The sequence below is a fragment of the Mchenga conophoros genome, linkage group LG2 (genome assembly GCF_057382185.1).
Source record: "Mchenga conophoros isolate Kocher_MC1m ecotype Shallow Benthic linkage group LG2, M_conophoros_male_GT1.1, whole genome shotgun sequence".
NCBI classification, from domain to species: Eukaryota; Metazoa; Chordata; class Actinopteri; order Cichliformes; family Cichlidae; genus Mchenga; species Mchenga conophoros.
The window spans coordinates 16,568,320-16,640,408 of record NC_140527.1 but is presented as its reverse complement, the minus strand read 5'-3'; the positions used below and the strand labels follow the sequence as shown (position 1 = coordinate 16,640,408).

Here is a 72,089-nt window from a genome sequence, read left to right as displayed (position 1 = left end):
ACACTGAGGTCAGCCAGCCTTCCACCGGGTTATCAACACTTGAGTGATCATGCATAGTTTCAGAAAGGCTCTTTAGGCCCTCCAGAGCCTTGGTTACCGACCCATCTGGAGCAGTGTTATTTGGAATAAAGGTGCAACACTGATCGGGAAACATAGAACAAACGCCCCCTTTTTCCGCTAACAACATATCAAGGGCCATTCTATTCTGCACTCCCATTAACGAGGATTTTACCTTATTTCCGATTAGCATAAGTGGCGCTCCTAGTCTCACCATCGCGCACGTCCCCACGCTCCCAAGAGGAACTCTGACCAGTAGAGTCCTGTGCCCGCAATAGTAATACAGCCCGCTCCTAGCCCAAGTCCCAATTAGGGTGGCTGCATCACTCACATTGTTGGTGGTCCTCCCCGTCTGGGTGACCGAACACCAACTGGGGTCAATTTCCCCCAACCGATATTTAACTTTATCTGTGGAAAACTTAAAGCACGTATAATTATCTTTCCGGGGCATAAACGGCCCTACTTGCGTGAGCTTGCCAATAGGGGGAAATAGACTGGACAACACAGTACAGTTCCCCGTATTCACAGCTCCTCTAGTCATTCGCAGCATACAATCATAGCCCCACTGATCCTCTGGATGCAGAGGTGCAGGCTCTATAAATAAACGCGGCCTTGCAGAAGCGCAAGCTACACAATTAGCCACTTTTTGTTCTCTAGCATTTTGGGCTATCCAGTCCAGCCAGATGTTACTGTCACTGAACCCGGTAGCGCGTTCAATCAAATCCTGAGGTTTCAAGGTGGTGTAGTCCACCGACACTACTCGCCTCTCCCTTGGTTCGTGCTCCTCTGGTGTAGCTTCCGACGACCCGCTCCCCTCCTGCCCTGTAAAAGATGCAACAGAGCTGGTGGGACTGGAAATCACACGAGTTGTCATGTCTTCTCTACCTGACGGTACGCGATTAGTTTTTTCTAGGAAATTAACTTTAATTAACCCTTTTGGATCAACCCCCGCTGTTTCCACCCCCAGAACCAAATACATAGATTGTTTGCGATGCCAATTCCCCAATGATAAGGTTAACGCGTTTCCAGAGGGGCTAAAATCCCTCTGTAGTTTAAGCTCGTTTTCTGATCCTAGTTCTAACGGTTCCCAATTTTGCCCAATTGGGACCCTTACCTGGTCCCAATTACGGCACCAGCTGTCATATGGACGATTTCCCCTCTCGCAGTGCGTACTCACTGAATAATCCCAACAGAGCCACACATTATATCCCCTCCAGGAACTGCCGACGTCCCTACAATTAACAACATCACATAGATCAAACATAAAAGAAGTTGTGGAGCCAATAACATAATCTAATTCTTTTGGGGAACCCATAACGGGGACTGTAATGATTGATTAAACATTTAATGACAGTCTTAGCATCCTCCTTTTTTGTAGCCCAGGCCTCTGGCCAGCCGGTCAGAGCATCTACACACACTAACAAATATCTTACACCGCCAGGCCCGGAATCAATCATATCAGTGAAATCAATAACAATCTCCTCTCCCGGCCTCTCAGGGGGCCGAAACTTTACCCACTTCCGGTTTTACTGCTGGCTTAGGATTGTGTGCCCCACAGATTAAGCACATCCTGGCCTTCTCCCTTATCATTCCTCGCAGCTCAGGATGCCACCAATGACACAAGTTTCTCTCCATCTGGGCTATCCCCACGTGGGCGAGTCCGTGGGCTTCATCCACCTTCTGTTCTGCCATTTTGGCTGTCAGCACGGGGCGCCCGTCTGGCCCCCTCCACAAATGTCCATCCTGCCAGGCTCCTTTGTTTTTCCACACCCCCTTTTCCTCTGGGGATGCCTCCTCCTGGGCCTGTTTGACTTCCTCAATCAGGTCAACAGATATCTCCTCTTCTGAAGTTACCTGTATCATTTGTCTCCGTCCTTTGTAGCCTGCGGCCTCCTTTGCGGCTTCGTCCGCTCTCTGGTTTCCTTTTTCCACCATGCTGGTTCCTTGGGAGTGAGCTTTGCATTTTATAATACTCACCTCCTCTGGGTCAGCCAAGGCCTTTTCCAGTTCCTCCATTTCATGTTTGTGGGAAATAGGTGCATTGGTTGCTGTTCTGAATCCTGCTTTTCCACTGAGGCAGCTCCACATGCGCTGCTCCAAACGCATATGCCGAATCGGTGTAGATGTTCACTCTCCTGTTCTTGGCTAGTCTCAAAGCTCGAGCTAGGGCTATCACTTCAGCTCTCTGGGCCGACTGCTTTCCCTCAATCCTTCCTGAACTCTGACCTGATAATCTCCTTCTACTCTGCAAACCACCGCATACCCTGCTTTCAGTCCTCCTTCGTCTCGGTGGCAACATCCATCGGTGAACCAGTCCTCAGCTCCCGGTATGGGTTCGGCCTTCAGGTCCTCTCTAATCTTTTCCTCAATCTGTGCTCTTTTGGCGCAGTCATGTGGTTCCCCTACTCCCATTAAATCTGCCATGTTAATTCCTTCATGTGTAAATGTCAAATTTGGGGCCTCTAAGACTTTGCTCAGTCTCTCTTGTGCCCGTGGTGACATACAAAATGCTTGTGAATTCACGTATGCCACTATGCTATGTGTAGTGAGTATTTTTAGTGGGTGTTCTCTCACTACATGTGCTGTTTTTTGGATAATTCTAGCGACCCCTGCTGCATATTGTGTGCATGTAGGATGCTTTGCTTCTGTTGGATGTAGTTTTACACTAACATACATGAGCACATCTCTACCCCCCCCCCCCCCCTTTTTTTTTCTGAAACAACACTCCATTTACAACTGAGTTTGTTTCAGAAACATCCAAATAGAATGGCTCATCATAATTGGGTGTAGCTAAATCTGAGGCCCTTGACAAATCCTGTTTCACCCTAATGAATGCGACTTCAGCTTCAGGCGTCCAAGGCAGCTCAGCCTTAAGGTTTCGAACGCCAACTTGCTTCATTAGGCCCCTTAAAGGGGCAGTTTTGCCTGCATAATCCGGAATGAACTGCCTGCTGTAACCTGTTAAACCAAGAAAAGAAAGCATTTCTCTCACAGTTCGCGGTTTTGGGTGTGTCAGAATTTGGTCTCTGTGTGTTTTCATCAAACCCACTGATTTGTGTGCGATTACCCGGCCCAAAAAGGTCACTTCAGGGCGAACTAACTGCAGCTTGTCTTTACTTACTTTAAAGCCGCATTCCGCCAACCTATTCAACACAACGAGCGACGCCGCTGTACAATCCGCTGCTGACAGGGCTGCAATGAGAAGATCATCAACATATTGTATTAATGTACAATCATCAGGCAAATTACATGACGACAGGGCTTCTTTAAGCACCTGATTGAAAATGCCTGGAGAAAGTGCAAAGCCTTGTGGCAACCGTGTGTATCTGAGTTGTTGGCCTCTGTATGTGAATGAAAAAATGTCTCTGAGTGACTCATGCAGAGGAAGACAAAAGAATGCATTTGCCAGGTCAATGCACGTGAACCACTTTTGGTCACATGTGATAGCTGATAAAGCTGTGTATGGATTTGGTACTGGTGCAGTGGTAGAGAGCAATATTTCATTAATGGCTCTTAAGTCATGTGCCATGCGGTATTTTCCTGTTCCATGTTTCTCCACTGGTAGAATTGGTGTGTTCCACAGTGAGTGAGAGGGCTCTAACACCCCGGCCCTTAACGGGCCTTCTATTGTTTCTGTAATTCCTTCCTCTGCTTCAGGTTTGTGTTTATACTGTGGTCTATTGATTGGTGTGTTTGATTTCAGCTGGAACAAGACAGGAGGACACTTAGCTAGGCCAACATCCGTGGGCCCTTTTGACCATAGACTGTCAGGGAGATTCGACAATCTAGCAACTGCATCAGAATGGTCTACTCTCTCCTCACCATGTGTTTTTGAAATTTCTTTATGTTCCAAGATCACTGTATCCTCACAGGCACAAGTTATGCGATAGGTTTTACAATTTGGAGCATAAGATAAGTTAGGAATTTGGGTTCTTTGCCACCCTGTGTCGTCCAGTGCTCGCCTGACCATTGGACCTAGATCACCTGCACCATGACCTTGGTGGACCGCCAATGTAATGTGAGGGGTTGAATTTTCTTCCACATTGTACCAAGGCAGTTGTTCATCAGTTAATTTCACAGCCGCGGCTACACCTTCTGGTCCGATGTAGATGTCATGTGTTTGCACATTCCATGTCTGACCCTCAAGATCAGACTGAAATAATTCACGATAGGTGTCGTCACTATCTTTATCATAAAACAGATTGACGTGGTAGGGTTCGCGCGGAGGGAGGTAAACTGCCAAGCTCATTATCCAGGGTCTCCACAGCTGAAATTGCCTCAGAACATCCTCTTTCACTAGTCTCCCCCAGTAGATGTCGGCTTTTGCTCTTTCACAGTCTTGAAGCAGATATTGAGTCTTTGAATTTGTTCCCAGGCACGGAAAATGCTGGCCCCCTGGCAGAGTCACAGATAATCCATCTGCTGAACATGTGATTGTGGCGCCCAACTTCACGAGCAGGTCCCTGCCCATGAGATTTACTGGCGCTTGCGATGACACCACATACAGTGGGGCAAAAAAGTATTTAGTCGGCCACCGATTGTGCAAATTCCCCCACTTAAAATGATGACAGAGGTCAGTAATTTGGACCAGAGGTACACTTCAACTGTGAGAGACAGAATGTGAAAAAAAAATCCATGAATTCACATGGTAGGATTTGTAAAGAATTTATTCGTAAATCAGGGTGGAAAATAAGTATTTGGTCACCTCAAACAAGGAAAATCTCTGGCTCTCACAGACCTGTAACGTCTTCTGTAAGAAGCTTTTCTGTCCCCCACTTGTTACCTGTATGAATGGCACCTGTTTGAACTCATCATCTGTATAAAAGACTCCGCCATGGCCAAGACCAAAGAGCTTTCGAAGGACACCAGGAAAAGTATCGTAGACCTGCACCAGACTGGGAAGAGTGAATCTACAATAGGCAAGCAGCTTGGTGTGAAAAAAATCAACTGTGGGAGCAATCATCAGAAAATGGAAGACATACAAGACCACTGATAATATCCCTCGATCTGGGGCTCCACGCAAGATCTCATCTCGTGGGGTCAAAATGATCATGAGAAGGGTGAGCAAAGATCCCAGAACCACACGGGGGGACCTGGTGAATGACCTGCAGAGAGCTGGGACCAAAGTAACAAAGGTCACCATCAGTAACACACTACAACGGCAGGGAATCAAATCCCGCAGTGCCAGACGTGTTCCGCTGCTGAAGCCAGTACATGTCCAGGCCCGTCTGAAGTTTGCCAGAGAGCACATGGATGATACTGCAGAGGATTGGGAGAATGTCATGTGGTCAGATGAAACCAAAGTAGAACTTTTTGGTATAAACTCAACTCGTCGTGTTTGGAGGAAGAAGAATACTGAGTTGCATCCCAAGAACACCATACCTACTGTGAAGCATGGGGGTGGAAACATCATGCTATGGGGCTGTTTTTCTGCCAAGGGGACAGGATGACTGATCCGTGTTAAGGACAGAATGAATGGGGCCATGTATCGTGAGATTTTGAGCCCTTCTACAGTCATTGACAGCATGGGATCTGCCATACCCATGCTGTTTGGTCCCTCCGGGTCCCTTCAGTACTGGTCCTCCCTCCAGTCAGCCACTGGATACTGTGCGGCTGGTGCTGCACTCGGGTTTGGGGCCTGATATGCTCCCCTATAGCCATCTCTTGCTCTGGGAGCTCCACGTGCCTGGGGTTGGTAACCTCTTCTTTGATTGTTCTGACGACGTTCTGGGCAATATTTGCTCCAATGACCCTCTGCTCCACACCTCCAACAGACATTCCAAGGCACACTGCTGAGATTCCCCGTGTCACGAGCTCTTTGTACTCCCCCCGCTGAGCCACCACGCCCTCTGTACGATCCACCGGTTCCCCAATTCCCTGTGGGTTGGTTCTGCCTTGGTTCATTGGCGGGCCATCCGTCCTTAGTGCAGGGACCCGGGCCACTATCTGGCCATTCAGGCCCAGGACCAGGCTGGGTCGCAACTATCATCATTTTTTCTGTTTTTTCTTTTTCCTCTTTTTTCTTTTCGCAGGCTTTGTTTCTGGCCTCCGCCAACTGTAGTTTGAGCAGAGACGCTTGTGCCTCCTCCAACTCTTTTTTCTGCTTGTTCGCCCTGTCCTGCTCCAGCTGTAAACGATGTGAGACGTGTCTTTCCCACTGCACAGAATCTGCTACGGCAAAATCTGGATTTTTCTGTAGATCTTCTATGACCTGGTTTGGCAGCCCTGCCAGCACCGCTGAGCGAAACCACGCCCGATGCTCACCTTCCCTACCCGGATGGGTACCTGTTTCTAACAACCACTGATCTCTGGCTTTTTCTAAAAACTCTCTAGGTGTGTTTTGGGGGTCCCAAATTATTTTAGGTATGGCCCCTGTGTTAGGGGTTGGGTACTTTTCACGGACTGCGTCAGACAAAGCACATTGCACTTCATGATAAGGCAAATCATTTGCATAGCGAGTTGTGCGAGCTATGGCCTTTACATCTGCTAGCCCACCACCGAGCATACACCGTGCAGAAATGGCGCGGAAATCACCAATCGCAAGCTCTTCTCCTTCTGTTAGCCTGCCTAATTCACGCAACCACCTTGCTCCTCCTCCAGTTATAGGTGGAAGCTGTTTAACCAATGCCTCCAAATCTCTTACTTTGTATGCGCGGTACACTGGTTCATTTTTTTGCACCAGCCACTAAAGGCAAATTATAATGAGTGCCTGTAGCTTTTACTGTTTTGGTCACTGATTTACCCTGTCTCAAGTTTCCCTTACTTTTTAAGCTCTTAAAAATGGGCCTCCTCTGTCCCTGCTCTTTTTTCACCTGTCTCGACCTAAGATTCCTGGCTATACTTGGTTCTGACGCGACTCCTCCTCTGTCTTTGTTTTCATCATCATCTTCCTCCTCTGAGGTAGATGAATCATTGTCGCTCTCCTCTTCTGCCATGCTTTTGGTCATTTTGTCCTTTACGGTCTTCAGCGTATTTAATACTTCCAATAGCCCTTGGGGGGCTTCAAGCATTCGTCCGAATACTTCTCCTGCCCATGTGTCTGACTTGGCCGTTGCTTTGGAGTGTTTTGACCTGCTGGTATGGGCCTGCTCTTCTCTTGCTGGTGTTGGAAGCTCGATAAAAGCCGGTTGTGCTATCCTTTCCACCGGTGAAATCATTTCCTCGTTTGTTGGGGTCCGATCCGCTTCTCCAGTCTGGTCTGGCAGGCTCTCTCTTGATGCTTCGTCTTCTGGCCTGTCTCCTCTCTCCTGTGAACAGGAAGGCGAAGTCAAGCCTTCATCTGCGGCTGATGTTATCACTTTCCCTCCCCCACTCAGGGACTGACATTTAACTGTCATAGGCCCTTCATTATGAAACACCAGTGGTGCCCTGGTGTATTCAACATCAGCTACTCCTCCTACAACCGCTGCCGTCTGTCCATCTGGGCCCTGAACTTGTCCTCCCCTAAGGGTCATTACAGGCATGACATGTTGTCGTCCTACGGCATTAGATGTTAATGTGGCCCAAGGAAGTATCTCTGCTGTGTGATACTTGTTAGCATCTCCTGGTTTTGGAATCCAGTTCTTCATTTGGTCTTCCAGCTTCTTATTTTGCTTTTTCAGTTGTTTCAAAGCCTCCACTATGCTCTCCATATCTTCTGTGTCATCCTCCTCCATCCAGGAAGATGCTCCGTTCCACAAGAACATCCACTTGCAACACTTTGCATGAATTTGCTGTATTTTCTTGATTTGTTGGTTAATTCTCCAGTTAATTGAACGTTTCTCTGCCTCGGTTTGCAGTTGTTCCAGTTGCTGCTCACATCTCTCTCCTTCTATTTTGAGCACAAGACTTAGGGCTATTTTGTCATCCAGCCCTCTCTGTTGGGAAGCAATAAGCTTGCTTAGCTCAGCTTCCATTGCTTTGCATTCCTTCTCAGCTAACTTTGATGATCCAGGAGAAGCCAGGCGAATGGCTCTTTTTAGCTGTTCCAGCTGCTCCTTCAGAGGCTTATAGCCTCTGTGACCAGTAGGTGTCATGCTCGGGCCGTCAGCCATTATCCTAGAACACAGGCTTACCTCCCTTTTTGTGACGTTATACGGCTCCTCCTCTTGGGTCACCCCACAGCGTCTGCCTGTTAACTTTCAGAATTACTTTCACTCCTCCAAGGGTCACTGCCTCCTTGTGATCTGCTTGGTAAGACACACAGCCAACGCAGTGTGTCAAGACTTAACCAAGCCTCTTTCAATATTCACTTTTAATGACTACTTTTCACTCTGTAACATAAATGTTATAAACTCATACACACTGCATGTTAACTTTGGGGCACAAAACAATAACACAGCTCGAATGCATTCACACAGCCTTAAATTTTTCTCAGAAAATTGCCCCAAAGCAATATCATGTTTGCTCACAAACTGACAAATACACCCTGTTATTTACCGAGCGAGGGAGCAATGGACCAATTAAATCCAAACTCCTCAATAATTAGCTGTATAGCTCGCTCTACTTCAATATCAAACCATAATACTGTGATTAGCTTTATTCAAATCAAACCTATGTTTCAAAGCCTTTCAAACACACACCCACACACACAATTTCTACCACGCACTTTCAAGCACACATTTGTCTCCTTTAAATCTACTAATCGCTTGGAGACATCTCCACAGATAATTAACATTATTTCCTAAGCAAGCATATCAAAATCAAAACCGTCTACTACAGACTCTACCATAGCCTGAGCAAAGTGGGCCGCCTCTGTGGGCTCCCAATTTGGATCATTTTCATTCTCAGTTATCTCCTTTAAGCCTCGAAATAGGAATAGGCAACGTTGTATATAGGCATTTAGCTCATGCAGCTCAATCTCGGACCACACTGTCATCTCATAAGGTGAAACACCTTCCTCAGTCACTATGTGACATTTACAGGTCACCTCCAGCCGACCCTCTTCCTCTGCAATTTGTATGTTACAGGTTGCAAAATAGAGCACTGGCATGTTTGCTTGTATTCTATTTAAACAACGATTTAACAGTATTAAATGGGACTGTTTAGTGCATGGGACTCAAACTAATTCTTTATTGTTGAAAGGACAAATATCAATGGGGTTCTAACAGGTCCACTTTATTGCGTGCTCATAAATTATTGTTATCTGGGTCACTCACTCAATGTGCTTTATTGTTTGAAGTTATTAATTATGTCACGCTTATTAGTGGCTCATATTTATTTACGGCCTATGTTTGAACTTGACTACAAAGGCAGAGCATCATTTCATCCTTTCAGGGTGAAACACTCCACTTTCTCTGTGTCATGGCAGCTCAGAAAACTTCATGAACTTTACTTATTCAAGGTATGGCTTAAAATCAGTTGTGTTATCAGTATAAAATATTTAAGATTTAATTAAATTGTTTTCAATTGACTTACAGCAGCTCACTCTGATCTAGGAACACTCTCTTATCCTCCTCAAAAACTGAAGTTACTCAGTCTTAAATGCTTTTTACATTACATAAATCAACAAACAAGTGAGTTCATAAAGCACATATTCACAACAATAAATCAAAAGCCATTTATATTGTTATAACATCAAAACCAGCAGCTTATTTACAGGGTCTCAGCAATAATACGCCTTCTGCTTGTAAGGCTCACACACACTCTGGGCAGGAAGTGAAAAAGCTCCGTTCTCCTCCCAGCCACCAGCTCATTTGCATGTTCACACACTGTCTAAAAATAGCTCGCAGCGCTGCAGTGCGCTCTCGTCACACAGAGGGTCACACAAAGCTCAGACAAAACTCTATTATTTTATATTACAAAGACGTCTTATATTTACAATCACTGACAGGCCTGACAGATTCAGCACCAAACAAATTTTGACAAATTTAAAATAACGAGTCTCACCGAAGAAAGTCTCACTTTTTGTAATCAATTAACCAGTATCTGTTTCCTCCAGAACAGCCTATGGCCTGATTTCTAAAGAACCTAAACAATTTCGACAAATTTACCATCTCACCGAAGAAAGATAACTTTTTTGTAATCAATTAACCAGTATCTGTTTCCTCCAGAACAGCCAATGGCCTGATTTCTAAAATCCCTAACTCAATTTAACTGTGTCCAAAAAAGCACATGACACCGTTTAAAACGGTGAGGAGACTCTAACTCCTAGCTTGCTTCCGGGATGCCCTGTACCCCATAGTTAAGCCAAACTGAACTAACCCTGTTCGCCGACAGGTCAAGACCGCGCTCCAGTTGGACCACAGGGTTTCCGTTACTCCTCATCCTCCTTGCTCCCTCTTATCGTTCTCAAGTGCCTCGCTAGTGAAAGACCAGCTATGTGGCCTGCCTATTACATGAACACCACCCTCTGTTTGGACTTCAGGCACTCCTTGCCTCCTCCTCATCCTTGCTTCCTCTACATTGTTCTCAAGAGCCTCGCTAGCGTACGCTTAGGTCTGCGGAGGGCAGGTTACCTGAACACAGCCTTCCGTTTAGACCTCGGACCTCGGACCCTCAGTGTCTCCTCATCTAGCCTGGAGAAATAGTTTGCTGCTTTATAAGAAAGCCCTCCGCAAAGCCAGAACATCTTACTATTCGTCACTGATTGAAGAAAATAAGAACAACCCCAGGTTTCTCTTCAGCACTGTAGCCAGGCTGACAAAAAGTCAGAGCTCTTTTGAGCCAACAATCCCTTTAACGTTAACTAGTAATGACTTCATGAACTTCTTCACAAATAAAATTTTTATCATTAGAGAAAAAATTACCAGTAATCATCCCACAGATGTAATATTATCTACAGCTACTCTTAGTACCATTGATGTTAAGTTAGACTCTTTTTCTCCAATTGATCTTTCTGAGTTAACTTCAATAATTACTTCCTCCAAGCCATCAACGTGTCTTTTAGACCCCATTCCTACAAAACTGCTCAAAGAAGTCCTGCCATTAATTAATGCTTCGATCTTAAATATGATCAACCTATCTCTAATGATCGGCTATGTACCACAGGCCTTCAAGCTAGCTGTAGTTAAACCTTTACTCAAAAAGCCATCTCTAGACCCAGCAGTCTTAGCTAATTATAGGCCAATCTCCAACCTTGCTTTCATATCAAAAATCCTTGAAAGAGTAGTTGTCAAACAGCTAACAGATCATCTGCAGAGGAATGGTTTATTTGAAGAGTTTCAGTCAGGTTTCAGAGCTCAGCACAGCACAGAAACAGCTTTAGTGAAGGTTGCAAATGATCTTCTTATGGCCTCTGACAGTGGACTCATCTCTGTGCTTGTCCTGCTAGACCTTAGTGCAGCATTCGATACTGTTGACCATAATATCCTATTAGAGCGATTAGAACATGCTGTAGGTATTACAGGTACTGCACTGCAGTGGTTTGTATCATATCTATCTAATAGACTCCAGTTTGTTCATGTAAATGGAGAGTCCTCTTCACACACTGAGGTTAATTATGGAGTTCCACAGGGTTCAGTGCTAGGACCAATTCTGTTTACATTATACATGCTTCCCTTAGGCAGTATCATTAGAAGACATAGCATACATTTTCACTGCTATGCAGATGACACCCAGCTCTATCTGTCCATGAAGCCAGATAACACACACCAATTAGTTAAACTGCAGGAATGTCTTAAAGACATAAAGACCTGGATGGCCGCTAACTTTCTGCTTCTTAATTCAGATAAAACTGAGGTTATTGTACTCGGCCCTGAAAAGCCTAGAAATATGGTATCTAACCAGATTCTTACTCTGGATGGCATTACCTTGGCCTCCAGTAACACTGTGAGGAACCTTGGAGTCATTTTTGACCAGGACATGTCCTTCAATGCACATATTAAACAAATATGTAAGACTGCGTTCTTCCATTTGCGCAACATCTCTAAAATTAGAAATATCCTGTCTCAGAGTGACGCTGAAAAACTAGTTCATGCATTTATTACTTCCAGGCTGGACTACTGTAATTCATTATTATCAGGATGTCCAAAAAACTCACTGAAAAGCCTTCAGCTAATCCAAAATGCTGCAGCAAGAGTCCTGACAGGGACTAGAAAGAGAGAGCATATTTCTCCTGTTTTGGTTTCCCTTCATTGGCTTCCTGTTAAATCCAGAATTGAATTCAAAATCCTGCTCCTCACATACAAGGTCTTAAATAATCAGGCCCCATCTTTTCTCAATGACCTTGTAGTACCATATCACCCTATTAGAGCACTTCGCTCTTGCTCTGCAGGCCTACTTGTTGTTCCTAGAGTATTTAAAAGTAGAATGGGAGGGAGAGCCTTCAGTTTTCAGGCCCCTCTTCTGTGGAACCAGCTTCCAGTTTGGATTCGGGAGACAGACACTATCTCTACTTTTAAGATTAGGCTTAAAACTTTCCTTTTTGCTAAAGCATATAGTTAGGGCTGGACCAGGTGACCCTGAATCCTCCCTTAGTTATGCTGCAATAGACATAGGCTGCCGGGGGATTCACATGATGCATTGAGTTTTTCCTTTCCAGTCACCTTTCTCACTCACTATGTGCTAACAGACCTCTCTGCATTGAATCATATCTGTTATTAACCTCTGTCTCTCTTCCACAGCATGTCTTTTATCCTGTCTTCCTTCTCTCACCCCAACTGGTCGCAGCAGATGGCCGCCCCTCCCTGAGCCTGGTTCTGCCAGAGGTTTCTTCCTGTTAAAAGGGAGTTTTCCCTTCCCACTGTTGCCAAAGTGCTTGCTCATAGGGGGTCATATGATTGTTGGGGTTTTTTCTCTGTATCTATGAAGCGCCTTGAGGCGACTTATGTTGTGATTTGGCGCTATATAAATAAAATTGAATTGAATTGAATTGAATTCATCCTCCTTTCCCTTTTTTAAAACATTTTCCTCGCTCTCACGCGCCTCGCTGGCGAGCCCTTAGCTTTGGGGAGGGTGGGTTTCGCGAACACCACCGTCTGTGAGGAACCCAGTACCGCCTACACACACACACACACACACACACACATACAGGAGGCAGTGAGGAGTAGAAGGAGGTTGTTGCTATGCCTGTGTCATGAAACCAGGGCTCATTGTGTGTGCGCCCGGAGCAGCTACGGGGGAAACACATGGGACAACCGACCAGTTTGGGGCCATGGTTTATTCAACGTGTATTTTCAGTGTGGTTTAACTTGCTAATCTGATCTGAAATACTTTCCTTGAATGTGCCTTAATTTCACCTCTTTTTTCTTTCTTCTTTTCTTAGCTTACTGAAAATGTTGGCGACCAAAGGCCGGATCCAGGGATGTGTGCTGCTTGTGCTACTGGCGTTATGTGAGCAAGCTGCTCGCTGTCAACATCGATACAAAGGTAAAGTGCAATCCCAGGGTTGTGTGCTGCTTGTGGTACTCGCTTTATGTGGACAAACTGCTTGCTGTTAACATCAATACAAAGATAACAAAAGAATAGCCTAGTGTAACATAGTGTTTTATTTTTTATTTTTTCTAGAATGATTCAAATGTTACTATCATTTCCCCAACCCCGCAGGCTCTGCGACCCGTGAAGAACTGAGACTCCTTCTGGTCGGTAAAACAGGATCAGGAAAGAGTGCATCCGGAAACACCATCCTGGGGAATGCGAACACTTTCAAAGAAGACGTTTCGCCTGAGTATGTCACCGACGGCGTTCTCAGAAAAGAGGCAGAGGGCGAAGACGGAAGAAATATCACTGTGATCGACACTCTGGGGCTGTCTTTTGGATGAAATAGATGAAATGGTGGATTTCAATGGAGGAAACCACTACACCAACGAGATGTAAAGGCGGCCCAGAAGAAACTCGAAGGAGAAAGGCTGAAGAGGAGAAAGGAGGAAGAACAAAAAAAAAGGGAAGAAGAGGAGAGGATCAAATTGAAGGAGCGGTGTAAATGCTTCCCCCTCGCTTCCCTGGGATTATTTGGCACAGGAGCGTACTTTACATCTTATGTTCTCATGGGGCTCGGTGGAGCTCTTGGATATTCTCAGTTAAAGACGCCGAGCTTGACGGTTGGGCGTCTTCTTTATTCGTCGATACCGTGAAAACTGCGTAGGTGTATCATCTACTCGACCTAGTGATCAACGAGTACCGCACCGAAGCACGCAACGGGTGCAAGACCGATCACCCCTGCCAGAGACAACACGAGTGTCTGCGAGTCTTGGTGTCAGGGTCCCTGTGCCTACCCGGTCGGCTCAGTATGGCTACATATGTTTTTCATTTTGTTCCTGCTCTCTCCCTTCCTCTCTTTCCCTCCTCCCTCTGTCAGGGCGGAGCTCACCCGTGGGCTTCTGCCCTTGGTCCACGCACCTGGTCACCATCACTCACCTGTGGCTCGTTACGAGAGTGTTCCAGCTCCTTTATAAGACGGCAGCTCTTTGTTTCTCGTCGCTGGACCGTTGCCGACCCGCATTCCCTGGACCAACCCCTGTGTTTCCTGAGTGATTGAGTGTGCGAGGAGTGGAGTACGTCATCGTGTTTTCTGTGGAGTGTGGATAGGAGCGTGAGGAGTGGACGGAGTGCGTGTGGACTTTCAGCGTCTTTTCCCTTTGTGTGTGGACTCCCGGAGCCCAGCTTCCCCCTCACCTCTGTAAATAGACCACCTGGTGTGCTGTAATAAAGATTCTTGTGTTTCCCAACTCAGAGCCTGCGCGTGTGTCCGTTCCATCCCGCTGTGACACTTGGAGGATGACTTTTACGCTGAACATTATTACAGCATCAGGAAAAGACTCCTCACGCCGTGTTTCATTCCTTCCATTCAACGTCTCCTGATCATGTATTCACAGCCACCGAAGGCGCTGTACAGCACCGAGCACCTGAAACACGGACAGTTTGTTGATATTGTAATCAGAAATACAGCCCCGGGGGGCATTTTAAAAACGCACCCTCCCTATTGCGCATGTCCCTAAAAGGTATGGCCTTCCAGATTGCCTCAGTTGTATCGTGAATGTAATTACAAATAAAATAAAACTCAGAAGCGTCTGTGTGTTGTATTCTTCTTCTTCTTCTTATTATTATTATTATTATTATTAGCATTATTATCATTATTGTGATTATGCTTCATTTTTATGTACTGGGGTATCAATGACCCCCACACTGCCGCAGCAGCTTCTGTGCGTGGCCCCCAAGTGCTACGTTTTCTTTCCCGATCCCCTGATGAACCCATTAGAATCGCTCTGGGGCACTCTTTGACCCCAAATGATCGTTCTGGTTTTTTTTTTCATTTTCATTCACCTGTCTCTACGGAGGGTGGGGTACTTTGGGACCGCCTGGGTCTGGGGCTGCCCCAAAGGGGAGCACAAGGGTTAAAGACAGAATACAGTGGAGAAAGAACGGTGGTGCAGTGGTTAGCACTATTGCCTCACAGAAAGAAGGTCTCCACTCTTTCTGGGTGACCACTGACAGCATTTTCTGTTTCTTTCACTAGAACTAAGGGGCCGACCCCAACTTCTGAAAAACAACATCAGAGCACCTGGTCTCCTTTCCATCTGTTTGTGTGGCAGGTCTCATTTGTAGGCAGTGGAGAGTTGGTGTGGCTTGTTATCAGCAGTGGCACTGGCAACACCTGGACCCAATGCAATGTGTTGTCTAATAGCCCTTTTCCATTTGTACCTACTTGACTTTGTAATGTAAAACGTTCAAAAGCCATCGAGTAGCACTTAATGTGCGTGGAGCTGTGGAGCAATGCGGATGAAAGTCCTGTGACTGCATTTGTATGCGACACAAACACCACAGGAATGGAGGACTTTGAAGTAATATACAGTGGAACCCCAACTTACGAATACCCCACTTAACGGCAATATTGCTGCCCGTGTTACGGCAAACTAATGAAATAAATTAGCAATTAGCCTATAGCCTATTGTTCACTCAAAAGGCGCGATGGGTGCTTCGACTTACGAAAATGTTCGACTTACGAAAGACCATCGTGAATAAATTAATTTCGTAAGTCAGGGTTCCACTGTATCTGCTGCTCGGTGTATGGCTTTTTGTCAAATGTGGGGATCACAGTGTTGCTTTTGGGGTAGAGGTTTCCAGGTTCTACCACCTAATGGAAAACCCTAACTACCAGCTCGAATCAAGCCAAACCAAAGCGACTAGGTACAAGTGGAAAAAGAGCTACAAGAGTTTCTTTTTTTCCTAAACCCCCTTTGTTTTAACAAGAAAAATTCCCCTACACGTGCGCACGCACAAACACATCCTCCAACCGCACACACACCCATATTTTGCTCCATTGTGGCTTATTTCACATCTCAAACATTTAGTAAACAATTAAGCAAATATTGCAGCAAGTAAGCTGCTATAAATTAAAGGAAGTCATAAAATAAACTGCTACAGTGGGGCAAAAAAGTATTTAGTCAGCCACCGATTGTGCAAGTTCCCCACCTAAAATGATGACAGAGGTCAGTAATTTGCACCAGAGGTACACTTCAACTGTGAGAGACAGAATGTGAAAAAAAAAATCCATGAATCCACATGGTAGGATTTGTAAAGAATTTATTCGTAAATCAGGGTGGAAAATAAGTATTTGGTCAATAACAAAAATACAACTCAATACTTTGTAACATAACCTTTGTTGGCAATAACAGAGGTCAAACGTTTACTATAGGTCTTTACCAGGTTTGCACACACAGTAGCTGGTATTTTGGCCCATTCCTCCATGCAGATCTTCTCGAGAGCAGTGATGTTTTGGGGCTGTCGCCGAGCAACACGGACTTTCAACTCCCGCCACAGATTTTCTATGGGGTTGAGGTCTGGAGACTGGCTAGGCCACTCCAGGACTTTCAAATGCTTCTTACGGAGCCACTCCTTTGTTGCCCGGGCGGTGTGTTTCGGATCATTGTCATGTTGGAAGACCCAGCCTCGTTTCATCTTCAAAGTTCTCACTGATGGAAGGAGGTTTTGGCTCAAAATCTCACGATACATGGCCCCATTCATTCTGTCCTTAACACGGATCAGTCGTCCTGTCCCCTTGGCAGAAAAACAGCCCCATAGCATGATGTTTCCATCCCCATGCTTCACAGTAGGTATGGTGTTCTTGGGATGCAACTCAGTATTCTTCTTCCTCCAAACACGACGAGTTGAGTTTATACCAAAAAGTTCTACTTTGGTTTCATCTGACCACATGACATTCTCCCAATCCTCTGCTGTATCATCCATGTGCTCTCTGGCAAACTTCAGACGGGCCTGGACATGCACTGGCTTCAGCAGCGGAACACGTCTGGCACTGCGGGATTTGATTCCCTGCCGTTGTAGTGTGTTACTGATGGTGACCTTTGTTACTTTGGTCCCAGCTCTCTGCAGGTCATTCACCAGGTCCCCCCGTGTGGTTCTGGGATCTTTGCTCACCGTTCTCATGATCATTTTGACCCCACGGGATGAGATCTTGCGTGGAGCCCCAGATCGAGGGAGATTATCAGTGGTCTTGTATGTCTTCCATTTTCTGATGATTGCTCCCACAGTTGATTTTTTCACACCAAGCTGCTTGCCTATTGTAGATTCACTCTTCCCAGTCTGGTGCAGGTCTACAATATTTTTCCTGGTGTCCTTCGAAAGCTCTTTGGTCTTGGCCATGGCGGAGTTTGGAGTCTGACTGTTTGAGGCTGTGGACAGGTGTCTTTTATACAGATGATGAGTTCAAACAAGTTCATACAGATAACGAGTGGGGGACAGAAAAGCTTCTTACAGAAGACGTTACAGGTCTGTGAGAGCCAGAGATTTTCCTTGTTTGAGGTGACCAAATACTTATTTTCCACCCTAATTTACGAATAAATTCTTTACAAATCCTACCATGTGGATTCATGGATTTTTTTTTCACATTCTGTCTCTCACAGTTGAAGTGTACCTCTGGTGCAAATTACTGACCTCTGTCATCATTTTAAGTGGGGGAACTTGCACAATCGGTGGCTGACTAAATACTTTTTTGCCCCACTGTAAGTCTTTTGTGCTATGTCCACATCTACACGGGTATTTTTGAAAACGCAGCTGTTTCTATGCATTTGGACCTTTCGTCCACACGTAAACGGCGTTTCAAATCACTGAAAATGGAGATTTTTTAAAACTCCTTTTTTGTGTTTACGTGTGGACGAGGAATACAGAGTTCGTCACGCAACGTCAAAGGTATGTGCCTTTTTTCACGTCATGCTATGCGCACGTTATTGTTTACATGAGATGAATTGCAGAATGGCAGATAGAGACAAAATACTGTTACTGTTAATCTGTCTTCAGGTTTTACACACTTACACTGCCCTGTCACACCTGGAGAAGAGAGACACGTATGTGAGGATGCTGTTTGTAGATTACAGCTCAGCATTCAATACCATCGTTCCCTCGAAGCTGGACAGGAAACTGCAGGATCTAGGACTGAGCAGCTCCCTCTGCAGCTGGATCCTTAGCTTCCTGTCTGACAGACGCCAGGTGGTCAGACTAGGCAGCATCACCTCATCCCCCATCACACTGAACACTGGTGCTCCACAGGGGTGTGTACTGAGCCCTCTCCTGTACTCACTCTACACCTACGACTGCACAGCCACTAACAGCTCCAACATCATTGTGAAGTTTGCGGACGACACTACAGTGGTGGGTCTTATCACCAACGGTGATGAGACGGCTTACAGGGAGGAGGTCAGCGCCCTGACCCACTGGTGTCAAGACAACCATCTCACCCTCAACGTCGCAAAGACAAAGGAGTTGATAGTGGACTTCCGGAGGTGCAGAGAAGTACACACCCCATCACCATCAACGGCGCTGCTGTGGAGAGAGTGAGCAGCTTCCGGTTCCTTGGAGTACATCTGGCTGAGGATCTTACGTGGTCAGTACACACAAACAAAACAGTGAAGAAGGCGCAGCAGCGCCTCTTCTTTCTCAGGAGACTGAAAAGATTCGGCATGAGCCCCCGCATCCTCAGGACCTTCTATCACTGTGCCATTGAGAGCATCCTCACTGGATGCATCACCACCTGGTATGGCAACAGCACCGCCTACAACTGCAAAGCTCTCCAGTGAGTAGTGCGGTGCTCTGAACGGATAATTGGAGGTGAGCTTCCCTCCCTCCAAGACATCTACAGGAAGCGCTGCCTGAGGAAAGCGGGGAGGATCATCAAGGACTCCAGTCACCCCAGCCATAAACTGTTCAGACTGCTTCCATCAGGAAGGAGGTTCTGCAGCATCCGGTCCCGTACCAGCAGACTGAGAGACAGCTTTTTCCATCAGGCCATCAGACTGCTGAACACGTCATAGACACCTCAGCTTCACTACTGGAACTTCAACATTTTCACTCCACACTGTATATAAATGCCACTTGTTTTGCACATATTCAACTCTGTATATTTTATATATTTTATTATTATTATTATTTTTATTATTATTATTTTTATTTTTTTTTTACTATTTAATTTGTAAAAATGTGTATACAGACACACACACACACACACACACACACACACGTAGGAAAATATTTAGTATACACATCCAGAAATGCATACACTATTATATATTGTACATATATTTATTAGTTTCAGGTTGGCCATTCTTGTATTTTGCTCGTTTGTGTTGTTGTGTTTGCACATCTCTGTTGCTTGTGGGGCTCGCACACAAGAATTTCACTCGCATGTGCTGTGCCAGTGTGCGTGCACATGTGATGTGACAATAAAAGTGATTTGATTTGATTTGATTTGACATATAAACACGCAGTTACTGTCCCTCCATTTAGAAAGGCAGAGGCGTCACGGTGTAATTATTTTACGTGTAGTTGTTTTTTTCCTGTGTAATAATATTCAACATCGAATATTAACATCGATACATTTTTCAAAACATGCCTCTCTGTGCGAAATGGGTTTAAAAACATAAACAACTGTAGGATACTGTTAGTCCGTGATTTGAACCGAGGGAAGAAATTGTGGCAGGATCAGCCTGATATTATTTGTATCCCACTGTAACTTTACTGTATAAAGAGCTAACATCTCCAAAATGTCAGGAGTAGTTAGTCATTACAAGAAGTGTTTATGAACTAAAAATCAAGGCTGTGGGACACTGTTTGTCTGTGATTTGAAGATCCCAACGCGTGCTCCCGATGAAGGGAAAATCAATTATGCAGGGGAGATCTACCTCCGCACTTGTGCAGGTGAAACCATATTTTCTAGTCTTTGGCTTAGAATGAAGTTGGTTTGGAAACATATTCAGTGATGCTTCATCTCCTGCTTTGCGTTTGTGTGGGAGCCCATGCTAGCAGTGTCCCCCCCTTTTCACACCGTGCCCCCCCTACAATGCCCCACACTTGCTCTGTCTTAATGCATGCTCAATTATCCAGGGAAGGGAATTTCAAAAATTTAATTTTGTTCATCTGGATGTAGCGTTTTCAGTGGGAGAAACATTTAGTCATGCATTCAAATGACTCAACTGACTGCAGGTATCCCTCAACCTACAGTCAGCTGTGACTAAAGATGTCACTTGGATGAGTTACAAAACGTTGGCTGAAATGTTGCCTGTCTGTCTTTGGACGCTCGGCTCGACTTTATGGTTTATACCTTTATGGTTTGTGCCTTGCATCTTGGCTTGTGACAGCTGGAATAGGCACAAGCCCTGCCTCCACCACTAGTGTGGGGAGCAGTCAATGGTATCAGTTCCTTCATCCTCTAGGAACTGTCTGCATACTCTCAACACATGGGCAAGGGGATTGTCATGCACCACTCTACCATCCCACTTCACCAGGATAGGATTTGACATTGTGCCTGTAGAGGTACATGCATTCCTCCATGGATATACCTCCTCAGACCATCACTGACCCACCACCAAACCGGTCATGCTGAAAAATGTTACAAGCAGCATAACGTTCACCATGGCTTTCCCAGACCCTTTCACAGTTCACTATGACAAACGCCAGTCTGGCTCCACAGGACCTGGCAGTCAGCACAAGACACACTAAAGGACTTTGGTCCCTTTATTTCTGTTAACAGTGTATGTCATTGCATTCTATGTTTATTTACATTTTACACAGCACATTGGCCACTAGACTACAATCACTTGCCCCCTGCTGTTCAAAATATGGTTAATTAAAATTGTGTGAATGAATGGCACAATAAATTCATGGTTAAAAAAAGTAAAAGCTTGGAGGTAAGCATAAAAAAATAATTATTATAAGCTTTGTGCCATTGAACATTTGCATAAGAAGAATTTTTTTACTTTGATAAGCTCTTAATGGGCTTAATTGCCTAGTGCAGATCTATGGAAAATTAATCAGTGAGCCTCTTTCATCATCTGCTGTGAATATTAATGACCAGCCCCACAAGTGTATCATTTCTGCTAATCTGGCTGATAAACAACAGAAAAGTGTTAATGATGAATGGGACCAGCTTCCATTCTATTCAGTGTTTTTGAAGTGTGCTGTTTCTTTTCAGGGAAGAACTGTGTATATCTATCTTCTGCCTCTTTTCTGTCAGTCATCACTCCTCTGCTTCACCTTTGTAAAATGTCACTGAGCAGAGAGGCCATGGGCTATTACTGGCATTCACCACTGACAAGAGGAACTCACACACAAACACGCATGCACACACACATGCACGCACACACACATGACCATATTGCTGTGGACAAATGTCGTGGCATATATGCAGGCAGGAAGATGGGTTATTTTTTGATTGATACTGACAGTATAATCCAGTTTCACACAGATCTAAGAAAACACACACACACACACACACACACACACACACACACACACACACACACACACACACACACACACAAATAGAACACATTTGGCAGAGCCAGAGCAGAAGCAGGCTGGATATTGAGTCAGCCTCATTTTATGATGTGGGTGATTAATCTAGAATATGTGCATAATGCTGTGTGTGTGTTGTTTTCAAAGCTTTAAAAGTGTCTCTCTGCGCTCTTTTAGAACAGCTTTCACTCTTCCCAAAGCCAGAATCTGACAGAAAAAGTGTTTTACTAGATTTTACCATTTTCAACAGAATTTTAACGGCGACTTACATCAGTCCAACTTAAAACATTTAAACCACTTAAAATGTTACTCTGCTGAAGGATGATCCAGTAGCTCAACTAATATTTAATTAAGCCACAACAAAATAACTTCATTATACCACCAGTGGTATAATTAACATCATTCACTTTACCAGTGTGCTCCACTGATCAGCTGTGCATCTGCAGTCCTTTAGATCCAGATACGCAGCTGAGTCTTCTTGTTGTGCCATGCGTTTATGGAGTGGCTGTTTGGTTTCTAGAAAGTAGAGGTCAGAGCACTCCTCAATACATTGCGCTGCATGCAGTATGTTGTTTAGTTTGTGTTTAGGAGTCCTTAGGATGAACCAGCTTTTGTCTGTGTGTGGCTGGGTTTAAACTGGACTGCGACATCATACTTGGAGAAAATTATCCTGAGTTTCCCTGACAAACCTCCTACATAAGTGATGACTATTCTGATATTTGTCATTCAGTCTGACCTTTACTGTGCATCTTTGCTGATTTGATGAAAGCCCAATTGTTTTAAGAGTTTTCTTTACATGTTTGTGTTCCCTTTTCTTTCCCTTCTGCCTTAGAAGGAAACATTTTCTGCCTGGTGGTGCAGGCTGCTGATCATTCCAAGCTTGTGTTCCAGAGGGTGGTGGGAGTCGAAGAGTAGGTGCTGATCTGTGTGTGTGGGTTTCTTTAATGTTAATGCTTCCATCCTCCTCAATGCATGCAGCACAATCTAGAAATGGCAAACTATTATACTTTGGCTATTCCCTGGTGATCTTCTATCCACTAAGTTGATGAGAACAGTGAAGGCTTTTACTTCTTGGGTTTTGATTTTGAACCATGCACCATCCACACTTCTGGTACTGGAGCTTCTCACCCTCATTATCAAGTACATTCATGACAAAGACACACACATACACTCACACCATAAGAAGATTGTTGATTTATGTATCTGTCCATTTTCATATTTTTCTGTTACAGGTGCAGAAGTGGTACATCATGCTTCATCATTTCATTTTATTTTCTCCAATTTTCCCCCCTTCCTTTTTTCTCTGCCTCTCAGCTTAGGCATAGTCATACTACACATATACTGTAATAACTACAATAACACTAATAGAAATGAATAAATAAACAGATAAAAGAAACACACGGACACGAGGAGCCTGCAGAGAATTTATAGAGCTCATCTTGGAAAAGCAAAATGTGTTTGGTGCGAATTCTTCTGAAAGCTGCCAGACAAGACAGTTTAAAAAATGTGTTTGCATAGAAAGCTTCTACTCTATTCTAGAAATGTATTTTTGAGTGTGACATGGAGTTGAATCATTCACTATTCAAATGTAGCAATGGTCATAGGCTGCTGAACATGCAGAGGACTTTTCCAACATGCTGCTAGGTAGTGTGATATTAGCATTTTGCTCAAAAACTTACAGAGCAGTAAACCTTTAGCACTGTTCATAAGTGGAAAGCAGGATGTTATTTATAATGTAGAACTCTCTACTATATTTTAGAAAAAGCTCACAGCTATTACTGTCAGTAACTTTATGGAATCTCTCGAAGAGCTTCTATCAATTCAAAACTGCTGCTGTGGCATTTATATTAAAGTTATACTTAAAAATAGTATAGTATGTATAGTATGTATTCTGTCATCCTTGATCCTTTAACTAACAAAGTGGCATCTTCTCATTGAAGCCAAATAAACCAGTGAATTAACTTTGTTGGAGCTTAAACCTCATTTACCTCTGTCAGATATTTCCTCCATGTCCTAATCCTGCTAGCATCAGTCCTCTGTGGCTGCTCTTGTATTCAGCATGCCATTCATCTTTATCTTCCTCTCTTCACATAGTGGCATGTCTTTTAACAGGGGACCTTATTAGGCAGCTCAGGGATGAATTCCCTTCCTGCGTGATTATATACTTTTCTTCCACACTGGAATGAATCTGCAAATCCTTGCCTCAGTTTTCCTCTCTTTCATCTTTTGCCTTTTCCCTATGTCCTTTTATTTCTCTGACCCTCAGTGCTGTTTTGCTCTCATCCTCAATCTGTTTCCTTCTTCCTCATGTCATTCTTGTGCTTGGATTTTTCTCCTTCCTTCTTTGCCTGTCTTTGCCCTTAGCCATGTTGCCATCCAACTGTCAAATGAATTTTTGAGCAAACTTTTGAAATGGAGCCCAAACTAAAAAGTAAATTAATGTGTGACTATCAGCTCCTTCAGTTGAAGCAACTAAATACGTTTTTTAATGTACAGTGGGGCCATTCAGCAGAATAGAAATGAAAGCCAAATCATAGATTTTGAGGAGAGTAATGGATCAAATTAAATCAGCATCCAGTGATCATTTTCATGTGGAAAATAAGTACTCTGTTGCACCTTTTAAAAGTACACAGCTGAGGTGCTGCAGTTGTATACTTGTGGTTTGTACTGCATGGAAACTATGCTTAAACCGTTGGTCACAATTTTGCACCTCGATACACAAAAACGGACCTTTTAAAAAGGTGCAAAATTACTGTAGTTATTATTATTGTAAGGGCTTCACCTTACAATATAAAGTGCCTTATAATAATATAATTGAGCTGTCTGTATATTTTAGAGCTATTTAATTATATTTCTTAACTTAAATAAAAAAAATCAAATAAAAACTTTGGGTTATTTTATTCAGTTTAGTCAGTTAGTGATCTTACTGTCTTGGAGCAACTGTGACCACATAATTTCCTCAGGGATTAATAAAGTGTTTTCATTCTGATTGAGGCAACTGTTGTTGTGATCTGGCTTTTGAATGAATGAATTGAAATTGAGGTACAGTATTGGGGTTGGAGGGAATTAGCAGAAGCTACTTTCCTGCTGTAGTTCCAGGTAAACTGCACGTTTATTTAATCATTGAATTGAATTGAATTGAATGAATGCTTTATTGGCCATATGCAGGTTGCCCCGCAGAGGAATAGGACCCCCCCCGACTTACACACACAACAAAGACATCACATGGGAATACAGTCGGAGATCGGCAGCGTTGCAGAGAAAAACACTGAAAAATTACACAACAATGGGAAAAAGTACAAGAGGAAAAAAAGAGACCTCTTCTCACGCTGGGCACCTATGGGAGGACAGCATGAGAACAGGAAACAAAAAAAACTCCTCTGCAAAGAGAGCACATTAATGTCCATTAACCCGCCGTCTTCCCCCGCAGGAAACAAGCATCGAAGGCGTTTGGAAAGGGAGGGGGATGAGTGCATGCTTATCAGTGTAAGTGTATGTGTGTGCGTGTCCAGAGTTCAGCTGAGACAGTGTCCTTCGCCCTATCAGGCTAAGTAAACAGTCCGCCAGCCAACCTAGGTGGCCTTGCATGGGATGGGAAGAATAGTCATCACACAGTCGTTATCAGGGAGTTGTTTTGGTGGGCTCCAGCCTTGGGCCTGAGCAGCTGGCGCCGTGGTGTCCATATGTTGAATATTGTTGATTTCTCCTTTATGCGAGCAGCTCCGAATTTAGCACTCTGACACTGGTCTCTCGATCTCCCGTTGGAGAGCCGCGAGCCTCCCCATGATGGTATCAAACTTCTGTTCCGTGGTGTTGTCATTCTTTTGATTCTGAGACCCCACAGCTGCAGTGAGCCGTTCTGCGATGTGTTCCAACTTTCGCTCAAGGGTGTCATTGTGAGCAGGCCCCTCTCTGATGTATCCAATCATACGCTCTCTTATTTCTCCGATAGGTCAGGGCCAAGCCAGCTCCAATCAGCAAGAACCCTGTTATCATGGTTCCGAATAGGTAGATGTCTTCAGCGTCCTCGATAGACAGTCCCGCCAGGCACAAGATCCTCCGGGTCTGCCACCCATCCATCGTGTATCCGGCAGGGAAAGTCCCTCCAGGGCACTCAGGCTCTCCCGAGCCCAGACTTCTCGTTGAGAAGAGGGTGTCAATAGCATTCAGAGACCAGTTGATCAAATCCATAATTCTCTTTTAGGTTTTAGAGAACGACAGTGAGAGACTGTTCCAGGGAAAGTAATGCACATGAGACAAGACAAGGACACAAGAGGCTAAGCAGGGAAGATAAGGGGAAGGAGGAGAGGAGAAAAAGTGCGACCGCCTTCACCGAGAGCCAAGAAAGAAGTGGTGCTGTTCCAGCTAAACGATGAGCCCTAGGTGTTCAGGCTCAAAGCTAATTTAAATGATCTTCAATATGCTGCAGTACGCTTACACTGTCAGCTTCAGGCACGTCACTCTGGCTTCTAGTTAGAGATCAAATCCACTGACTCATATACAGGGAGTTTGTTTTTAGCTAAATGCTTCAGCTAGCACCTCTGTCCCAGCAGATGTGAAAGTTTGCTGGTTTCCCAGTTACTTCATACATTTTATATTTTGACGGAGCTCCAATAGTAGCTACTTATTACCAGTGTTGGTCAAGTTACTTGAAAAAAATAATCAGTAACTAATTACCAATTACTTCCCCAAAAAAGTAATCCCGTTACTTTACTGATTACTTATTTTCTAAAGTAATTAATTACTTAGTTACTTTTTAAAAACACGATTTACAACCTGAATAGGTGATAAAGTGATAGATCTTTCAGCCCAATTCTACTTTTTCTGCATAATCCATCATACGAAATGTAATCAACTGGAAGAGTCTCTTTTTAAAACTTGTCTTATTAGTTTTAACCTTTTAACTTTATGCATCAAGCAAAAATTTAATTATATGCAACATTCTCTGACTGGAAGAAATTTGTTTAACATTTTCTGCACATTCCAGCACATTATATATATATATATATATATATATATATATATATATATATATATATATATATATATATATTACCGACACTAACAAGCTGATCTACAATACGGCAACAGTGATCAGTGAGATGCTTGGCTACAAGTTGAACAGCGACAAGGGGCAGTACCCTCCATGGAGAAGGAGGCTAGAGGGCAAGATCAAAGTAGCACGGAGGGAGGTTAGCCAACTAACGGAGTTGCAGAAAGGTGCGACAAATAAGGTGCCTAAGAAATACAGCAAGCTGTCCATACCTGAGGCCTTGGAAACTGCCAAGCAAAGACTCACAGCCTTGGCCAGCCGCTTGAGGAGGTACACCAGAGAGATAGAAGGCAGGAGAATAAACCAGCTGTTCTCCACAGAACCAGCAAAGGTGTACTCTCAGTGGCAAGGGAACAATAAGAGAACAGCACCACCAAGGCTGGAGACGGAGCAATACTGGAAGAGCATATGGGAGAAGGATGCAACCCATAACGGCAATGCTCAGTGGCTAGAGGATCTGAGGGCTGACCACAGCGACCTCCCTGAACAGGGTCCAGTAACCATCACAGTGGCAGATATCCAAGAAAGGGTCTCCAGTATGAAGAGTTGGACAGCACCAGGGCCCGACATGGTTCACGCCTACTGGCTGAAGAAGCTGACTGCACTCCACGAGCGTCTGGCAGCACAAATGAACCAGCTGCTAGTTAACGAGAGACACCCGGAAAAGCTGGGCGACTTGTAACTCATGACTTGGATTTTCATTGATTTGAGCAAGGCTTTCCAAACATTAATGTCTCCTACACTTAAAGATTTATTTAAAAAATTAGAAATCTTATTACACACACACATTGTGATCGGAGTATATACACACAGATTTCTGTATCTGCACACAAATGTACACACAAATCACACACCATCCACCCATTAGTACATCAGGCGGCTGAGCAAAGAAGTCTCGGCACAGACTAATTAGCAGTGAACAAACTGTATATACAAAACAATATGCCACACCAGAGATTCCAGAGGTTTTATGACAGTGTGATTAACACATAGGCAGAAAATGTCCAAGACTGGTAATACAACAATTTAAAACAACAGTTTCTTAAATTCAGTCTCTGCCATAGAATCATCTATACATCTGTTTATTGATATAATAAGTTAATTAAAACTGGTAGGAGCTGGTTAGTTTGTGATATTGGCTATTACTGTTAAGAAGCAGGCATGTGGCAGGCAGAGGGAGGACCCAGATGCAGGACTCATATGACAGTTTAAACACCCCAGCTTTATTTGTTGGAACAAGTGAAGCAACAAAACAGGACCTAAACTCATTCAAGGCTCACAGAAAGCCAAAAGCTCACATACCATGAAGGAGACTGCGATAGCCAACAGAGGAAGATGCAGACATTAAATACACAAAAGGCCAAACAAGTGAACAGACTTGGGAGCACAGCTGACACAAATCCGGACCAATGATGCAAAGGGAGCAAAACTGAACATGATGCTCACAGGATGGGAGACTATACAGGAAGAAACAGACACTGAGACCCAGGCTGAGACACACTGGCTCAACACTGGGACAGTGACAGACATGAACTGACCAGAAATCAAGAATTCTAAATACCAACACAGAGGCCCTGAAAGGTGACATGTTCAGAAACGAGGAAAAAAAACAAAGGACAGAAGCTCAAACCCAAAACTTACGATAGCCTAGAAAATAACATATTCTGGAGCCCAACGTCATTCTCTTAAACTATACAAAAATAAGTCCAGAACAAAAGCACGGTATTGTGACAATTACTCTGACCACTCTTGTATAGAAGTTTGTGTCCCAGTTCCAGGTGGGTGACACACTGGATTTAACATTTTTCTGGGTAGCATTGACAATTTATGGCCAACAGACCGTGTTGTTTTTTAAAGAAATGTTTCAAGGATCCGTTTATTTTGTATTTTTTTTTAATGGGAGGCAGAGCCTTCAGGCCCATTTTCTGTGGAACCCGCTCCCAGTTTGGATTCAGGAGACAAACCCCTTTCTAGAATAGAACAGAACAAAATAGAACAGAATAGAATGGCCCTTTATTGTCATGGAACATGTACAATGAAATTATTTCTACATTTGAGATTGTGTTTAAAATGTGCAAAATCTTTTTGATAAAACTTATAGTTAGTGCTGAATCAGGTGACCCTGAATCCCCCCTTAGTTATGCTGAGCCTCGTTCTGCCAGAGATTTCTTCCTATTAAAAGGGAGCTTTTCCTTCCCACCATTGCCAAAGTGCTTCCTCATAGGGGGCCATATGATTGTTTGGGTTTTCTCGGTATTATTGTAGGGTCCTTACATTACAAGATAAAGCTCCTTGAGGCAACTGTTGTTGTGATTTGGCGCTATATAAATAAAACTGAATTGAATTTAAGACTGAGTGGGCCCCAAAGGGATTTTCTGATTTATAAATGGGCCACACCACTCTTGACTTTGGGAATGACTGCTGTAAAATTAAAATCTAGGCCTACGCTTTCATTTCTAAGTTTTGGGCCATACATTGGTATATGGTGCTTGTGATTGTTACCCATTTAAAATGTCACATTAAGTTCAGCTTAAACAGACAACCATCGCTGATATTATTCAGCCAGTCTTTGCTGTGATGCAGAACTCAAAGTTTGATAAATGACTGAAAGCCTCAGAATCCATAAGACAGTAGAGGAACCCAAAATCATAGCATTTCCACCAGCATGCTACATAGTTTGCACAAGGATTGATTATAATGGATTGATTATATCCACATATACTGTAGTCAAAAAGGCCTATCCTTGATTCTTTTGTCTAAAGCACATTCCATAAGGTCTTTGCTTTTGCTCTATAGTTTAGCACTGAAGGTACAGATGGTTTTTTGGTGCGTCTTCCTTGCAGGCTTGTGCAATCTGAATTTGTAAGCATGCACTTTGACTGAATAAAGTTTAAATATCTAGAAAAGTCAACAATTTCTAGTGATATACTTTTTATTCATATGTGCAGATTCTATCTCTGAATCACATACTAGTTTATAGTAAATTTAATGGACAGTGATTTGTGATGCTTTAGATACACTTTTTTCTTTCCAAATCGGCATTTCTTATGCTAGAGACGTACAGCTTCTGTCTATTTTGCACTGGTTCCCTCTTTTTTGACTTTTACTTTTTAAACCCTCTCATTATTTATTCTCTTTATTCACAAAAATGTGTGTGAGAGGAAAGACCTATTATTATTGTGTGACATAAATGCAGTTGGCAAGTTAATGAAAAAGAACTTGGTCTAGACTTGGTTGGGTTATTGATTAGGGGGGTGCAGTGGATTTTCATTTACCATCTGAAATACTTCATTAGATTTGGCTAAAACTTGACAAGACACACTTGGAGTTATACAATTCATTTTACAGTAGTACAGAGGATTGGTTACAAGAATGTAAACTGCTTTTTCTAAAGTCATGCAGTCATTATTTTGGAGAAGAATATTCTACACACACCTAGTTTATAAGCATTGTAAATGACAATTATGCTACAGCAGCAGAATTCTTTGTCCATCACAGAATGAGTTAAAGATTCAAGTGTCATACTTGAATCTTTAACTTTAACTCAATTGCCATTTTCTCCTCTGACTTTATATAACAATTTCCAGATCCAAAAGTCCATATTGTGATTGCATTGATTACCATAACTCTGACTCCTAATTACAACCCTATGCAGAACCCACAGTTTGTTGGCATACATAAACAAAATGATGGGGGTTTGATAGGAAATGAGAAAAGATGGAATATCTATATTCCTGGGCTATGGAAGTGTCTGGAATTATAGTGTGTTGTTAGTCCATAGATGCTACGCTGAGTTTTGACTCATATCTGAGTATACTGTCACCAAGAGCAATAATCATTTGGCAACGTGGGCTACTTGTTTAACTTTTTGCTGTTTGGTCCTTTAGCTCTGTAGAATTAAAAATGAATAACGAGCTTCTTTGTAGTTTGTAGTGCACTTTCAACAGCTGGGCCTACTGTGCCCAGATCAGCCAATAGACACATGACAGTTATCTTTGAATTGGCTAATAGGTGGAGGCTTGACACCTGAAAGACAAGAGCAACAGAAAAACAGAGCAATGTACAGTGGAGCAAAAAAGTATTTAGTCAGCCACCGATTATGCAAGTTCCCCTACTTAAAATGATGATAGAGGTCAGTAATTTGCACCAGAGGTACACTTCAACTGTGAGAGACAGAATGTGAAAAAAAAAAATCCATGAATTCACATGGTAGGATTTGTAAAGGATTTATTCGTAAATTAGGGTGGAAAATAAGTATTTGGTCACCTCAAACAAGGAAAATCTCTGGCTCTCACAGACCTGTAACGTCTTCTGTAAGAAGCTTTTCTGTCCCCCACTCGTTACCTGTATGAATGGCACCTGTTTGAACTCATCATCTGTATAAAAGACACCTGTCCACAGCCTCAAACAGTCAGACTCCAAACTCCGCCATGGCCAAGACCAAAGAGCTTTCGAAGGACACCAGGAAAAGTATTGTAGACCTGCACCAGACTGGGAAGAGTGAATCTACAATAGGCAAGCAGCTTGGTGTGAAAAAATCAACTGTGGGAGCAATCATCAGAAAATGGAAGACATACAAGACCACTGATAATCTCCCTCGATCTGGGGCTCCACGCAAGATCTCATCCCGTGGGGTCAAAATGATCATGAGAACGGTGAGCAAAGATCCCAGAACCACACGGGGGGACCTGGTGAATGACCTGCAGAGAGCTGGGACCAAAGTAACAAAGGTCACCATCAGTAACACACTACAACGGCAGGGAATCAAATCCCGCAGTGCCAGACGTGTTCCGCTGCTGAAGCCAGTGCATGTCCAGGCCCATCTGAAGTTTGCCAGAGAGCACATGGATGATACAGCAGAGGATTGGGAGAATGTCATGTGGTCAGATGAAGCCAAAGTAGAACTTTTTGGTATAAACTCAACTCGTCGTGTTTGGAGGAAGAAGAATACTGAGTTGCATCCCAAGAACACCATACCTACTGTGAAGCATGGGGGTGGAAACATCATGCTATGGGGCTGTTTTTCTGCCAAGGGGACAGGACGACTGATCCGTGTTAAGGACAGAATGAATGGGGCCATGTAACGTGAGATTTTGAGCCAAAACCTCCTTCCATCAGTGAGAACTTTGAAGATGAAACGAGGCTGGGTCGTCCAACATGACAATGATCCGAAACACACCGCCCGGGCAACAAAGGAGTGGCTCCGTAAGAAGCATTTGAAAGTCCTGGAGTGGCCTAGCCAGTCTCCAGACCTCAACCCCATAGAAAATCTGTGGCGGGAGTTGAAAGTCTGTGTTGCTCGGCGACAGCCCCAAAACATCACTGCTCTCGAGAAGATCTGCATGGAGGAATGGGCCAAAATACCAGCTACTGTGTGTGCAAACCTGGTAAAGACCTATAGTAAACGTTTGACCTCTGTTATTGCCCACAAAGGTTATGTTACAAAGTATTGAGCTGTATTTTTGTTATTGACCAAATACTTATTTTCCACCCTGATTTACGAATAAATTCTTTACAAATCCTACCATGTGAATTCATGGATTTTTTTTTCACATTCTGTCTCTCACAGTTGAAGTGTACCTCTGGTGCAAATTAATGACCTCTGCCATCATTTTAGGTGGGGGAACTTGCACAATCGGTGGCTGACTAAATACTTTTTTGCCCCACTGTATCTTGGTATGTTATCAACAATCAAGTTGTAAAAAACAATGAGGAGTCACTGCTGTTTTCTGGCTATTGTCTGCTCTTTTTTTTTAATGTTTTCTTACTGAGCTGGAAACATAAGGAATCAACAACTAAGAGCAGCTAAGATTAGTGAGTTCTTTGTAGTTAGCTCCTCCATTCACAGTCTCCGCTTAAGAGTTATTCTGGACTAATGAGGGAAACTAATAAGAACACAACACAAAACACAAAAGGAGAGACAAATAGACCAATGTGATATCAGTGTGTTTGATTACCACTGTAAAGGATGAAAGAGGTGTTGTAATGGCAGACCTTTTCCTAAATGGTTACTAAAAATGAAAGGTCAAGATGCAAACCTTAAATGCTGTTATTTGTATCTTGGATAGCCTAAATCCAATTTGATAGATGATAGATAGATGAGCTTACATTTATACATAAGCTTACATTTATATGGTGGTCCTACCTACAACGTAAAATGCTTTTGGAACCATATCAACATAGGGCAGGCATATATAAAGATTTATCACCTTGAGGTAGCTGTTAAAGAAACTCAATTAAATTTTTAAGGTGGCATAAGTGACTACAAGTTAAATTGATCTTAAACAGCTGAGAGCATTTACTTTCTTGGGTATCCACCACTCAATCAAAAGTTTATTTGTCCTTCACCTTTCATACAGCTTTGCAGGTCAGAGTGCTTTACAGAACAATAATAACCAATAGTAAAAAAAGCCCCAGCACAGTTGCTCTTTTTCACTCTCTCTTACACACCTACACGCAGAGACAAAAATATCACTACTGAGCCCACCATATAAAACATTAAAAACTTACATGAAGAAGTGCTATCAGTGAGGAAAAATCAAGCACTGGGAAAAAATCCTAAATAAATAAAAACACAAGAAACCAAAGAACAGTATATAAATAAAACAGTGTAAGAAACACCATAAATAAGCTAGCAGCAACACGTAAGAGAACGGTTGCTAATATGGGATGTCTTGATAAAACGAGCAGATATTTGAAGTTTACACACCTACCTACATTCTCGCCTGAAAATATCTTAAAAGTTTATTTTGTGACGTAGAAACACTAATAAAAGACATATAAAACAAAGTGGTGGCCGCCATTGTTTGACTCTGTAGAGGCGTGCTATGAATTGTGGGATATGGAGTGTTCCACCAAGCATACACCCTTGCGGTTACCATAACTATTCAATGGTTCGCGCAACCTTCAAAATTCCAATGGTTCCTGAAAGCAGCGACGCTGTGCGCGCCGTTGATATTGTCATCATTACGGTGATGCAAATACGGGTAGACAGGCCGTACCACTCCCGGCATACCACTAGAGAGAGGCAACACACCACAAATGAAGTTTGAAATTTGTTTCAGTGGGACCAAAAGATGGAGCCAACACATCACAAATGAAGTCTGTTTCTATGGGGCCAAAGGATGAATCTTTCTCATGGGCCTAGAAAAGGGCCTAAATGTGCACTAAAATCTAAATATTTAAAAAACTATAGTCATAAACACCAAAAGTCATAGCATACTAGTCCAGATCCAGCCGCACAAAATGATATAACATATGTAACCCTTGTGTCAAAAATGTGCGGCAGAAAAGCGCGGGAAAATTTGCACAAAAATATTAATATTTATAAAACTATAGAAGTCATAAACACCAAAAGTCATAGCACACCGATCCAGAACCAGCCGCACAAAATGATATAACATATATGAAGCTTGTCTCAAAACTGCGGGGTGACTTACGCGGCGAAATTTTATTTATTTATTTATTTTATTTTATTTTTTTTTTCTTAAATGACATCAGAAACAGCAGTATGCGACATTACGTGATGGCAGAGCTTCAGTTCATCCTTTGTCATTTTTTTTTTTTTTTTTTTTTTAATAAATAGGACAGGGGGAATGAATGAGAGAGAGAGGGGGAGAGAAAGAAAGAAAACCCAAGGGGAGAAGAGACGGTGAGAAGGGGGGGGAAGAGAGACAAAAAAAAAAACAAAAAAAAAACAAAAAAAAAAAAAACAAAAAACTCCTGGGTCACCTGTATGGAGAAAAAACAAACAAACAAACAAAAAAACAAACAGAGGAGACAGCAAACAACAAAGAGCAACATAATAATAGAGAAAACAAAGCACCATCACAATAAACTAGCTAGTCATAGATATCAGTATTTACTAAGTAATAAACGATATTGTGCAGCACGCAAGATAGACAGCGCACAGTGTGCTTTGAGGCAGCAGCCAAGAAAGCTTTAGTCCGCGTCTGTGAATACCCATGTGTGCATACCTGTGTGGATCAGCATGCTTGCATTCCAAAGGTTTCTCCATGTAATGATCTGCTAGGGAGTGTGGGGGGGCCACAGCCCCGTCCTCCAGGGTGTGAAGCGGGTATGGAGGAGATCAAAACTCCAGACATCCAGAGGCCCCCAGAACACAAGAGACCATGGAAGACCAACAGAGGGGCAGCCGCGCCACTGTTCCAGTAAGAGCTGAGGAGAGTCCCAGATGAGGGCTCACTCAGCAGCCGCGGAGCAGAAGCCAGGGGGGGTTGCAGTGACGCGCCCGTGAGCTCCGCCGGCCCCCAGCTGCGCCTGAGTGACCGAGCCCCAGGCCGAGAGGCCGGGGGCACCCCACCTCCAAAGGGGCCCGAGCGAGCCCCAGGCCCCAGGCCCCGACAAGCGGCCGCCAAGGAGTGAGCCGGTGTGTACCCGGACGCCCACCCGCAGACACAAAGAACCACCAACACACCGACACCTGAGGGAGTCCGCCACCGGCAGGGGAAGTGGTGGTGGGTGGAGATAGGCCTCCAAACCTTGGAGGGCCTGAGGTGTCCCCAGAGAGGTGGCGTCTGATACCCAACCTGACATATAGACACAGACATACAGGCACACACAGACACAAACATCCATTCCCACCCTCATGCTCTCATATGCACTCACTCCACACTCAACCAACGTGGAGACAGACATAAAGAGACGCTGTACACACAATCACACTCCCCAAGCGTACTCTACAAATCGGGTCTAGGTACCCTTGCCCCTGGAGGGGGGAATTGCACCCAGACCCAGGTGGTGTTACCCTTTTCCCTGCGGTGGGGAGAGGCAGACCACCCCGACTCCGCAGCAGCAGGGAGGCCCCACACCCCAGACCGCAGTCGGACGGCCAACTCCTCCTACTAGCCCTCCCGCTCCAGCAGGCCGCAGAGAATGGGGGTGGGAGAAGACTCCAAACCTCCCTCCACCCGCTCATTGTAGTGTTGATGCATATGTGTTCTAAGGTGCAATTAAAACCCAGGAGGGCATGGGGCTACCTGCCAAGGAGCAGCAGGTAAGCGCATAGTCCCTCCTGCTAACCCTCAATGACTAAGTGTATTTAAAATTGAGAGGTGGGCAACGACGTCAGGGGTGAGGTATACACCCTGATGGTGATTTGGACTCCGTGATTGTGCCCACCCCCAAGATCCTATATGTATGTGTAATGAGAGTGTGAATAATGTGAATGTCTAAGTTGTGGGATAAAATTGAGGCAGAGGCAGCCAGAAGGGGACAGGGGGGGTAGCCTCCTCTGCACCCTGGTGACATACCCCCACTCCAAGGCCCTGCATGTGTGGGTGGTTGTGGAGGAGCGGGAAGAGGGAGGCAGCTGGAGATGGGGAGGGAAGGAAGGGAGGGGCAGGTAACCCCTCCCTGGGGCCAGCTCCCCCGCTGACCCCAGTAGGCACTCCCACCCTCCGCGACCCGCCAGGGAAGGGGGGCCCAGGCCCATCAGACCGGGGCCCAGTGCAGTAGCGCCCCCCGGCTCCACAGAGCCCTGGACAGTCCACCCAACCCCACCACAGAGAAAACTGCACCCACCCCATCAACCACACATCTTCCAGACTACATAAGACGGTAAACGCCCAGGCTGAGATCTTCCTCCACCTCTCCTGTATCTCCCCCTCCTGCAGAGAGTTCCTGCGGCGAAATTTTAGGCGGAAGATTGAGAATAACTAGAAAAATTTGCATTTCCTGCGAAAATGCAGTGTGGATGCTTTAAAGCTGAAGCTGCCTGCAAAAACTAGCTGAAAAAGCTGAAAAGTTGCAGAAATTGTAAAAACTTTGCAGAAGCAAAGGAACTTTGCTAAAAGGGAATAACTTAGCAGAACTGCAATATCTTAGAGGAAACATAATACTTGACAGAAATACAATAGCATAGCAGAACTTAGCAGAAATATTGTAACTTACCAGAAACACGATAACTTCTCAAAAATACAAGAATTTAGGAGAAATAGTATAAGATAACAGAAAGAATATATTTAGCCAAAAATACTTAAGCATTACAGAAACACTATGATTTAGAAAAATAGTATAACAGAGCAGAAATACTGTCATTTACCAGAGACACTGTGATGAACTATGAATATTGTAATTTTAAATCAATACTATGTTTTAGCACAAATACTATATTTTGACAGAAATACTATCATTTGGCAGAAATACTATGTTTCAGCACAAATACTCTGGTTTAGCACAAATATTATAACATAGCAGAAATACAATTATATAGCAGAAATGCTATATTTAGAAAGAAAAATATAATATAGTAGAAATAGTATGATTTAGCAGAAATACTACAATATAGCATAATAACAATGATTTAGAACAAATACTATGATTGAGCAGAATAGTAATAACTTAAGTGAAAATACTGGAAAAGTAAAATGACAAGCTTAAAAAAAAGGAACATGGTTAACCTTCCTGCCTTCTTGGGACCTTTTTGTGCCACTGCTATGTGTTAAATGGCTGCCATTTCCACTGTGTTCAGTGGAATATAACCAAACTTGCCACAGGATAGTTTTTACCTGTCAATGTTAATATTCCAGTGTGAATTCCTTAAATCAGCCTAAAATGGCTGAGCAGCAGAAATCCCCACACCCATCACCCTGGGGACCATTTTCTGCCCATTGACTTCCATTATAAACGCTATTTTTCAACCCCAAATTATCATCATATGATTTTATTTTTTCTTCTTTTCTTGGATGTCAATGAAGACTCAGGGCCTTGAAGTTTTAATTTTTAAATTGCAAAAAAAATGCAAAAAAAATAATGGCAGGTCAAAATGTATGTTGGTGCCAATCTTTGGTCCATCTAAAGGCCTACTTATAATGACAATCACATATTACTTCAACTGGTTTTTTGTGGAAATATTTAGTTTCGTTTTTTGGTTTTTGGGGCTTATAACACAGGGCGCTCATGTAATAACACTGGGATTTGAAGGGTTAAAACAACGAAAATATAATTAAAACTTTACATGAATATTTCAGGGAGAAGTAGTTTTACAAGGTTGGCTAATTTAAAGTGGAATAAAATATGGATATATGGTCTTTTTATGGCGTGGCTGAGAATGGTCCCTAGGGTGATGGGTGTGAGTTTTTTAAAGGATGGCAGGAGGGTTAAGTTCCCTCAAAACTAATTGTTGTTCACCTGTGGAAAAAAAGTAAAGAAATAAAAATAAATTTAAAAAACAAGAAGGAACAGCCAACAGATACACACTAAATCAAATATGTATACACAAATGCACAGAGAGAGAGATGCCAGTCAACCAGTCTGAACATATTATATTTTTTTCCAACAATGAGATGCTGCCCTAAAGAGGGTCTCTCTCTCTCTCTCTCTCTCTCTCTCTCTCTCGCTCTCTCTCTCACACACACACACACACACACACACACACACACACACACACACACACACACACACACACACACACAGGGAGAGAGAAGCATGTTTTCAGTCAAGCAGCCTGGGAGCTGCTGAATTTGAATCCACAGAGGCTGTGTACTTTTTCCCGCCAGCACAGAGAGACACAGGATTTTTGCAGTCTATTTCTCATAGTGAGGACTCCCCTCAAACAAATGACCATAATTTCCTAACTGTATTGGCCAGAACGGTCATTCTTACACCGTTTTGTTCAGAAGAGATGGGGGAATCGTCAAGTGTTGACAATTTATCATTAAAATATGAATTTTTAGAGATATATGACATCGATGACTTGTTGGCTTAGAAGCCACGAAGGCCCCAATATGAAAATTTGAATGCCTCAGCCCACATATATGATTGGCTGGCTGGGAAGCCGTCCAGGCCCTGATTTGTAAATTTGAATGTCTCATCCCTAAGATATGATTGGCTGGCTGGGAAGCCGTGCAGGCCCTGATATGTAAATTTGAATGTCTCAGGCCTCACAGAGGATTGGCTGCCTGGGGACCTGGCAGAAATATATAGAAATACTATGATTAAGCATAAATACTACATTTAGCAGAAATACTATATTAAGCACAAATCCTATAATAAGCAGAAATACTATATTAAGCATACTATACTATATTACTATATTATCTTTTTATCCTATAAAAATCCTATAAAAAGCAAAAATACTGTACTATGATTTAGCAGAAATACTATATTTAGCACAAATCTTATAAAATAGCAGAAATAGTATGATTTAGCACAATAGTAATAACTTAAACAGAAAAATTGGAAAAGCAAATTGGACAGCTGAAAAAATGCTGAACATGCTGAGGGTCCCTCAAATATACTTGTTAAATGAAAAAAATCGGCAAAAAAAATATATAACAGCCACACAATCACAAATATGTACACATATGGACACACATGCACAGAGAGACACACACACAAGATCCAATTCAGTCAACCAGTCTAAATATATTGAATTTGAATCTTACAATAAGATCATCCCATAAAAAGGCTCTCTCTCTCTCTCTCTCTCTCTGTCACACACACACACACACACACACACACACACACACACACACACACACACACATACGGGTCTATGTGGTATGGAGGGACTATCCTACGTCAATCCGCCCGGTGGTGGTTTAAGTGGACTACCCTTTTCAAAGGACTTAGAGCCAAGGGAGCGAGGTTAAAGTGTTCGAAAAAATCTGAAAAAAATTTGGGTCACTTCAGACCTCATACACTCCCTATAGAAGTCTAGATACACTGATACACACCAACCAGACTCTATTGTGTTTTCTGGAGACATTGTCCACTTGACAACAATGTGTTTTATGAGGTCCAAAAAAACCCAATATTGGGTCTTTAAAGGGACAATGATGTAATATTTAAATAGCTCATCATTACCATGAATACACATCTGACAAGACACAGGATTACTGGAACATCATTTTATTAGTGTTCTTGGATCTGAACATTAATTTTAACCATAAATTAAAAAAGAAATCTATGGACAAAAATGCCCACGCTTCCCACAGAAATATAAAAACCCGTCAAAAAAAACCCTAAATAAATTAAATGTAAAAATTATGAAATACAAACATTTAACAAGAACTTTTTTTTCTTTAAACAGAACATCAGTGTTAACAACAATTGGCAATCTGACCAAGATGTAAAACCACATCTGGCTAAACAGTTATTTTAGTTCATTTTTTTCTGCCTTTTTGCAGTTAATCCTCTGTTTCTTACAAAATCTCTTATGTTTTGAACTGTTCTTCCTGCCAACACCGGATCTTCTACCAATTTGCAATGACTGCATTCATTTTTGGTGGCTAGTTTCCCTTCGTTTATGTGGTCTTTAAAATGCCTCATCACTGCAGCAACCTCAGCCTTGGACCACATGTTTTTGGGAGCTCTTCGGGAATTGTGGGATTGAGCAGCATTTTTCTCTGGAAGATATATAAAGTAGTAGTAGTTAAAACAAACAAAAAAACAAACAAAAAAAACAAAAAACATTTGCTTGCTAAAAGAATGGATGCTACCCTGTACTAACTTCTGAAATGTGTTGCTACCATCAATATCAAAACGAGCTAAAATTCTCTTTGAAAATTTATCAAATTTCTAAAATGAGACAACATTTAGCGTTCCACTGTGAATAAAAGACTGAATAAAAAGTTGAATAAAAGTCTCTTGATGCATGCTCAATCATCCAGGTAAGTAAATCCCAAAACGTTGATTCTGTTAATCTGGACGTAGCGTTTTCAGTGGGAGAAACATTTTGTCACTCATCCAAGGGACTTTTTGCCACCACTCTGCAGTTTGCCATATGTTGCAAAGTGATGAAACAATAATAAGCTTAGAGAACCAACTGCACCCCTTACCTTCAGAGGGAGCAGCAGTCTCACTTGCTGCAGGCATTGTGAGTGGTCCTTCATCTGCTGATTACACAATTTGATTAAGTTTTAATATTTGTACAAACATTTTATCCACAGAAACCAAGCTAGTGGTAACTTACCACAATCTACAGTGTCTTGGAGCTGCGCTGTGTTTGTGGAATCAGCTACTGCATGTACAGGCTCACTGGTGCCACACGCCGACATTGTGAGTGCTGTGTCATCATCATCTGATTCACTCTCACTGTCCTTTGTTTCAGCATCACTTAATGCAATTTCATCTGAGAAATTGTGTGGGAGGGACGAGATATGACAAAAAACAGAGCAAATATTGGAAATTATAGTACATAGTTTTACTATTTAAGGCCTGCTGCTGGGTTGTTGCCCTCCTATGGCCTACTCAACATCCAGGTAGCACCTCCATGCTCTGGACACTACACTAACAGACACAGCAAACCTTCTTGCCACAGCTCACATTGATCTGCTACGCTAGATGAGCTGCACTACCTGAGCCACTTGTGTGGGTTGTAGACTGTCTCATGCTACCACTAAAATGAAATCACCGCTAGCATTCAAAAGTGACCATAACATCAGCCAGAAAGAATAAGTGCTGAGAAGTGGTCTGTGGTCACCACCTGCAGAACCAGTCCTTTATTATGGTGAATTGACTATAATTTCCACTTGTTGTCTACTCTATTTGCAAAACAGCATGTGAAACTGGTTGTCAGTGTTACTTCCTAAGTGAACAGTTTGATATAACAGAAGTGTGACTGACTTGGAGTAACATCGCATTGTTTAAGTGTTCCCTTTATTATTTTGAGCAGTTTATGTTATGGAATGGGGAATTGAGGACAATCCCAAGTATACCATTTTTACAAGGTCCTGCACCAATGAGGTAATACTACATTTCTTTAATTAGACGTGACCACCCATTAATTAAAAAGGGAGCAGTGTTGATTTCAGCTAGTCTTAACTTGTTGAACTCCATTAACCCTTTAAGACCTACCATAGAACCAAGTCCGCCAGAGCTTATATTATATTTTTACATGCTGTGGAGCCATTTTTGGGAGCATTTCAAGTTGCTATACATCAATACAACCATTATAGCCCAGATTTTAATAATATGTATTCATTAAGTGCATAGTAATTACATAAATTGCAAAAAAGTGCAATAAACTACAAAAAAATTGAAAATCGTTTTTGCTTTTTTAACATATATTTGTAGTTAGAGAAATTTAAGAGGCTTATCCCTCAAAACTGTAAATACAAAAAAGTTGCACAAAATAGTTTCCCACCACAGGAAATTTATTTTGAGTGTCTTCATAGTTTTATTTTTGAAATACACCAATTTTTATACACTGCAGGAAAAACGAAAATAAATATTATACTGCAAATTTGCAAAAAAGCAGCATATGCATCAAAATAAACTATTTCCAGCAGTGCAATATGAGTCCTAAGCATCCCAGAAACGACACAGAAAGTCATAAAGTCAAAGATAACTTTTAAAAAGACGAGTATAGGCCCTGAGGCCCTGATAGTAAAAAAGACTACATTTCCGCGAAAATGACGTCACTTCTGGTTTCGGGCAGGTAATGGCGGAAATGCAAAAGTTCGCGCTGACGTCTATTCCAACGTAGGAAGTGTTATGACCAGCTGATTGGATCGGTAAAGCGTGTTTCTGGAATATTATGTTTTTGTTCCTGCAAGCGCTTTTTATGCAGTTTTTGCAAAGCTTTATGTGGAAGGAAACCGTGACCTAGGACAAGCTGATGGCATCAGATGTAAGTACAACTCCTCTGGTTTCATATGCAAAAAAATTTTTGCGCTAGCTTACGGGATTTAAAAATAGTTACGCAAAACAGAGCGTGCCCGCTCCGATCGGCTGTAAAGGGTTAATGCTTTTTACTATATACTGTACCTATTCACTAAATGTCTCACCTTTGCACTTATAGCCAAGCCACTTGAGGGAGGAAACCAGTCCCACACACTGAATGCACTTGTCCAAAGATGATATTGTTGTGCACACCAGACGATGATTGTGACACTGTTAGCAAAATATTGCAACATTTATTTGTTTTGGACAGTTGGAAAGGTGAGGTGTTTTCAATTCAGTTGCAGATATCAACTAATAAACGTCGTCCATGTAAATCACATCTCACCCAGGTGACTGCCAAACACACACACACAGCATCCATAAAGAATGATGATAGATTAAATTATTAGTTCATTAAGTGGTACACTGGATTATATTTACCCTTTCAGGCTCTGGATGTTTCAGGTCCAGATCATTGTTTGGAAAGCTGTTTGGTTGCGTCTTTAGGCAGCTCACAGTCTTCTGAATCTGGCTGGTCTCAGTCTTCGTGTGTAACAGATAGAAAATGAAAATACAGTGCATTTTTGAAGACTCTTTTGAAACATTAAATAGCGATAATAACAAATAGCGTAAGGTACACATCGTGCATGAGAAACATTCATTAAAATCTGTCCTAGGTCAATGTTACCTCTTCAAAATCTTGCACTGAAGAAGAATGCATGGCTTCTGAGCCTTGCTGAGGCATTTCTTCATCAAGATCCTGCAACAAAGAAAAGATGGCACAAAGATTAGACCAAGTGCTCTTCTTGCAACTGTACTGGGAAGGCCTGAGCTTCTGTTTTTATTTTGCATGTGTGTTTGTGTGTGTTTGTGTGTGTGTGTGTGTGTGTGTGGGGGGGGGGGGGCTTTTCACTCAAGAAATGTTTTCTTCTGAAAAAAATACTGCCTACAATAATTAACAACTGATTCCTTTGCAATCATCCATCCTCTTCCACTTATCCTTATCAGGATTGTGGGGTAGCAGGTTTGGGGCCTATACCAGCTACCATAGGGCAGTACAACCTGGACAGATCACCAGTCTAACATGGAAGGACAAGCATTTGCATTCACACCAAAGGGCAGTTTTGAATCACCAGTAGAGCAGGGCGATATGGCCAAAAATATTTATCACGATATATATTTGACAATTTGCGATAACGATATAACTGACGATATAATTGATGCGAGACAAAATACTCCACAACATTACTAGCGCAAAAAGACAACCTTCCATTTATTTTCACTTAAACAAGAAGCTGGTTTTTATGTACATTAAAGCTTTATAAAAATGTAACAGTGCAAATGCAAATTCCTTGCTGAAAGTTTAACCAAAAGGCATTTCCAGTAGAAATGGGCTGACATATCCTGAGCATAACCATGTATAATATCCACTGAAGTTAAAAAGAGGTGCTTTGCAACATTAAACTGCAGTGTGCAGTATGCATTTTTCGGACCATAAGGTGCACGGGATTATAAGGCACATTAAGCGAAACAAAGCAGTCAGATAAATCAAACTTTATTAAACTCATTCTTCTTGCTTCCTCCACTCCTGTACCATTGATTCATTAATGTTGAATTCTCTGGCAGCTGCTCTATTCCCATGTTGTTGCAGTATATTAATGACTAACCTTGTATTGTGGATGGATTATCTCAGTTGTTCTCCTGACTGAAGTTTGGTCTGTTTACAGCATCCTGCCATGCGATTGCATTTGTCTCTAACCATGAGGAACCTTCACGTTAACTTTTATAAGTGGAAAAGTGTTAGTGTTCGTCCTCCAGCTTCACTGTTTATGTTATGCTAACATAGCTGTGTCGCTAGCAATCACGTAGCACATCATTATATACCAGCTAGCCCAACTTCAGTAACTCTACAAACGTCACTGCTGTTTAGTTTCCTGTCTTCATTTATGTTGGAAGTGATAGCAGAGCTGTACGTTTGAATTTTTTCAGAAATCTCTCAGTCAGAACATGCTATATCACGCTTAGGTAACTAGCAAAACTAGCGAGCTAACTTCCGCTAGCTTTCTGCTAACTTCTAACTCGTTAAATGTAATAACTTTGGTTTTCATGGATGCCTGGAAGTTAAACTTTATAGTTACACCTGGTAAAGCAGCAATGCTGATCGTTTTATTAAAGATGAAAGAATTTAGACAGTTTTTAACTCTCAGTGATGCTGCAGTGTTGTTTGACCTGAAGAATACAGAGTTTAGGACCCAGATTACTCCCAGATTTAAGAGCATCTTAGTCCGACAAATATGACAATAACAACGGCCGCTTGCATGTTCTGCAAAAAAAATGTGCTTTGTCGTGTATCTGACGGACAAACACCAAACCAGTTCCACATCACGGAAGTTGCACCATTTTTACAAACCAATTCTGGTTTATCTGTTTCACTCAACAATCGGCCATGTGCGTATGAAAACAAAGGCACTGCGCATGCGCGTTTTACTCCCATTCTATCGCGATATTTCATTTTCCTATCGTTGCCTAACATTATACCGGTATTACCGTGAACGGTATAATATGGCCCAGCCCTAATCACCAGTTAACCTGACCCCATAAGCTACATCTTTGGACTGTGGGAAGAAGCCAGAGTACACAGCCAGAGAGAACCCATGCACTACAGCAGTAAAAAGTGCCTAAAACAAGTTAAGAAGTTGTATAGTACTATCTATCTTAATGTTCAAGCCTGAGTTTCAAACCATTTCAACATAGAAACAAAGCACATGCAGTCAGTTCTGCATGCTGTAGGTCAAACTGTCAAAAAATACAAGAAGACCCCTCCTAAAACCAGAGTGATGTCACCATGAAGCAAACTTTGACGGAGTCTCCCAATAACAGTGTGGTCCTCCTAAGTCACATTTGGGTGGTTAACACACACACACACACACACACTCAGATGTTATCCAGACTTGCACTTTGAAACAATGAAAAGGACCTACAAGCCACGGTCCATGTAAATCACATCTCACCCAGGTGACTGCCAAACACACACACACAGCATCCATAAAGAATGATGATAGATTAAATTATTAGTTCATTAAGTGGTACACTGGATTATATTTACCCTTTCAGGCTCTGGATGTTTCAGGTCCAGATCATTGTTTGGAAAGCTGTTTGGTTGCGGCTTTAGGCAGCTCACAGTCTTCTGAATCTGGCTGGTCTCAGTCTTCATGTGTAACAGATAGAAAATGAAAATACAGTGCATTTTTGAAGACGCTTTTGAAACATTAAATAGCGATAATAACAAATAGCGTAAGGTACACATCGTGCATGAGAAACATTCATTAAAATCTGTCCTAGGTCAATGTTACCTCTTCAAAGTCTTGCACTGAAGAAGAATGCATGGCTTCTGAGCCTTGCTGAGGCATTTCTTCATCAAGATCCTGCAACAAAGAAAAGATGGCACAAAGATTAGACCAAGTGCTCTTCTTGCAACTGTACTGGGAAGGCCTGAGCTTCTGTTTTTATTTTGCATGTGTGTGTGTGTGTGTGTATGTGTGTGTGTGTGTGGGGGGGGGGGGGGGGGGGCTTTTCACTCAAGAAATGTTTTCTTCTGAAAAAAATACTGCCTACAATAATTAACAACTGATTCCTTTGCAATCATCCATCCTCTTCCACTTATCCTTATCAGGATTGTGGGGTAGCAGGTTTGGGGCCTATACCAGCTACCATAGGGCAGTACAACCTGGACAGATCACCAGTCTAACATGGAAGGACAAGCATTTGCATTCACACCAAAGGGCAGTTTTGAATCACCAGTTAACCTAACCCCATAAGCTACATCTTTGGACTGTGGGAAGAAGCCAGAGTACACAGCCAGAGAGAACCCATGCACTACAGCAGTAAAAAGTGCCTAAAACAAGTTAAGAAGTTGTATAGTACTATCTATCTTAATGTTCAAGCCTGAGTTTCAAACCATTTCAACATAGAAACAAAGCACATGCAGTCAGTTCTGCATGCTGTAGGTCAAACTGTCAAAAAATACAAGAAGACCCCTCCTAAAACCAGAGTGATGTCACCATGAAGCAAACTTTGACGGAGTCTCCCAATAACAGTGTGGTCCTCCTAAGTCACATTTGGGTGGTTAACACACACACACACACACACACTCAGATGTTATCCAGACTTGCACTTTGAAACAATGAAAAGGACCTACAAGCCACGGTCCATGTAAATCACATCTCACCCAGGTGACTGCCAAACACACACACACAGCATCCATAAAGAATGATGATAGATTAAATTATTAGTTCATTAAGTGGTACACTGGATTATATTTACCCTTTCAGGCTCTGGATGTTTCAGGTCCAGATCATTGTTTGGAAAGCTGTTTGGTTGCGGCTTTAGGCAGCTCACAGTCTTCTGAATCTGGCTGGTCTCAGTCTTCGTGTGTAACAGATAGAAAATGAAAATACAGTGCATTTTTGAAGAGGCTTTTGACACATTAACCCTTTAAGACCTACCATAGAACCAAGTCTGCCAGAGCTTATATTATATTTTTACATGCTGTAGTGCCATTTTTGGGAGCATTTCAAGTTGATATACATCAATACAACCATTATAGCCCAAATTTTAATAATATGTCTGCATTAAGTGCATAGTAATTACATAAATTGCAATAAAGTGCAATAAACTACAAAAATTGTTTAAATCATTTTTGTTTTTTTAACATATATTTCTAGTTAGAGAAATTTAAGAGGCTTATCCCTCAAAACTGTAAATACAAAAAAGTTGCACAAACTAGTTTCCCACCACAGGAAATTTATTTTAAGTGTCTTCATAGTTTTATTTTTGAAATACACCAATTTTTATATACTGCAGGAAAAACGAAAATAAATATTATAATGCAAATTTGCAAAAAACAGCATATGCATCAAAATAAACTATTTCCAGCAGTGCAATATGAGTCCTAAGCATCCCAGAAACGACACAGAAAGTCATAAAGTCAAACATAACTTTTAAAAACACCAGTATAGGCTCAGAAGGCCCTGATGGTAAAAAACTACATTTCCGCAAAATGATGTCACTTCCGGTTTCGGGCAGGTCATGGCGGACATGCGATAGTTCCCGCTTATGGACGTAGGAAGTGTTACAAACAGCTGATCGGATCGGCAAAGCGTGTTTCTGGAATATTATGTTTTTGTTGCTGCAAGTGCTTTTTATGAAGATTTTGCATATGTGGAAGGAAACTGTGACTTAGGACAAGCTGATGGCATAAGATGTAAGTACAACTCCTCCGGTTTCATATGCAAAAAAAATTATTGCGCTAGCTTACGTGGTTGCAGTGCTACCGGGATTTACAAATAGTTACGCAAAACAGAGCGTGCCCGCTCCTGTTATATTCTGGTCTCATTCACGACAGACTCCAGAATATCTATTTCCTACCCAACGGGGTAGTAAGTTTTATTAACAAGTCATGCGATTCAGATTGGTCCTCTGCCATGTACATCAGCAACATACAGCCTAACAATCCTTACTCGTGTGACACTCTAAAACGTCCGTGCAGCAACACACTCTATTGTGGAACAAACCATCTTGTAAACAATAATTCACATTATTACATCCTTTCTCTTTTTTTTTTTTTTTTTTTTGTCCTTCTTCTCACTGAGGGAGCAAACAATATGAAACACTCAAAGAATACAAAAGCATTCCACTTATTCAAACATGTACATTTCTGTAAGCTGTAGTGAACATCAATATCCACAGAATACACAACTCTTCCCCTCAAACAATAAACAATAAATCCTCATTATGTAACATAGTCTTTGTACCTAAGTGGTGGAACCACTTTGCGGCCTGACCTTGTCCTGACACCCCCTGATACCTCGTCAGTCTTGATCTGCCGCTCACGAGTGTCTGCAGGAGCTGTGACTGAGCTGGTCAGTGCCCCGGTGGACTGTTATGCCATTTTCCTGATCCATCACGCCTGCATGTCTCAGGTGCCTCCGATTCCTCCTCAGGACACTTCCAGAGTCCAACTGAACCTCATAGGACCTCGGGTCAACAGTCCCAATCACCACTCCCCTGCTCCAAGTGGAATGGCGGTCAAAAGGCTGAACTCTGACACTGTCCCCTAGCTTCAAAGAGTCCATGTCTCGTGCTGATCGGTCATAGCACAGTTTTTGGCGCTTCTGTTTCATCTCCAACTCCCGCCGGGCTGGAATGACTTTTGGCCTTAGCAGGCTTGTCCTGGTTGGCAAAAGCGTCTGTGTCCTCCTGCTGAGCAGCCTCTGAGCTGGGCTGGTCTCCAGGCCTTGTGATGGTGTGTTGCGATGGTCCAGAATCGCAAGATACGGGTCTTGCCCCACCATTTTTGCCTTCAGCAGCAGCCTCTTTGCTGTCTTCACTGCTGATTCAGCCTTCCCGTTACTCTGAGGGTAACCTGGCGAAGATGTTTTATGCTGGAAACTCCACAGTCGACTAAATCTCAGAAACTCACCGGACGTATACTGTGGTCCATTATCTGAAACAACAATGTCCGGGATGCCCTGTCTGGCAAAGTGAGCCTTCAGCTTTCTAATCACTGTGGTGGACTTAGTGTCCGGGAGATAGTCAATTTCCCAGAAGTTTGAATAGTAGTCCACGGTGATAAGGTAGTCCTTGTTGTCAAACATAAACAGGTCTGAGCCCACCTTAGCCCATGGTCTAGTCGGGATCTCATGTGGGACCAAGGTCTCTTTCTGCTGTCTGTAGTCAACTGACCTGCAGATGCCACACTTAGTCACATAAGTCTTAATTTGTTCGTTCATGCCTGGCCAATACACACACTCTCTGGCTCTCCTTAGACAACCTTCTACACCTAGGTGTGTCGAGTGTAGTCTAGTTATGATCTCCTGTCTCATGGTAGTCGGGACAACAACACGTTCACCTCTAAACACAAGTCCATCCTGACTACTCAGTTCATCCTGGAATGAGAAGTATGGTCTGATGTCACCGTCAGTGTCTCTTTTGTCTGTCGGCCAACCTCTGTGAATTGTATCTATGAGGATCTGTAGTGCTTTGTCGTCTTGTGTAGCAGTCCTTATGCTGTTTAGTCTGTCAGGTGAGATGGGTGCATGAGTGACCATGTTAATGCTCTCTATTTCCTCCTCAATGGAGCCCTGTGGTGAGCACTCTGGAAGATATGCCCTGCTCAATGTGTCTGCTAATAACATGTCTTTGCCTGGCACATACACCACATCTATGTCATATTTCTGAATGCGCATAAGCATCCTTTGCAACCGTTTGGGTGCGCTCAGCAGTGGTTTTCTTACTATGGTCTCTAAGGGTTTGTGATCACTGTGTACCACCACTTTACGACCATATCTGTACTGATGAAACTTCTCCATGCTGAAAACTACAGCCAAAAGCTCCTTTTCGATCTGGGCATAACCCTGCTCTGTACGTGTAAGTGCTCTACTCGCAAAAGCCACAGGCTTACCCGTCTGCATGAGTGCTGCACCTAACCCTTTGTCAGAAGCGTCACATTGTACTGTCAGCTCCTCCTCTGGGCAGTAGTATTTCAGGACTGGAGCCTCTGCTATAGTCTTTTTCAGTCTCTGGAATGCGTCTTCATGTCGAGTTGTCCAGTTCCACTCACTGTCTTTGTGTGTCAGTTGTCTCAGTAAGTCGCAATGGTCAGACAGATGTGGGCAAAACTTTGCTAAGTAGTTCACCATACCTAACAGTCTCTGTACTGCCTTCACGTCTGTAGGTCTGGGCATTTTTTCTATAGCCCTAACCTTCTCTGGGTCTATTTTCAGACCGTTGCATGTCAGCTGATGTCCAATGTATGTAGTCTCCTTCTGTTTAAGTTTGAACTTGTCTGCGTTCAACTTAATGTTTTTCTGCCTGCAACGGGTCAAAAACTGTCTCAACTTCTCGTCATGGTCACGTACTGCTTCAGCATCTGTGTCCCCCTGACCCGTGATCAGCACATCATCTGCAATGATGTAGATCCCTGCCAGTCCATCCAAAGCTTGTGTGAGCTTCCTCTGGAACACTTCCGGAGCTGGGCTTATCCCCATTGGCATCCTCAGCCATCTGTAGCGTCCAAATGGAGTCGAAAATGTTGTTAGGTAGCTCGACTCCTCCTCCAGTTTCACGTGCCAGAATCCACTCTTCACATCGCAGACAGAGAACACTTTAGCCTTTGACAGATCTGGCAAAATGTCCTCAATGGTGGGCAATGGGAAGTGGCTCCGTTGTAGGGCTTTGTTTAAGGGTTTTGGATCTATGCACACTCTTAAATCCCCACTCTGCTTTTGGACCACAACCATCCCACTGATCCAGTCTGTGCTGCATTCTACTGGTGTAATGATCCCTCTGCGCTGAAGATCTTGGAGCTCCTTTTTTAACGGCTTTATCATTGCAATAGGGACACGCCGCTTTGGTAACTGCACTGGTTTCACAGTTTCATCCACCTCGAGCCTTAACTCTCCCTCCAAACAGCCATCTCCCGTGAAGACATCGGCATACTCTGTTTTAATCTGATCCATGTTCCACTCATTGGCTGTTGGGTGCTCTGAAGTAACGATGCTGTCCAGTTTCAAGATGTTTTCATAGTGTACTTTTATGAGTTTCATGGCTTCGCTGGCTCTCTTGCCCAGCAGTGGTACTTTACAGTCTTTGTCAACCACTTGAAACTCCAACCGATACAGTTTCTGATTTCTTGGGTTACGTAGCTTAACTTTGCATTTTCCCAACGGCTTTATCTTACTTTTGTTGTACATCATCAACACTGTCTGTGTGTCCTCCAACTGTGTGTTCGGGCTTAGCATGTGGATTGGCATTACATTACAACTGGCACCACAGTCAATCTGAAAATTTACAATCTCTTTGCCCATCAGCATGCCTGCAAAGAGTTGAGTGCCTCTCACTTTGTCATGTTCTTTGTAGTTGAAGCATGTGTGTTTGCCTCTGTAGCACAGAGAACGTCCTCATACTCATCACTCTCTTTTTTTTTTTTTTTTTTTTTTTTGGCCTGTCCCGTTTGGCTCTTTTGCCCTCAGAATTGTTGTCTAAAGGCAAAGAAAGATGCCCAACAGATTTACTTTACCAAACTGACCATCCCAGCCTTGCCGTAATGGTCCATTTGATTCACCTTCTATTGTTTATTTTATTTTCACTTACTGAATACGGGACAGACTTGACTGGGGGAAAGAAGGGGAGAAAGAAAGAGGGAAAGAGAAACAGCTGAGAAGAGGGACGGAGGAGAAGGGCAAAAGACAAAAACCAACAGAACGGGCAGAGGAAAAAAAATGCATATATCAATCACCTGAGTCACCTGCTGAGAAAGAAAAAAGAAAGCAAGCAGAAGAGAACAAGAGTAATAGAATAAACAACATCACAATGATATATGGGAATATGACAGTAAATACTAAATGTTAAACATTATTGTGCAGCACATAAGATCAACAGAACACAGTTTGCTTTGAGGTAGGAGCCAAAAAGGGTGTAGTTTGTGGGTGTGATCACCCGTGTGTACACCTGTGAGCATGGACGCGCTTGTTTTTTGTTTTTTTAAAAGGTTCCTTCATGTAATAATCTGCTAGAGGGTGTGGGGGGGCCACAGCCCCGTCCTCCAGGGCATGAAGCAGGTGTGGAGGAGATCAAAACTCGAGACATCCAGAGGCCCCCAGAACACAAGAGACCAAGGAAGACCAACAGAGGGGCAGCTGCGCCACTGTCCCGGAAAGAGCTGAGGAGAGTCCCAGATGAGGGCTCACTCAGCAGCCGCGGAGCAGAAGCCAGGGGGAGTTGCAGTGACGCGCCTGTGAGCTCCGCCGGCAGCCAGCTGCGCCTGAGTGACCGAGCCCCAGGCCGAGAGGCCGGGGGCACCCCACCTCCGAAGTGGCCCGAGCGAGCCCCAGGCTCCAGGCCCCGATAAGCAGCCGCCAAGGAGTGAGCCGGTGTGTACCTGGACGCCCATCCCTGGACACAAAGAACCACCAACGCACCGATGTCTGAGGGGGTCCGCCACTGGCAGGGGAAGTGGTGGTAGGGGGAGATAGGCCTCCAAACCTTGGAGGGCCTGAGATGTCCCCAGAGAGGTGGCGCCTGACACCCAACCTGACATATAGACACAGACATACAGGCACACACAGATACAAACATCCATTCCCACCCTCATGCTCTCATATGCACTTACTCCACACTCAACCAACGTGGAGACAGACATGAAGAGACGTTGTACACACGATCACACTCCCCAAGCGTACTCTACAAACCGGGTCTAGGTGCCCCCGCCCCTGGAGGGGGGAACTGCACCCAGACCCAGGTGGTGTTTCCCTTTTCCCTGCGGTGGGGGGAGGCAGACCGCCCCGACTCCGCAGCAGCAGGAAGGCTCCACACTCCAGACCGCAGTCGGACGGCCAACTCCTCCTCCTAGCCCCCCTGCTCCAGCAGGTCGCAGAGAATGGGGGTGAGAGAAGACTCCAAACCTCCCTCCACCCGCTCATTGTAGTGTTGATGCATGTGTGTTTTAAGGTGCATTTAAAACCCAGGAGGGCTTGGAGCTACCTGCCAGAGAGCAGCAGGTAAGCGCATGGTCCCTCCTGCTAGCCCTCAATGTCTATGTGTATTTAAAATTGAGAGGTGGGCAACGATGCCAGGGGTGGGGTGTACACCCTGATGGTACTTTGGACTCCGTGTATCGTGCCCACCCCCAAGATCCTATATGTATGTGTAATGAGAGTGTGAGTAATGTGAATGTCTAAGTTGTGGGATAAAATTGAGGCAGAGGCAGCCAGAAGGGGACAGAGGGGGGGTAGCCTCCTCTGCACCCTGGTGACATACCCCTACTCTAAGGCCCTGCATGTGTGGGTGGTTGTGGTGGAGCGGGAAGAGGGAGGCAGCTGGAGATGGGGAGGGAAGGAAGGGAGGGGCAAGTGACCCCTCCCTGGGGCCAGCTCCCCCGCTGACCCCAGTAGGCACCCCCACACTCCGCGACCCACCAGGGAAAGGGGGCCCAGGCCCATCCAGACCGGGGCCCAGTGCAGCAGCGCCGCCCGGCCCCACAGAGCCCGGGACAGTCCACCCAACCCCACCACAGAGAAAACTGCACCCACCCCACCATCCACTCATCTTCCAGACTACATAAGACAATAAACACCCAGGCTGAGATCTTCCTCCACCTCTCCTGTATCTCCCCCTCCTGCAGAGGGAGCTCCTGAGGAGAGGAAAGCTCCTGCAAGATGTGACAATCTCCCCCACCAGTTGAAGAGCCCCCCAGGTGGCTCGATGCACCGGCGGCACCCTGCTCCAGGGCTGGGCCCACCCGCCCACAACCCCGGCAACACACCAACCAGGACCCAAGCCCCCGAGGCCCGGTCCGGGTCCCAGCCCAGAGACGGAGCGCCCCCAGAACCTCACGCCCATCCCGGACCCACCCAGGGGCAGCCAGGCTACCAGGTCAGTAACCCACGTCCGTCAGCACAGACCCTCCCCTAGCCCCGCTGCACGCAGCCGTGAGGAAACAGTCACCTGAGAGCCAACAGAGCCCCTAACCGGACATGACCGCTACCCCGGGTTGAGCCCCCCAAGGAAGATGCCTCCGGGGAACCCACCGACGCCCTAAGCCTGTCCCTACCCCCACACCAATCACAACAGTGAAGGCGGGACCAAACTATGACCCCCCACCCCCACTAGGTGATGGAGCTGATCAAAGGAGCCCAGAGCAATTGATCTGATGTGGTGGCAGAGGCTGTATCAAGACTAATGTAATCTAATAGATAATTTCTATATTGGTTAGAATTAAGATTATTTTTATTTTTCCAGTTCATGAGGACTGTTTTCTTGGCTATGCATAGGGCAGTGAAAACCATATGGGCTATATTCTTTTCTGAAGTGACATTATCTAAGCTGCCCAACAAACACACTAAGGGGGAAGTTGGAATGTTACATTTCAGACACTTCGATAAGTCTTCACATATCTCGCGCCAAAACTTCTGAACTGGTGGACAGAACCAAAGAGCGTGGATATAATTGTCCGGTGAATTGGTTTGGCAGTGTGAGCAGTTGTTGGTAGACGTAAAGCCCATCTTGAACATCCGATGACCTGTATAGTGCACTCTATGTAATATTTTGTATTGAATTAATTGAAGACTGGGATTTCTAATTAGATGAAAGGTTTTTAAGCAAATCTGAGACCAGAAGTTTAGGTCTAAGTTAACTGATAAATCCACTTCCCATTTTGCAATAGGAAGTGATATTGATTCATCTGTTTTAGAAAGCATTCTGTATATTTTGGATAGTAATTTGGGGGTTTTAAGAGTAAGAAATTGAACCACACTTGGTGGTGTTTGTAGTTCAACTTGACCCGGTTTAAATTTCTTTTTTACTATGGATTTAATTTGTTGATATTCTAAAAATCTTTTCTTGTTGATCCCATATTGTGTAACTAGTCCGTCAAATGAAATAAATTCTGTTCCTTCTAGTATATGTTCTAAATATTTGATTCCTTTATCACTCCAATCTGAAAAGTTTATCATATTATTGTTTTGTAATATGTCAGGGTTGTTCCAGATAGGTGTACGTTTGCATGGGATTAATGAAGACGCCGTCAATTTTAGAAACTCCCACCATGCTGTCAGAGAAGAGCTGATGTTGATGCTTTTAAAGCATTCATGTCGTTGGATGTTTGAGCTGATAAATGGTAGGTCTGAGATCTCTAGATTATTGCAGAGTGCTTGTTCTACATCTAGCCAAGGTTCATCTAAGAGGGTGTGTTTTAGCCATCCTGAGATAAACTGAAGCCTGTTGGCTAAGAAGTAGTGCTGAAAGTTAGGCAGTTCTAGTCCTCCTTTATCCTTGGTCTTTTGTAGTGTTTTTAAGCTTATACGTGGGGGTTTATTTTTCCAAAGGAATTTGGACATACATGAATCTAGAGATCTGAACCAATCTTGTGGCGGTTTAGTTGGGATCATTGAGAATAAATAATTTATTTTTGGTAAGACCATCATTTTTATAGCGGCAACCCTTCCCATGAGTGATATGGGTAGACATTTCCATCTAGCCAGATCATCTTCTACCTTCTTTAAAAGTGGGATATGGTTTAATTTAGTTAGATCTGCAAGCTTGGGAGAAACATTAATACCTAAATATTTTATATTTCCCGATTGCAGCGGTGTAGAAGAGGAATTATGGAAGGAGCAATTAATCGGTAGGACTGTAGATTTTGACCAGTTAATTGAGTAATCTGATATTCTTGCAAAAGAGTTTATCAATTCAATCACCCCAGAGATATTGGTTTGTGAATTTTGGAGAAAGAGTAACACATCATCCGCATAAAGGCTGATTTTATGTTCCACGTTCTTGCATTTTATGCCCTTAATTACTGAATTCTGTCTAATTGCTGCTGCTAGTGGTTCAATAAAAATTGCAAACAGTGAAGGGGAGAGTGGGCATCCCTGCCTGGTGCCCCTCAAGAGACAGAAGCTGGAGGATGTCTGGTCATTTGTTCTAACACAAGCTGTTGGGGAATTATATAATATTTTTAACCAGTTTATGAAAGAGGATCCAAAACCAAATTTGTGTAAAGTTGCAAATAGAAATTTCCAGTTAACTCTGTCAAATGCTTTTTCTGCGTCTAAAGAGAATATTGTAGTTTCTAGGTTTTTACTGTATGAGTAGTCTATCAAATTAAGTAATCTACGTGTATTTGTTGATGAGTGCCTACCTTTTATGAAACCAGTTTGGTCAGGATGAATTAAGAGGGGGGTTATTTTCTCCAGTCTCTTTGAGAGAGCTTTGCAGATTATTTTAAGGTCTACATTTATAAGGGATATTGGACGATAGCTTGAGGGATATACAGGGTCTTTGCCTGGTTTTAGCAGGAGATTAATGTTTGCAGAATTCATATTTGATGGAAGTCTGCCCTTTTCTTTAATTTCCAACAACGTTCTGTAGAAAACTGGTGCTAGAATCGACCAGAATTCTTTGTAGAATTCTGCAGGAAAGCCATCTGGACCTGGAGCCTTATTATTGTGCATACTTATCAGGGCTTCCTGGAGTTCACCTGGTGTCAGTGGTGAATCCAGTGCCATTGCTTGATTGTCCAATAATTTTGGAAGAGTTATGTTGTCCAAAAACTGATCAATTTCTTTTTTAGATGGGTTTATTTGTGGTGAATACAACGTTTTATAGAAATCCCTGAAAATGTTGTTTATTTGTATCGGTTCATATAATGTGTTCCCAGATGAATCTTGAACAGCACATATAGTTGTTTTTTCTTTATTTATTTTTAGCTGGTTTGCTAGAAATTGACCGGATTTATTACCATGTTCGTAATTTTGTAGGCGTAGTCTTTGTACTAAGAATTTTGTTTTTTTTTATCAATTATCTCATTTAATTCTAGTTTTGTTTTGCGTATTTTGTTCAATGTTTCCTGATCTTGGTGGGACGCGTAGGCTTCTTCTAGTGATTTGATGCTGTCACATGCTGTCACGTTGTGTACATTCGTCCTTCTCTTCTGCTCTGAATGTGCCATGCATTTAACTGCAAAGTGGTTTTCTCTGCCACACTTTTTACATTTCTTCCTGTATGCTGGACATTTTTCTTTCTTTTTTTCATGTGTTCTGCCACAAAACTTACAGTCCACTGCGTCGCCGATCCGTTTCTGGCGCGCAGCTCCACGCACAGCATGCACCTCCTCCACTGCAGCTCCCGAAATGGTTTTGCTGTTTTCCCGCGACAGCTCCGCGGCTCTGCAGTGCTGTATGCATGCATCCAGTGTCATGTTTTTCTCACGCAGCAGTCTCTCCCTCAAACTCGGGTTGTGAAGTCCACATACAATCCTGTCACGAATCAGTGAGTCCCTTATTACTCCAAAATTGCACGTTTTTGTCAGCAGCTTTAACTCCGTCACATAGCTGTCGATTGTCTCACTGGCGCCTTGGTTTCTTGTGAAGAACCGATAACGCTCCACAGTTTCATTAACTACAGGATTGCAATGATTGTCAAACTTCTCAATAATGTCCTTAACTGTCCACCGATCTCTCGCCGTGTCGCCCATTAGCGTGTCTAGCAGCTCCCTGCCGCTCTCACCAACGAGATAACTGAACAAGCTTACTTTTTTCTGTTCGCCGTCTGAGTCCATGGTCAGCTCCACATAGAGCATAAACTCGTCCCTCCAGGTCTTCCATGTCCGTGATAGGTTACTGGAGTCCAATACCAGCGTCGGCAGCGATTTAAGGCCCTCCATGCCTCGCGGCGGTGCTAACTCGATTAGCCGCTAGTTGCTCACCGCTCCGACAGGCGTCTCTCGGGGGTTTACTCCAGCCGTGCAGCTTGCTCCGCTGTCCGCTCCGCTGCCCGCTCCGCTGCCACCATGTTATATTCTGGTCTCATTCACGACAGACTCCAGAATATCTATTTCCTACCCAACGGGGTAGTAAGTTTTATTAACAAGTCATGCGACTCAGATTGGTCCTCTGCCATGTACAACAGCAACATACAGCCTAACAATCCTTACTTGTGTGACACTCTAAAACGTCCGTGCAGCAACACACTCTATTGTGGAACAAACCATCTTGTAAACAATAATTCACATTATTACAGCTCCGACCGGCTTCAAAGGGTTAATGGGCATATTTATGTGGTTGCTGACTAGAGTTGGATGTCTCGAGACCGGTCTTGGTCTCGAGACCGGTCTCGAGACCACTTTCTTGGTCTCATCTTGGTCTCGACAGACTTTTGTCTTGGTCTTGTCTTGGTCTTGTCTTGGTCTCGATACCCTCTGGTCTTGGTCTTGTCTTGGTCTCGGATTAGGCGGTCTTGACTACAAGTCTAGGTGGATGCCACAGTCGTCCAATGATGAGTTGGTAAGGAGATGGTAGGGAGTTTTTTCTTTACTGAACACTTGCTGCAGATCATGATACAGAAGACAGACCAGATGAGTAAGATTGTAAGGATTTGTGGTTGTGGAGGAATGGCAGGCTGTAAGCAGTTGGGAGGCAAAAGGCTCCAAGGAGCTATCCATATACAGTGGGGCAAAAAAGTATTTAGTCAGCCACAGATTGTGCAAGTTCCCCACCTAAAATGATGACAGAGGTCAGTAATTTGCACCAGAGGTACACTTCAACTGTGAGAGACAGAATGTGAAAAAAAAATCCATGAATCCACATGGTAGGATTTGTAAAGAATTTATTCGTAAATCAGGGTGGAAAATAAGTATTTGGTCAATAACAAAAATACAACTCAATACTTTGTAACATAACCTTTGTTGGCAATAACAGAGGTCAAACGTTTACTATAGGTCTTTACCAGGTTTGCACACACAGTAGCTGGTATTTTGGCCCATTCCTCCATGCAGATCTTCTCGAGAGCAGTGATGTTTTGGGGCTGTCGCCGAGCAACACGGACTTTCAACTCCCGCCACAGATTTTCTATGGGGTTGAGGTCTGGAGACTGGCTAGGCCACTCCAGGACTTTCAAATGCTTCTTACGGAGCCGCTCCTTTGTTGCCCGGGCGGTGTGTTTCGGATCATTGTCATGTTGGAAGACCCAGCCTCGTTTCATCTTCAAAGTTCTCACTGATGGAAGGAGGTTTTGGCTCAAAATCTCACGATACATGGCCCCATTCATTCTGTCCTTAACACGGATCAGTCGTCCTGTCCCCTTGGCAGAAAAACAGCCCCATAACATGATGTTTCCACCCCCATGCTTCACAGTAGGTATGGTGTTCTTGGGATGCAACTCAGTATTCTTCTTCCTCCAAACACGACGAGTTGAGTTTATACCAAAAAGTTCTACTTTGGTTTCATCTGACCACATGACATTCTCCCAATCCTCTGCTGTATCATCCATGTGCTCTCTGGCAAACTTCAGACGGGCCTGGACATGCACTGGCTTCAGCAGCGGAACACGTCTGGCACTGCGGGATTTGATTCCCTGCCGTTGTAGTGTGTTACTGATGGTGACCTTTGTTACTTTGGTCCCAGCTCTCTGCAGGTCATTCACCAGGTCCCCCCGTGTGGTTCTGGGATCTTTGCTCACCGTTCTCATGATCATTTTGACCCCACGGGATGAGATCTTGCGTGGAGCCCCAGATCGAGGGAGATTATCAGTGGTCTTGTATGTCTTCCATTTTCTGATGATTGCTCCCACAGTTGATTTTTTCACACCAAGCTGCTTGCCTATTGTAGATTCACTCTTCCCAGTCTGGTGCAGGTCTACAATACTTTTCCTGGTGTCCTTCGAAAGCTCTTTGGTCTTGGCCATGGCGGAGTTTGGAGTCTGACTGTTTGAGGCTGTGGACAGGTGTCTTTTATACAGATGATGAGTTCAAACAGGTGCCATTCATACAGGTAACGAGTGGGGGACAGAAAAGCTTCTTACAGAAGACGTTACAGGTCTGTGAGAGCCAGAGATTTTCCTTGTTTGAGGTGACCAAATACTTATTTTCCACCCTAATTTACGAATAAATTCTTTACAAATCCTACCATGTGGATTCCTGGGTAGTCTGAATTCAACCTCTTTGAAACAGAAAGTGTTAGGATTTACAGGAAACAAGACTGACCAGTGTAAGCTATAATTCCAGAACTTCCGCATATATTTGGCTGAGACGCCCTATTGTCATCCAATGTTTCCTTATACATCAGCTAAAAAGATCCCACGTAGTCCTTCACTTTAGATCTAGCAGTAATTTCTCTATGAATATTTGATGAAAGGGAAAAATTATTCACCTGTTTCATAATGGAACATATATTCCATTTGTGTGTGTGTGTGTGTGTGTGTGTGTGTGTGTGTGTGTGTCATTACTCTGTCTAAACATTATTGGCTCTCTTCACTGACAACGCCATTACATTTGACCTTCCCAGTCCTCCTGCCAGCTGTAACTGATAGCACTAACAGACTTAATAGCCACTGAAGTCCACTGAACCAACAGTACATAAATCAAAGTTTTCAGCTTGTAAAAAGGGTCCCAGACCAGTGCGACCACAGTCTCAATCCAGCATGTAAAACAAGTGTAAAACAGACAAAGCAGATTCCACAGTGATCAGAGAAGTCCAACTGACTAAAATCCTTTTAACCAGAGAACAGTTTCCTATCACCTGTTATGTTGCCCCTGTTTTATCCTTTGGGCCAGTTTCCCCCTTGTTTAACTTAAGCATCTCTGAAACTGTGATTATACAGAAGATGTGACCAAATCAGTGCCTCTGTGCTGTCTTTCTGTTCAGCTTTGTCCAATGTTACAACCTGTCTAGAGACAGGTCATAGCATTCAATTCAATTCAATTCAATTTTATTTATATAGCGCCAAATCACAACATAAGTCGCCTCAAGGCGCTTCATAGATACAGAGAAAAAAACCCAACAATCATATGACCCCCTATGAGCAAGCACTTTGGCAACAGTGGGAAGGAAAAACTCCCTTTTAACAGGAAGAAACCTCCGGCAGAACCAGGCTCAGGGAGGGGCGGCCATCTGCTGCGACCGGTTGGGGTGAGAGAAGGAAGACAGGATAAAAGACATGCTGTGGAAGAGAGACAGAGGTTAATAACAGATATGATTCAATGCAGAGAGGTCTGTTAATACATAGTGAGTGAGAAAGGTGACTGGAAAGGAAAAACTCAATGCATCATGGGAATCCCCCGGCAGCCTACGTTTATTGCAGCACAACTAAGGGAGGATTCAGGGTCACCTGGTCCAGCCCTAACTATATGCTTTAGCAAAAAGGAAAGTTTTAAGCCTAATCTTAAAAGTAGAGATAGTGTCTGTCTCCCGAATCCAAACTGGAAGCTGGTTCCACAGAAGAGGGGCCTGAAAACTGAAGGCTCTGCCTCCCATTCTACTTTTAAATACTCTAGGAACAACAAGTAGGCCTGCAGAGCAAGAGCGAAGTGCTCTAATAGTATCATGGTTGCTAGGCAACCTGGGAAGCGCGACGGAGACTAGACCGTCCCATACAGACAAACTTGCCGTTTATTTTGCAAATCGAGCTCAACACTGCCCCTAGCGTCCTGGAGCACTTCCGTTGTGTTTTGGAATTTGCATGTGTTTTTGAGTTTGCAAGTGTTTTGGAGTTTGCATGTGTTTTGGAGTTTGCAAGTGTTTTGGAGTTTGTATGTGCTTTGTCTCTAGGGGCCACCGTAGGGTCCCACACTTGAGTACTGAATCACCACGGTATTAAATCTGACAGTTATAATAAAAGTCCATCATCTCATATTTCCAGGCTTTTCCTAAAATTGGTTTATTTGTCAAATACAGAATTTTTGGGTCCATGGGCTCAAAAACCAAAAAAGATATGACCACTTTTAGCTAGAATTGCCACCTATGTCATTTTGAGCTCTTAAAATTAATGTAAAACCACTTCTGTGCCACGCCAGGCAACACAATTGCTTAGTCCCTAACCTTTTCTGCGCTACGGACCAGTTTATGTCCGACAATATGTTCACGGACTGGGCTTTAAGGTGTCGCGGATAAATACAACAAAATAAAATCAGTACCGGTACCAAAAAAAAGAAGATTTATTCATAACACATGGGAAAAGATCCAGGGAAACCAAGTTAATGATAAAAAATAATGATAAAAAAAACGATAAAAACCCTGGAAACCATAAATTTCACACCTAAGCCTCAACTCTCATGGCCTGGTACCAAACAACTTGGAGGCCGCTGGTTTAAATGCATTTTGATGCAAAGGTTGGCATAACATGATCCAAAGCCAGTTAGATGTGATTGATAAATAAAGATCGGGGAAACCATAGGTGACATGAGAGGATTGTTCACAATGTGGAGAACTAATCTGAGCCAATAAAGAGTGACATCCAGAACAGAACAGCCAATTTGGACAGGCAGACATTTGAGATTCAATATTTGCTTCTTCAGCATTTTCTGTCTCCAATTTCCCTACTTTTGGATGTATAGATTCCATGTTTGCCAGATCCCCAAGGTGGTCAAAGCATAATGGAAAGCTCCAATTCAGCCTCTGACTAATGTATCATCACCATCATAACTCTGCATTATTGTTTCCTTTTGTCCCTTTTAGTTTGTTTTTCTGCTCTTTCATGACTTTTCTGTCTTCCCGTAGACAAGCTACTTTATTGCTTCCTTTTTGTTCCATTTTCCTTCCATCTACTTTAGTACATCTGTCGCTGGGTTGGGTTTGAGAACAAAGAGGTACATTAATGTCCTTTGGTACCTAGAAATAAACTAAGATACTTTTTAACACCAGTTTTTCAAAACAATTTAGATGCATTTTGATGCATCTAAGCACTTTGTGCTTTTACTCCTTAATCAGTGGCCAAATCTTCTGTTTGTTTACTATAGAACACATCAAATACAGGGAGCATACAAGGATAAGCATACAACAAATGTCATACAACAAACATCGTACAAATCAATGCCAAAATAGAAAATTGACTCATACGAGTATACAAATATACTTTATGAAAATAATTTTATATTAATGGTTGATGGCAGGAAAACCTACTAGAAGCAGAAACAAAGCATTATTGGACAAGAAACAGGGTAACTATGTGCGAATGCTGTTTGTTGATTACAGTTCAGCGTTTAACACAATAGTGCCCTGCAGACTGTTCACAAAGCTCAGGGATCTGGGACTTAACAGCCGTCTGTGTGCATGGGTGTTGGACTTCCTCACTGGCAGAACTCAGGTGGTGAGGGTGGGTAGATGCATCTCTAACAGCATCACCATCAACACAGGAGCACCTCAGGGATGTGTCCTCTCGTCACTGCTCTACTCCCTCTACACTTCAGACTGTGTGGCCACCCATGGCTCCAACACCATTGTAAAGTTTGCTAACGATACAGTGGTGTTGGGTGCCATCTCCAACAACGATGAGGCGGCCTACATGGATGAAGTGAAGAATCTGGCATCATGGTGCCAGGACAACCACCTCCAGCTGAACGTCGGCAAGACCAAGGAGCTGGTGGTGGACTTCAGAAGGAGTCAGCACACAGACTACAAGCCCATTATCATCAATGGAGCTCCAGTGGAGAGGGTGCAGTCCTTCAAGTATCTTGGTGTCCACATCTCCTCAGACCTGACATGGGCTGCCCACATTCAGGTCCAGACCAAAAAGGCTAGGCAGCGCCTGTATCACCTACGACAACTGAGGAAGTTCAGGGTCTCTCCAAAGATTCTCAGGATTTTCTATACAGGCGCTGTGGAGAGCATCCTCACACAGAACATGACATCGTGGTTTGGGAACAGCTGTGTGAAGGACCAAAAAGCTCTCCAGAGAGTGATCCGTACAGCAGAACGCTGCTGCAGGATTGCTCTCCCCCCGCTTCAGGACACCTACACCAGGAGATGCCGGAGTAGAGCAGCGCAGATACTGAAGGACCCGTCCCATCCTCCCATCCTGGCAACAAACTGTTCTTCTGCAATCTGGTAGAAGGTTCCGCATCATCCGGGCAAGGACAGAGAGACTCAAGAGGAGCTTCTATCCCCAAGCCATCCGGGCCCTAAACACACACACCCGGCCTCTCACATCATCCATAATTGACTCTCTTCCAGACACTCTAAACCCAGGCACAATGTACATTCCAAATTCCTTTAATTTTAAATATGTTTATATTGTCTATTCTGTAAAATAGTCAGAAGTCCATTCATATTAATGTACAGAATTCACCTGCTTGCTGCTACTACTGCACATTCACCCAATGTATATATATATATATATATATATATATATATATATATATATATATATATATATATATATATATATATATATATATATAATGTTCTTCCTCTACCCCCCCCCCCCCCCCCCCCATTTTGGCACACGTCGAGGAGCGTGTCAGGCTACATTTCACTGTGTGTTATACTTGTATAACTATGCATGTGACAAATAAAGAACCTTGAACCTTGAAAGCATTATGTGGAATACTTCTTAAAATGACCAACCTTTCATTTTAATGGTAGAAGGGAACTCTTTTTTTCTCTAAAGAAAGAAGATGCTTACTAATCTGTGTAATTGTTTTAATAGCTCTCAATTGCACCCACTATGGGTGGGCCATAATTTAATCAAAGTAGGTGCAAATATCTCTACTGCTACGTGCATTACTACCTTTCAAACACATTTTTTGGATCCTTTTTTTCAGATTGGATATTTTTGTATTTTGTGCCTCTGGGCATAGAATCTTGAAAGCTAGTGTAGCTCATTTAGAATGGACATATGCACAGTTTTGTGATGATGTGCCCTGAGGCATTCATTTCATTGCCAGGTTTGCTGAGGCATCAAAGTGGCTAGAACGGGCAGATTTTCCAGGTCAGGGTGCCCAGAGGAAATCTGACATTTGTTTGAAAATAAGGGAGGCAGGATATTGTTATTGACACATGCTTCAAATAAAATATCAAGGTCTTTTCTAGTGACACCATTATCTTAATAATCACAATCCACAGTGTAACCAACATGCCTGCTTTGACAGCACTTGAAAAAAAAAAGATATGTTGGTTTTAGAGATGTCAACATCAACCTTACCTTGCCTTTGTGCTCTTTCATCTTATAGACATGACCAAACACTCCATAATAATTCATCTAGTTATGTAATATTTTGAATCAGCAGCTTAAACTCTAATATTTTGCTTGTGAGTTATGCTGATCCGGTCTTCCATATATAAGCAAGGGGCACAAATAACAAGTGCATTCAAAGTAATTATGATGGACTACAGTAGCAAAGTGAGCATGCAACTTAACACACTAATTACCTAAACACTTCAGCCCTCCTCCTGTTGGCTGCTTGCCTTTAAAACATCAATGGATTCCACACTGCTCGAAAGCTTCTATGCACTGAACTTGCAAGAACACATCAGGATGACAAAGAAGTTTTCACAGGTAGCTTTTAGTTGTGTAACAACAAAGGATTTCTATCTCTTCAAACCTCAGGAGATACAACAATTGAGAATAATTGATGAATAACCATTCAAATTAGTGGTTCCAGCACTAGGACACAGTTGTGGCCCTTTAGACACTGCAACCAGCCTTCTTTCAGTTGCAGTGGATGGAACCATGGATTACTTTGGAAAAATACTTAAAGAGTAGAAGACAAATTAACTTTCATTCTCAGAAATGCATGCAACGGTAATGGTACCAGTTACCAATATACAACCAAGGCTGTTTATTCCTGTAGATGGTCCACTGGAACCTTATTAACGATAAGAAATATATGTTGTACACACCCACAGATGTAAACAAAAAGACAATGCTTGGATGCATGGTAACAGATACACTGTGTAAGAATACATATATACAAGAAAGATAAACACACAAAAAAAAAGCCCAGTTAGGCAGGTCCTTTGTTGGAATGGATTGGAAAGCATTTTCCTATTAAAGTAATACCTTCATTCAAGGTTTCAAAGGAATTAAGGCATTTTTTCATAGCAATGATATTTTACTATCCACTAAAGTATTAATGTACAATGCAAGTTAATGTTTAGTATTATAGCCCAGAGCATGGCCACAAACTAAGAGGGAAAAAAAACTGGTGGATGTGACAGTTCAAAAAAGGCTGAAATTCCAGGGTTTTTGGAATGTCTGGAACATATCAGCATAATCTGGCACCAATTCAAGCTAGCCAAAACCAAGACGGGTGGCCTTCATACTGTCTTTCTTAACCTGGCAAATGCTTTTGGCACTGCTCCTCACAGCGTCACCTGGACCGCTTTCAACTTCTTTACACTACCAGAACATGTCACAAATTTGGCCTATTTCTAGCACCTGCAGTTTTGCTTCATCAGACCAGATTTCACCGCCATGTGGCAAAACCTTTGAATTGGAATTGTGGCTGGTTGCACGATATTCCCATTAGCTTTCATCATGGCAATATCAACTTTAAAATGGGTGGTGTTATCTGGAATCCGGTTAACACCAATCAGGGCCTTCATAAGGGCCTTTAAGCAGTGCTAACTGAACATTGTGCTATATTAATGTAATAACAAAATAATAAGTAGATGGGAATAAAAACTTTATTTGAGTCTATATTTTAATTCTAACTAGAAAATGCATTTCCTGAAGAAAATGCAGTGCGGATGGTGAGGCATTAATATTTTTTAGCTGAAATCCTGTAATTGCTGAAATATTTGGAAAACTTGTTAAATTTAACTGAAACATACCAAATCAGTCACCTATAAGCCAAAGTGCAGAACTGTTGAAAACTAAAGTTCACACGGACGACAAAGTTTCAAAGTTGAAAAATAGCTGAAAATCTAGAAAATCTATATAACCAAAGAAAATTTAGAGTCAGAAAAAATCTGAATGAATATTGAAATCTCGTATTCTTTAAGCCACTTCAAGCGTAAAATTTTGTATTTTAAATATTAAACTGTTAAACACACAAAACATCTGCTCTGTGTGCGAGTATCAGTGTGTGAGTGAATTACAAAGTAAGTGGGACATTTGACCAATTGAGCAGGTAAACAGTATTTTACTTGTTTTTTTAAAATGTCCAGATGTCTTACTGCAGTGTTCAAACAATGGGTGTGTTAACTATGAATATATTTGTCAGAACTGACCCCCAGCATTTGCATAACTACCATATGCTGTAAGGCTTCAAATTTATTTATAGTCCCCTCCACAGTCCAGTGTTTTGTAAGCCATTGTTTTTCTGCTCAAGTTCACATCTACAGTAAGAAACCAACAAGTTCAGAGTTTTATATGTTTACATTTCAAATTATGCAATTTCTGGAGAGTATAATCTCTAATTTTATTTATAGACTGCAATGACGATGGAGTTCCGTAGACTTCAGCAGGAAAACAAAATCCCATCACACTTCACTGCTGAAGATCTGAGAGATTCTTTGGTGGAGAAGAGCAAACAGACACTCAGAGAGAAGTGAGTTACTGTGACACCTACAGACCATCCACCTCAGACCTGAAAGTATTAGTGATGGGATTTCCGGCTCTTTTTAGAGAACCGGCTTGGCTCTAGTGATGTGCGGATTGATCCTGAAATATCGATTCCTCCAGTACCAATCATTTATGTTCTAGAATCGATTCTCACATTAAAATATCGATATTTTAGTAATTTAGGGTAAATTTGTAGTTTATCATTAACAGGAAACACAGTGGAAAGAAACTATAACATTCGGATTGTCTACATTCGAAGGAATTACTTCCTCTTCCGCCTTTCATAGTCATGTGTGAAATACAGCTGTATAAATGTGTCGCAGCCCCTTGGCGTGCGCACTCACAAGAATGGCTGAGCGTAATTGGAGTCATGTGCGGACGTATTTTACCTCCACAAACAGCTGAGGCATGGTTTGCGATACATGTGGCAAAAAAGTGAGGTGTTGTGGCAACACCACTGACCTTGTCAAACACCTCAGAGTAAATCATATCACAGAATATGACGAGCGTATGTTGAGGCGAACTGAAGAGCAGGAGTGGACAGGTGCTGCTAGGGCGAGACAGACGTCTCTCACGGAGTCCTTTAGTGCTGCGGGCAGGCAAGGTGTTCAAATAGCGCAAAACTTCAGCATTTTTATTTCTATATGATGAACTCTGCATTATTAAGTGATAAGAACAAGTAATCTGATGTCCTGTAATCATTATGATGCTATAATTTGAGATACAATAAATTAAATATGTTTTTGTATAGGGTATCGGTATCGGATCAGTATCGTCGATACCACCCTGAATTTTACTTGGTATCGGCTCCGAAAGGAAATCAGTGGTATCGCACATCACTATTCGGCTCCCAACCGGCTCTTCAGGATGTTTTGTTGCTTTAATTAATTTATTATTAACAACAATATGAAACTATGCACAAAAGGAATTACTAATGTAAAAAAAACAAACAGTGGTTTTATTTATAGATGTTTATATATAAATATATACGGTGGCCCCACAAATTCTAAAGCACATACAAACTCCAAGGCACGTACAAACTCCAAAGCATGTACAAACTCCAAAACACACTGCTAGCGTTAACTGAACTTCCATAACAGAGCTACCTAGATGACTTAAATTACACAATTGAAAGCATATGTATATTGTTTGTGTATTTATACAAAGGCACCCATATATATTCCAATAATTTTAAAAAAATGTTCATTTACCTGTTACTACCACACACCAAATCCGGTGGTCGGTGTAGGCACTAGGTAACAAAAGCTCAACAATACCCCTACCATCCTGGAGCACTTCTTTTGTGTTTTGTACTTGTTTTGGAGTTTGTACGTGCTTTGTAGCTTTTACGTGCTATGGAGTTTTTACGTCTTTTGGAGTTTGTACGTGCTTTGGGGTTTGTACGTGCTTCGGAGTTTGTACGTGTTTTGGAATTTGTATGTGCTTTGTCTCTAGGGGCCACTGTAAATATACTTTTATATATTAACTCCACGTAAAATGTAACAAATAAATTATATAATACAAAAACCAACTATTTACATTTCAACTTTTAACTATTAAAATTTTCAGCTTCTTCCTTTTAAACAAATTTAAAGTGAAACAACACAAAACACTGCAAACCACAACACAATTAAATATAAATATGAAAAAATATTAAAACAAAAAGAAGATGCACATTCTCTGTCATATGGGCCTGCATGAATAAACTTTCTGAGTCCTTTATCATCCGCAACTGAAAATAGTTGTGGATGATTACTATACCTTTCTAATGTGATGTTGTTGTCGCTGGCTCTCTTTCTCTCTCTTTTCCTCCTGCTCTGTTCGTGTGCTACTGCAAGTGTCACTACTGCCCCTCCCCCCTCTACCCAGGGCAAAGCACAAGGCTCGCGTGCGGAGTGAAGCGGAAAAAAAGTGCGAGAGAGAGGGTGAGGGAAAGAAATTTAAAAAACCCACGGTTTCCAATAAGGAGCCGGCTCGGGTCGTTCACTTCAAACAGTCGGCTCTAACGGTGTATTCCCACCGAACGCGATGGACGCGAACAAAGCGCCCCAAACGCCCCTAATTTGATGCGTGCACATTCGCGTCTCAACGCGTGTCCAAGAAAAATCCATCGACGTGCGTGAACCAGAAATGTGGGCGGAATGTGGGAGGAAGTTGTGCCAGACCGGTATCTTTGCAAGATGGCCGCTGTCGAGCTAGCGCTTGAAGAGAGGGTCTCCCTTCTTTATGTACTGTGGAGAGCAGAGCAGCGGCGTAAAAGACGTCCTCGCCGTACCTGGGTCCATCAGGTCCTCCAGAGGCGTGAGCAGTTTGGTGAGTTTCACCATTTGCTCCAGGAGCTGCGCCTGGATGACGGCCGATTCCAGCGCTATCACCGTCGGCCAGTTTGAGGACCTGCTTTCCCTCGTCGGTCCCAGCATCGCCCGCCTAGACACCAATAGAGATTGAAAATGTGACGTCACTCAGGGGTAAAACCGCAAAGAATTCTGGGAACTCGTGGCAAGACGTACTAGCGCACGCAGGCTTTCAATTGAAATCAGTTATACAGCGATAAAAAGAAACACAAAAAATGGCAAGAAGCTGTTGTATTATTAACTGCAATAGCCGGTCGCATGACAGCCACAGGAAGCCGACGGGTAAAGAGATCGGTTGTTATCGGATTACGTCGTTGAAGAGAAATTGTTCGAGCCATGTTTCCGAAGTAACAAAGAGGCAACTGGATTGCAGCCATTCAAAGACCAAATATAACGTCCCAGAACCCTCCAGCTCACAGGTTAGTCTGCTCCAAGCATTCCCACAAAGGTCAGTCTGCTGTTGTAGTTACTGCGTCATTTTTCTTAACATAATTAGTGATATAGGTTACAAGCAAGTCTGGCGTTGAACAGAAATTGTCGCGCTATGCTCCTTTGTTTATTGTGAATAAATTGTGAATTGTCCTGACACAATATTGCGTTTCGCTTCTGTTATTATGGTGCATTGACAAAAACATATACTTTTATTCACAGGATAAAACAGTTGTTTTGTATCACTAATTGCCCAGTGCGATTACAGCATACAATATTATTGTCACTGCTACATTTCTGTAATGCGTACCAGAAATTATTTCCACTACTAATTAATTACCATTGAGCTCAAAGGTCCTATTAATAAACGGTTAACGAATGTGTATTTATGACGACGATTTGTGAGACTGGTAAACTTATGATACGTACGATGGTATTTACTTTCTACACGGTGCATTTCAAGGTCCTGTACCCATCCGTCGGTAAACTGTTCCTGGGCTTGTTGCAGTGACCTGAAGTTACTAAACTTCATGAGTGTATGCACTCACTCCAAGAACGTATAATTATAAATATGAGCGTGGTAAAGTTGGGCAGCACGCTAACGTAATTTGTCCCTCTGTATGCTCATAAGGGTCTGACCCTTTCACTGGTTTGATTTTTTTCCTCGTATCTTTTCTTTGACTTTTCATCAAGTCTGTCTTTGTACGGACCGGCATTGTTCTCCTTCGTTTTGTACATACCTTTTTGGGGGGCAAAGAAAAAGCAAGAATTTATTGGAACCGAAGAATGAACGTTTTGCGGTGCTGCAAATGCTTGCATTTGATGCGGTACTTGGATTGCTTTGCCACGAGTTCCAGGCATGCAATGCGCGAAAGTCACGTGGTCTGTCAATCTCTATTACAGGTGCTCAATCCCACCTGCAGAGCGCCTGTCCGTCTGCCTGAGGTTAGTAAAATTATTTAATACGGTAGTCCTTTATTGATACTTGTGCTAATATGCTAAACCATCCATTTATACACTGCTAACATGGATGGCAGCCTCGTCGTATGGCAGCCTCGTCGCGAGCTCCCCCAAGCAACAGCTTTTTTCTGTGTTTAATTTTACTTTTCCTTTATTTTTTCACGACTAGCACATGTCTCCTTGTGTACGACCGACAAACCTTACTGGACATAAAAGACGGTCTTTCTTATAACTTTCCGGAGTTCAAGTTTTGCAACACGGACGCTCCGTTTGCAGACCCCCCATTCATCTCACCTGAGACGCCTTTGTTCTCTGGCCCTGGAGGCCGCAAACGCCGAAGCAGAGGGAGAAGATCTGGCGTTCTGGTTCGACTGAGACGGCGCACTAACAGACCACCGTTACCCAGTTTATTACTGGCTAATGTGCAGTCTCTGGAGAACAAGCTGTGCGAGCTTCGGGCACGGATCTCATTCCAGCGAGAGATGCGGGACTGCTGCGTGATCTGCCTCACAGAAACCTGGCTATCGGACAAGGTACCGGACTCCGCAATACAACTACCGGGGTTCTCCGTGCATTGCGTGGACAGGTCACAGGATCTTACTGGGAAAAGCAGAGGCAGTGGTGTGTGTTTCATGATCAACAACAGCTGGTGTGATTATGCGAACGTCCACCCGGTCAAATCCTTCTGCTTACCGGACCTGGAGTACCTGATGATTAAGTGCCGGCCATTCTGGCTACCGAGGGAATTTACAGCAGTGATTATTACGGCTGTTTACATTCCCCCACAAGCCGACACTGACCGAGCACTCAGGGAACTGTACAGCGCGATCAGCAGCGAGGAAACCGCACACCCAGAGGCAGCGTTTATCACAGCCGGAGACTTTAATAAGGGAAACCTGAAGAAAGTCTCACCCAAACTCCACCAACACATCCATTTTAACACTCGTGGAGACCGGCTACTCGACCACTGCTACACCTCTTTCCGGGATGCGTACAAAGCCCTCCCCCGCGCCCCATTCGGCCAATCAGATCACCGCTCCATCCTGCTCCTGCCCGCCTACAGGCAGAAGCTGGAACAGGAAGCTCCAACCCGGAGGGTGGTGCACTGTTGG

The 72,089-nt window shown here is 43.1% G+C and overlaps 1 long non-coding RNA gene across 1 annotated transcript; it reads right to left on the bottom strand.

The window, feature by feature from the left end:
* Window positions 1-39,890: 39,890 nt before the first annotated feature.
* LOC146581803 (uncharacterized) lies at window positions 39,891-40,784 on the bottom strand. The gene is made up of 3 exons (XR_014888649.1): window positions 40,707-40,784; window positions 40,573-40,629; window positions 39,891-40,140 (listed from the first exon to the last, which is right to left on the bottom strand). It is a non-coding gene; the product is annotated as an uncharacterized LOC146581803 (long non-coding RNA).
* Window positions 40,785-72,089: the final 31,305 nt, after the last annotated feature.